The sequence below is a fragment of the Carettochelys insculpta genome, chromosome 23 (assembly GCF_033958435.1).
Source record: "Carettochelys insculpta isolate YL-2023 chromosome 23, ASM3395843v1, whole genome shotgun sequence".
NCBI lineage: Eukaryota > Metazoa > Chordata > Testudines > Carettochelyidae > Carettochelys > Carettochelys insculpta.
The window spans coordinates 3,886,442-3,957,426 of NC_134159.1; the positions used below are offsets into that span (position 1 = coordinate 3,886,442).

A 70,985-nucleotide genomic window follows, 5' to 3' on the forward strand; every position below is an offset into this window, starting at 1 on the left:
ATTAAGCCACATATTTGGGTGCTTAAATATGGATTATTTAGCTACCTATTACCCCCACCGCACCTGAAAAATTTGGCCCCAGCCAACTGCGTAGTGCTCTGCTGTACTGCACCCCACAATGGCCTCTGCCCTTTTACAGTGGATCAAGATGTCACTAGACACAAGAGCTACGTCTACACGAGCCCCAAACTTCGAAATGGCCACGCAAATGGCCATTTCGAAGTTCACTAATGAAGCGCTGAAATGCATATTCAGCGCTTCATTAGCAGGCGGGCGGCAGGGGCACTTCGAAATTGACGCGGCTTGCCGCCGCGCGTCTCATCCAGATGGGGCTCCTTTTCGAAAGGACCCCGCCTACTTCGAAGTCCCCTATTTCGAAAAGGAGCCCCATCTGGACGAGACGCGCGTCGGCAAGCCGCGTCAATTTCGAAGTGCCGCTGCCGCCCGCCTGCTAATGAAGCGCTGAATATGCATTTCAGCGCTTCATTAGTGAACTTCGAAATGGCCATTTGCGTGGCCATTTCGAAGTTTGGGGCTCGTGTAGACGTAGCCAAGGAGATTAAGCAATTGTTTAAATCTTCAATCAGCTCCAGGGCTCCCTACTTTAGTATCACCCACAAACTACCATTCCTCTGATTTAACATGACATTTTTAGCCAGCGTACCAGTCTGTACTGTTGCTAGATATTTTGTTTTGTGAAAATAATTCCATTTGTATTTTGACAGGGGAATAGGAGCCGTAAGTGGGACTCGGGATATTCCTATACTGAGCCCCCACTAGGCTAGTATGGCCTCTCGGTGAAATGACTCCTCTTTGCACAACTTTGGGATGAGGGGTGGCATGCAGATGTTTAAAGCACTAGGACAGACAGAGCACCAGGCTGCATTTAACAGACCTGGGTTCCACTCCCAGTTCTAACACCGGCCTGTTGAGTGTCCTTATGCAAATGCCCCCCCGTGACTCAGTTTCCCCCGCCGTAAAAGAGGGCCGATGGTGCCCCTCCCTTTGTCAAGTGCTGGAGAGCTACCCCTGGAAAGGGATCGTGGTAGTTCCCGGTGACCCTGACCCTGACCCTGACCCCCATCCCCTCAGCCTGTCTTCCCAGGCTCCAGTAAGCCCCACTCTCGACGGCTCCGCTTCCTCTCGAGGCAGCTCACGGATAGCACGTGGGCGCTGACGTCATCAGGTCGCGCCGGAAGAGAACGGGGCAGGCTTGGCAGGGTGTGGTATGGTGAGTGTCCTGGGGCGCAGAGCTGGGGCGGGCGGCGACCCGGGAGAGGCCAGTAACGTCATGCAGGGGTCACGCTGCGTGTGTCGGGGCAGTAGGAGAGGGAGAGGGAGAGGACGCAGGGGAGGGGGGGCGGGGAAGTGGGAGTAGGGCCGCTGGGGGGGGGGTGTTCGGGGCTGAGGGAGGCGGGGGCCAGCCGTGTTAACAGGGGTGGCTCTGGGTCTGGAGGGGAGGTCTTGGGGGTGGGACAGGACCTGCCCCACCCCCCCCCCATTGGTCGTATTCGGATTTCCGAGAAGCTAGTGCTCCGTGCGGGCTGCTCTGTTTGCCCCCCTGCCCTCATCTCTGCTGTTTATACAGCGCACACCTGCTGAGCCCTGCTGCCAGAGCTGTCAGCCTCTGCCCTAAAGTGTGCCCGTTGCCGCCTGCGCCCCGTTCTGCTGTCTCCGTTGTCAGCCAAATGTCCCAGTGCTTCTGGCTGAGCTTGAGACTGCTGCCAATCCTTTTAATTGGTGGGGTCTGTTCCTCCTCTCAAGGGCAGGGTGACACGAAAACAGGTAGCACGGGAGAGTTTTTAATAACCTGATCGTAATTGTAACTCTTTTTTTTTTAATGTTTGAAATAGAACTAAATTGCAGTGATGGAAAATGGGGGGCGCCCTTCAACTGGCCAAGTTATTCTGCTGGCCACCAGTTCGGCTATCACAGCAATTCTGTACTCCATCTACAGGCAGAAATCTAAAGTTGCTCAGAGTCTTAAGGTCAGTTGTGTGATATTTTTATCTTTATTATTTCAAAGCACAGGTTGAACCCTCTAGTCTGGCACTCCTTCATCTGGCCGAATCCATAATATGGCATGATTTTAGTTAGTCGGATGACTGTTTATTATGGGTGTGGCCAAGTTCCCTGTGGTCCCATAAAGTTTGTTTCCAGCCACCAGTCCTAGCTCTCAGTGTTCTGCGCTGTTATTTAGCTCTAATTTACCCCTAAATGTCTTCTAAGAGCCCAGAAGCAGTGGAAGTGTTGGTGATTATGCTGTATAATATTAACCTCCCATGGTCTGGCAAATTCTCTTGTTTGGCACTGGTCAGGTCCCGAGGGTGATGGATGAGAGAGGTTCAACCTGTATTAACTTTACAATTTGATGAGTAACACTTTGGCACAATAGCAAATTAGAAACTCCATATAAAAGAATAAAGTGGTCTGATGAATACGTACTTGGTTCATTTATTTCATGTCATTATTTGGCTGTGGAGTGTGTCATTAGTGCTCCACTTGTTTGAAGGTGCAATATTTTTCCTGTTCTATGCAAATTCCCCCTTTATATATTTTTCAATTTTTAAAAACGATTCAGGGATTATTTCACTGTAATAGTTTAACTAGTTTGATAGTCATTTGGCTAATCTGCTACACTTAAGATAGCAAACAATTCCCACTGGTGATCTTGAATAGAATACTGATTGGGACTGAGGTGACTTGGGTTATGTTGCTAAGTCTGCTTCTGACCTGCTAGGTGATCTTGGGCAAGTTAGTTCATGTGTCTGTGCTTTAGTTTTTCTTATCTGTAAAATGGGGATAATGATACTGCCATCCTTTGTAGAATGCATTGAAGTCTACTGAGGTAAAACACTAGATAAAAGTAAAGTTTTCCTACTAAAACTAGGGGTGAAACAGAATATCATTAGGCTTGCCAGAACTTTTTTTTTTTTTGACAGATAATGTTAATTTTTTTAAAAAGTTTAAAAATAATCAGTTTAAATTTTCACAGATGTAGGAAATTGTGGAGGAGCCGGGCAATATTTTTTAATGACAGTAGACACTGAGATTCAAAATATGCTTTAATCAAACTCTAATAATTTCTCAAGCAGCATTTTTCTTTTCTGTCTGTAAACTTTGATATTATCAATGGAAATATTTTTCTGATTTTCAGGTGTCTGGTTAAATTGACGTTTGTGAATAAAAATCTAACCTTCCCATAGTGCTTACTGTAAATCAGCACTGAAGTGACTTCCCTGTGTCTCAAAACTATCCTTTCCCCACCCCCAAGTTTATCTACACACCACAATCTTCAGAAATTAATCATAACCAAGAAATTGCTTTTACCTCTGTTTCATAACAGGTTTAGCCTGACACATATGGCTCTTTTTTATATAGGGAGCAAAACAGGTGAATTTAGATCAAGATTTGAAGAACAGTCTTATGGAAGCACCAGGAAGATGTGTCCCATATGCGGTTATTGAAGGTATTGTGCATAAGTGTCTATGTCACTAAGGGATTATACATACACCTTCCTTTCTTCTAAGACAATAAATTTTCTCCAACGTCTCTCATGCTAGTTCAGCTAACTAAAGCACAGGGTGGTTGGGAAAATACTGAATCATCTAACACAACTTGCAGGGAGAATGAAATTCCATTTTAAGCAGTAGGCTAAGTAGATACAAAGTAGTTCCTAACATTTCCAGTGGCTCTGTCTAATCCCAAACAGGCCCTGTCTATTCTAATGAAGGTCTTTTAATGTAAGTCAGGCAGTCTCCCTAGAATAGTGTGTCCGTAGTCTATATCCACCTTTTCACCCCCCCTTATTCTGGTTCCTCATCTGGGATAGTTGCTGACAATGGTGTACTAATTCTCTTTTTCTTGTACTTTTAGCCTGCCTATACCGTCGTTTTCCATTGTTGCATAATTGGGTTAACTCTGGCATTGCTAATTTTATATGTAATAAAATATGTATAATAAATAATGTTAAGAAATATATAACCTTTCAATTCTTGGTAAAATAGTTGTGTATCTTTCAGGTGTTGTGCAGTCTGTTAAGGACACTCTCAGCAGCCAGTTTGTGGACAATTGCAAGGGGGTAGTCCAGAGGCTGACGCTACAGGAGCACAAAATGGTGTGGAATCGAACAACCCATCTCTGGTACGTTTCCTTCTCTTCTGGTTTTGAACAGACAGATCCAGACATCTATGCTTCCCCACTGGGCTTTATCATGAACACATCTGCCAAATAAAGTAATTGGGTATTGAATTTGGTGCAAGAATTTAGGTGACGGGCTTTCTTATGGTCATGAAGTCTCTTGAATAATGCTGGAGCTTGGCATTGAACTTGATCTTGTAGCTCAGTTTACTTGGTGAGAAAGGCAGTTACAGGGCAGTTCCTTCTGTATGAAGTAGATGGTGAACCCTGGTTACTTATTAACTAGTTTGCTCAGTATTTTGTTTTCCCATGAATTATGGATGTAGTTTGAAAACCACACAAACACTGTGTTGGGCTTGAATGGACATGTGAGTCATTCAGCTTCTAAAATGGTCTAGTCAGTATTTGGGTGGGTTACTAACCAGTTTTGAAGCAAGGCTGCAATATGGATTGTCAGACTTGTTTGTTGCTGGTAACGCTATCGTTTGGATCAAATCCTAAAGTATAACCTCGTGATTACTGGCGATCAAATTACACTTTTTGCAAGTAGTAATATTGTTAATCTTGATGTCCTAGTCAAATAGCATTTATGTGGGTTCTTTAAATTCTTTCTGCTATGAAAAGTGGGTATGAGGGTAAGTGCAACTGGTGTGTAATGTTGCTCTGCAGTGTTAACAAGCTGTTGCTATTGACCCCAGTGGTGAATGTGTTTCAGTGTGACGTGAAGTCATCACACCTATATATAAAGTTTGTAATTCCCTTAAAGTACATCTGTACTGAAGGTGCATGGATACTTTTTAATAAGATGTAATATCATCTATCCCATTCCCCATACTGGATCCTTCTTTAGGAGTTGAAGACTTTTCTCTCTCAAACACGTTTTTTTCTTGTTTTGTTGGAGGTGAGCAGCCTAGAGAGCATTGATGGTGGTAACTGAGAAGGAAGACACCTATAAACGCTAATTTCTTCATAAACTGATGTAAATAAGTCAGGTTTTTGGGCCTGCCAATTGCTTAACAACTGCTGCAGGGCAATTTACACAGGGAAGTTTTTTGATGTAATCAGTGATGCATTAGGTCTTGATTCTGTTGCACTGGAGTGTAAGGCAAAGCCTTATAGTAGCATGAATTATTATTAGCAGTGAGCCTCATAGAAAATTTTCTCGAAGTCTGAATGCAGTTCAAAAATGATCTGAAGTGTGCCACAAACGGTCACTTCCTCAGCCTACTTTTGAATTCTATTCCACATTAACAGTTATTTATGTCAGGAGGGCATTTCACTCTGCAGCTGTGTGGAAAGTCATTATTACAAGCCCTTAGTCCCCACCTCTAAGTTTCAGAATTGGTGATTTCACATAACAGGGTCTTCTCAGAATGCATGGAACTATTGTGTGCATGAAGCAAAAGTGTCATTTGGGATGGATGTGAGGGATGGGGTCATTCTCCCAAGAGCCTTATAAACTAAAATCTGTGCAGACGTAGTTGGAGGAGCCTGTGTCAAGATATTAAGATAGGATGTGTTGTGACACTCACGTAACTGCTAAAATACTGGAAAATGGGTACAGTAAACCCTCAACTTAATGAGCTAATGGGGGGAAAGGGTGTCCATTAATGCCGACAGTCTGTTAAGTCCGAATGGTTATACTGTATGACAATGCACTGACCTTCCCAGCCCATCACTCACTGCTGTCCTCTGCCCCCGCCTTCCCTTCCCCCTTCCTGCCCCATTCTTCCCCTCACACCTCCATCTCCCACTCCCGATTACCGGGAGAGGAACTGCACAGCTGCCTGGCTTCTTCTACCTCCTGCAGCTCTCAGTGCACTCAGCACTGTGGCTCTGGTGAGTCACCAGCATTTGGCGTGGGGTGGGGGCACTGATGAACACAGTCCGTTATTTCCAAAGTTCATTAAATCAGGGTCCGTTAAATTGAAGATTTACTGTAATTACACTCACCAAACCTAGCTAGTTTAAGAGCATTTGTCAACAGCTGTAATTTGTTCAAATTGAACAATAGTCACAACCTGGCAATATCCTCCAGGTGTTAAAATGAGATCTTAACAGTAGACCTACAGTATAATTCAAACGATAAATCTGGTGAGAACATGACTCCCTGACTCAGTGCCTGGAGCAGGAATCGGAAGTCACATTGTCAGTTGACCCTCCTGAAACCAGGTCATTGCTCCACTTTTTGAGCCTAAACAAAGCCTCAGTTAATCAGGTTGCACTTATTTAAATTGGTTGTGTGCCTTGCAGTAGTTTTTCGCACACAACAATTTGTCAAAGGTGGAAAATTGTTTGGAAGATTAGCTGGAATTAGATATGTCTGAGGGTCATTTTCATGCCAGTGGAAGCTCAATGTCTCATTCCTTATAACAAAGTTAAGCAGAAGTGTGCAAATCCAAAAGGGGGCGGCAGGGAGGACTTAGTGAAGATCCCCAGGTGACACTGCTACAGAAAGAAACAGTTTTAGAGTTATTTTGACCTAGAGAAACTTTTGCCACAACGTGATAAATAGGATTCAAATAGTAGGAGTGCTTTGCCCCAAAACCAAGTTGGCTTTAAAACTGTTTCGCAAAGTGGGCTGCGGACCTAATCTGGGGAAGCTGCTAGTGGGACTGTGCCACTTTGTTTACCTAAAGGGTCTGTAATCACAAAGCTTCTCAGCTCTCCTTGGCTAGAAATGGCGAATCCCAGGCAATCGGCACCGTGAGGCTGCGTAGCTGAAGACTCTTTCAGTAAACAAAGCCACACAGGCCTGCTAGTGGCTTTCCCAGAGCAGGTCTGTGGCCCGCTTTGAGCAACACTGCTCTAAACGCATGAAAAGAAGGGCATTTCCAAGAGGGTCAAATGCTGCAGAAAATGTCAGTGGCTTCAGTATTGCCAAGGTATCTGTTCTGAGGGCAGTGAATGTAGTAATATTTTGTACTTTACCTCCTTTTGCCTACAAATCTCAAATGTCTTTGTAAGCATTAATTAGCTGAACATTGTAGTGTGCTGCTGCTAGTATATGAGAGGAAGGAAACTTTGGTTGATTTAATTTATGCAGAGTTAAAGCCTGATAAAGGTGTTTTTTCCATGGCTGTGGATAAAATTAGTCAACTCTCAGTACATCTTTTGAAGACTAATAGTAGAGAGCTTGAAGATGGTGTGTTTACAACAAAATAGACTAAACACCTGTTTCACTATTAGCCTTTAATGAAGGGAAAGAGGCTTGGGTTTTTGCTTATCACAGCTGATGGTGAAATGGTTATACCTGCATTTGCTCTATTTCTCACTCACTTATCCTCCCACAGGAATGACTGTGAAAAGATCATCCACCAGAGAACCAACACAATGCCCTTTGACTTGGTGCCTCACAAGGATGGTGCCAACGTTGCAGTAAGGGTGGTAAAGCCCCTGGATTCTGCAGAACTTAGTTTGGAGACGGTGTATGAAAAGTTCCATCCTTCTATTCAGTCCTTCACAGATGTCATTGGGCATTACATAAGTGGAGAACGTCCCAAAGGCATGCAAGAAACTGAAGAAATGCTGAAGGTTGGAACGACATTAACAGGTGTGGGAGAGTTGGTCCTAGACAACAACACGATCAAGCTGCAGCCCCCCAAGCAGGGGATGCCATACTACCTGAGCAGCCTGGATTTTGACTCCTTGCTGAAGAAGCAAGAATCAAACGTCAAACTCTGGAAAATCCTAACGGTCCTTTTTGGTTTTGCAACCTGCGCCACTCTCTTCTTCATTCTGAGGAAGCAGTACCGGCAGCTTCGGGAAAAGCAGCGCCTAAAACAAATGCAAGACGAATTCAGGCAGACTCAGGAGTGGCTAAGACATGAAATGAACGCGGAGGGTGGGGAGACTGTAAAAAATGCCTGTGTCATCTGTCTGAGTAACATAAAGTCTTGTGTCTTTCTGGAGTGTGGGCATGTCTGCTCATGTGATGAGTGCTACCAGGCACTTCCAGACCCAAAGAAATGCCCTATTTGTAGGCAGGAGATTGCAAGAGTAGTTCCTTTATACAACAGCTAAACGGTAGTGGCTTTGGAGCTGTTTGCAAAAATGTTTCTCCTCTTAAGGGATATTCTCAAGTACTCCAGCTGGTGGGCCTGTCTGACGACTTGGGCAGGTACTGCTCCTGGGCAGTGTGGGGTGACATTTGTTGGGAGAAGAGTGTGCAAGTGGGGCTATCTTGTTATCCAAAATTCAGAAGAAGAGGCAAAACTGGACTAAAAGGTTAAACTTAATAAAGAATTCATCCTCAAGGGTATAAAAGCCAGGTCACAAGTGCATTGATTTTCCTTTATATCGCACCCCCCAGAATTTGAGGATGGCCTATGCAGTCTCCAGAAATGAAATTGCTATTAGGCTGGTGAGCTAAAATGTTTATCTGCACTTCCAATTCTGTTTATTACAGACAGTATCTTTCATATGTTCTAATTTTTGTTCTTTGTGTGACTGGTTTATTGTAAGTGCATCTCAAGTCACTGTAGATTTGATACGATTCCACTTGATTTCAGTCACTGAAATCATCTGGGCTAGAAAAAGCTTTAGTCTGAGATGGCTTGTAGACTGCAAAGTTAAAATGATGCTTTCATATAGTTCTAGAGCCTGAATTTAGTGTTTGGAATTTAAGGTTCATATGAATAGAAATACTTGCATTAGAGGGAGCAGTTACGTTTCCATTGCTCTCTTGTTCTCCAGCCACTGCCCATAAAACACATAGGTTTGTTTAACCCTTTCTCTGCAGAATTGGAAATCCATATACAACTGGGGTGTGCTCGCATGTGAAAACCAGACAGTGCAATTCACCTGTCTGGATTCATTGTCCAAGCTTGAGTTAGATACAAAAAGCAAACGGCATTGACCGTGAAAAGTAAATTTGACTTAGATTATTGAAACTAAACAAATATTAAGGTGGCAGTAGTAATGCACATGAGAAATTTCCTTTCTCATGAGTTTTTGACCATGTCCCTTAGTTAATGGTTGAGACTGATAATCATGTCTGTCCTGCTAGGAGCTGGGTAGAGATGTCAGAGTGGCAGAAATAAGAGAATGTCTAAGCTTTTGGAATCAGTCTGTAAAAGTTTCTGTCTCTGAGTTCCGAATAAATATTGCTACGTCCCACAGAGAGATGAAAACTCAGGACTTGGCAAAAGCAATAAGGGGACACTCCTCTGAAGTCTTATGTTATGTTGTCTGCTGTTTCTTTTGCTCTCTGTTTGTTCAGACACAAGCACAGATTGGCCAAGCAGTGTTGTAATGATAGACAGTGGAGGTAATAAAGTAAAATCTTGAGTGATATTAGATTATTTTTAATGTCATGTATTTGATAATACACCATTTTGCCTTTTTTCTTTCATGGATTTAATATTCATATTTCATGGGTAGTGATGAACTACAAAGTGCTGGTCATCCGCAGGACTACTTTCCATCCCTTTGTTTCACAAGTGTTGTGTTGCATATTTCTGCGCTGACCACAACATAAAGCAAAGCTTTGGTAATATTACTGTACATTTTTATGTGTAATATTCACAGTGAGAAATAAACATTTATCTGCAAAAGACAGCAAAAATCTTTCGCTTCCCAAATTTCATAACAGGGGTGCTAACCAGTTAGGGACTAAGAGTCATGGATAGAGTGCAAAAAGCCACATATTATATATTTATTTTTATTTATAGATTGATATCTACAGATTAAAAAAATAAATATATAATATGTGGCTCAGTGCCCTCTCCCAGAGCCAGGTACCCCCAACCCACTCCTCTAACCCAATCCCCCTCCCTCAGAGCCAGGCACCCCCAGCCTCCCTCCTCTAACTCCTTGCCCCCTCCCACCTGAACCAGGCGCCCCCAGGTCGCCCTTGCTCTAACTCGATGCCAGTGACTCACCAGAGTCACTGCTGCCACTGCCACATGCTTCTCCCACCAAGCGCTGGTGTTTGTGCGCAGAATGGCAGACTGCACTCCCAGCGTGCGGCTCGGAGGAGGAACCACGTTTAATGACTCACAGAGCCTCATGCGGCTTGGCCACCCCTGAAATAATAGATGATGATTATTCTTGAGTGGAATATAGAGACTTCTTAGTCAGGGCGACTCTAAAGTCAATATTTACATCAGAGAACATGAAGTCTTCAGTAAAGACAAAGTCAGTGGATGTTTTGTAGTTTTGTACATTCAGTATTTTGAGGTATTTCTAGTGTAGTCAGCTACTATGGCCATGAATTTTAAAAGCATGACAGCATTTCCTTTGAAACTATCATTCTGAAGAGTGGACTTCACGTTTAAAAAGTAAACAACTGTCTTGGAGCTCACAGCCAGCAACAACACACTCCATTTACATATTAATATGTTCTGATTGGTGAACATTACTGCATACCTGTGAAGAGGAGCAAAGAAAGCTGCTGGCGCATCAGTGACAGATTCCAGCAACCAGGTGCCAGGATTTTTCTTATGGCTTATGGTACAGTATTAAACATCCCAGAGAATGGAGGAGAGGGGTTTGGGTAGGTTAGAATGGCAACTACAGTGGAAGTTAATGGGTTAAAAGTAATTGGGCTTAATAGGAAACAGCGTTGGAGCTGGGATGACATTTCAGAACTGTTTTCTTATTTAAAAAAAAATAGGTGACGTGATGTTTTGACCATTTGAGCTTTCATAGCTCTGTTTGTTTAAGAGAGCCTGGTAGGCACAGAGCTCATTGATGCTGAGGGAAGACGTCAGGTCTCCATTCAATGCTGATCGTACTAAGTGAAACCACATAAGACTCAATAGTCATTGGGCCTATCAGTCAGGGGAATGATAGCCGAGAGGGTCTGCATCAGTCTCCGTATTTCTTGTGCCAGAGTGCAGGAGTGCTGAATGTGTAACTGACTCCCTACTCCAAATAACCAGAGGATCTGGCTGGGAGTTGGGCCTTTGGTACTGGAACCAGAGCTGAATCCGTAACAGTTCGTGTAATCTCAGACAACTGCATGAGGTGCATAGTCATGTTTAACAAATGCAGTAATGAAGGCATGGAGAGTTGAGGGTGTTTTTGGCTGCTGGTCCTGTCATTTAATTCACTCAACACACTTTGCATTTCCTATCCTAATGCTTCTGGGCACTGGAAGTCTGCCAAGCCCTTGCTTTTTAAGGACTAGATGTTCAAAATGGTGGTCCTTTTTTCCTCCTCTGCCCCAGCACTGGCCTATTCTGTATCATCTCTAGACAAATGGCTGATGTGCATCCCTGGTGAGTAAGAACGAACAATAGCTCAAGTTCCATTGCTTTAAGAATCAGTCAAAGCATGAGCACTTCAAACTGCTGATGTGATTTAGCAGCAGGCCTGTTTGCCTATGACTTCACCCTGTACATATCACCACATTCTTCCAACTAACAGTGATAGAAGTGCTCTAAAGGACTGAGGGGAGACTATCAGATATTTTCTGGGTTTACGCTCATATCCTGCTTCCCGATGTTTTGTTACCCCCATGCACTGTGTACAGGTCCTTCCGTCGGACTGGCTAGGAAGGCTTTGCTTTGATATGTGACACCACCTGATACGCTATGTCCATGTAGACAAGGCACCTCTTCTTGCACAGAAATCTGACATGTACTTGGACCTGAGTGTCTCTTCAAACTGGCAAGGCAAAGGGCTTGACACACTGGAGTGTGTTTGTTTACAGCCTTGCATCCTAACTCGGTCCAGCATATGACAGGAAAAGAGAGTAAGATGCTTTGAGACATGCCGCATCTACCCCAGAGTCGCTGCATGTGCTCAGTACAAAGCTCACACTGACTCCTTCAAACTTGTAAGCATTCCCTGACCTGTGTTAACAAGCATCTCTTTCTTTGATGCACACTGTGCCCAGCACGTCCTGTGTGCTGGCTTGTCTGCCATGGCCATTGGTCTTCCATTGAGTTTGGTACCAAGGATTGTGAAAGTTGTTGGAGGATACGCAGGAAGGCATGGGAGACAATAGCTTTTTTCTCTTCCTCTCTGATCACAACATGTTTTCATTTATCAGTAGAATGGTTTAGCTTAGTTGTCATGGGAACAGAATATATTACTGGCGTAGCCTTGCAAGCTGAGCTTGCTGCAGTGTGGTGCGTTCCATTACAACATTTAAGCCAAGATCTTTGACTGAAATGGGCCAGGAGGAGCAGAATCACACTTTCTTTGGAAGTGGGTTGAACTACTTTATCAATCTTGGACGAAACAATTTCTATCTTATTGCCTCGCAGTTCCCAGATGTGCTTGTTAGTCACTTCCTGGACAGCTGTTTCATCATTATTGGACTCCCTGATACACATTGTGCTAGAATGATGGCCACCTTGTGCACGTTAAATTGACACCATAAGCAGTTACAGTACACACAGCACGACTCACCTTTTCTGCTGCTGTCATGGAACTTCTAAAAGCAGCTCAGCCTTTTATAATCCTCGCTTGGGACTCCCTTCACTTGGTGAGCTCAGAGCTGGTTTTGTTTTGTTTTGTTTTCAGTGAAACTCCCTCTTTGACAAACGCTCCTCTTGTCCGCAGCTAGAATAAAGGGTGAATTACGTGCTTTGTTTCTTTGTTAAATGCCAACAAGATTAAACCGAGAGATCTTTGTATCACTGCATCAACAATTATGTCAGCCTTGGGAATAGTCTGAATTGCTTCTGCAAAGCTGGGACAGAGAGCACAAACCCATTGCCCTTTGTGGTTCTCACTAAAAACAATGGGTCATTAGATTTAATTGCAGGCATAGACAGGCAACTTTCCCCTGAGAGATTGGTTTCCAGAGCTGAGCAGAGTCTTTAAAAGGTAAATTCTCTCAGTCTTGCAGTGAAACAATCGAGGGCATGTTTATGAAACAGGATCTATATCAAGCGGCAGGTGCTATCCTGCAGTGGAACAGCAAAGCTCTGCAGGGAGCTCCGTGTGGCCCAGTTATGAGGGCTTGACATCTAAATGGGGGTAAGAGCCTGGGGCGAGGAGATATCTGCTGCTTTCATTCCATCTATCCCCATACCCACCAGGCTGCCTCTGATAAAGAACATCTTCAGTCCTGTCCAGTTTCCCTGTCTGCAGCCGGATCCAAAGACCACTCAGTCCCTGCGGTGCCAAGATGGATGTCGCTTTGACAGGGTTGTCCACAAGGCCCAGGGCAAGCTGGCTTGCAAAGAGAAGAGAGAACTGCTGAGTCAGTTATACATCTTTGAAAAAATAGAAACACGAAGCTCAACTTTATACTGTTAACTTCTCCACAGAGTCTCTTTAGGGCTTGATTCATACGTCATTGCAAGTTATTAACTGAAGTGCACGAGGCTTTATTTGTTCCTGACATGCTGGTAGTTCTGCATCAGTCAAGAGTCTCTCTGACTTACAAACTTAACTTTCTCGGCCTCGGTCTGTAAGTAGATCCTTGCAGGCTTAGAAATTGGGCAGGAAATCAAGAAACTTCCCCCAGACCAAACAAAACTGACCTTTCTTCCTCTTCCGGTTTTTGATTCTAATCCCAGGGATTCACTTCTCACCTCTGTACTCAAACAGTTCTGCAACAGTGAGACTAACTGCGTAATAAACTTTTGGAAGTGGTTGGCGTGGAGCATATTCCTAAACCAAACACGTTTCGTCTGCAGCAGAACCTGGACAGGCCTGGACAGTGCTCAGAAGCTTTCAGGCTGCAGAGTTGGCTGCATGTTCCTCACAACTTCTGAGCACTGTCCACGCCTGTCTGTGCTCTAGATGGCGCGGTAGAACCACAATATGCTGTACCTGATTCTACTGTGCTCCCCGCTCCTCCCAGCAGCTTTCTTGAAACTACTAGTTCTAGCAAAAGATGCAGAGCCAATCCCAGTATCTGCTAACGGGCTGCCTCTTTCTCCTAGAAATGGTGGGGTCAGGCAGGGGAGGAGAGGCCTAGGGGTGGGTGGGTGCAATAATGAAGAGCGGTAGCGAAGAGGGAACTGCCACTCAAGGCTATTTCTGTTTCACCATAGGCACTTTCACTCCCACTGCCATGAGAGGATCGTACCTGTCAGTGCATTTCAGCCGAGGGTTTATTTTCCACTCCCCCAGCCACCTGTTTCAGTTGAGGAACGAAGTGGAATTCATAGTGCTGGGGAGGAGAAGGATGCTAATAGTGATTTATATAACGGATCCTACAATACTGAGCTGCTCATGTCTTTGTCACATTTCCTTGCCTGTCCCTTGCAGATCTGATTAGAAAAGGGTTGTTTCCCTGCACTTTCTGTCTTAAGCTCTTGAGTTATTCCTTGCTGTTAAACAGCTGCCATCCCTCACCCCCAGAGGTGGCTGCAGTTCAGTGGTGAAACAACACCTACCCTGTGTATAGTTTGTAAACCACTAAATTTTTAAAGTGATCTGAGGTCCTTCATGATGAAAATCACTGTAGCCAGCCATGTTGTTATTAATTTGGTCTCTCCTTGCTCTGTGACTCTCTGCATAGTAAGACCATTGTATTTGGTTCTAATGTGAATTATAATTTCTCCCTAATGTGAATTATAATTTCTCACTACTTCTCTACATAGGAAATAAGGAAGGGGAGACAACAGGATTTGCTATGACACTGGGGCCACATCTACACAACAGCCCTATTTTGAAATAAGATGTTTTTACAATAAGATGGCTATTTGGAAATCTCTTATTTCAAAATAACACAACCACACACAACATGCATTTCAAAATAGCATGTCTGGGTCCATAGCGCTATTTCAAAATAGTGCCATTGGAGCCCATTATGGCCTATTTCAAAATAGGCATTATTCCTTGGGAAAGGAGGTTTACCACAATCAAAACCAGGCACCCACTCTTTCAAATTTATTTCGAAAGAGTATGTGAGCCATTTAGACACTACCAAAGTTATTTCGATATAACAGCTGTTATTTCAAGATAATTTGAGTAGCCATAGCCTGAGCGACTCAGTGCTCACTATTTTAAATAAACACCTACACACCAAAGGACAAAAGATGGTCTTGTGGTTAAGGAGTTAAACTGGGCTGTTGGGGGCCTTGGTTCAGTTACTGGCTGTGGCCTTGGACAAATTGATTAGTCTCCATTTCCCCTATCCACTGGAGATGCAATTACTGTTTAGGCTATAAACTGTCTCTTACTGTGTGCGTGTACAGTGTTAAGCACAATGAAGCCCTCATTTAAGGGCTCTAGATGTTACTACAATGCAAAATAAGTAAAGCCCAAACTGGTGATTTTGTCTGTATTACAAATGCATCTTATTCTATGTCTGTGTCTCTTTCTCTCTTTCTCTTTTCTTTATGTTCTTTCAATTCTCATGTGGGAAATGTGGTCTCCTTTTGTTTTGTCTTGCATTGTCTTAGTTAATCACCTTAGCTATGCTTTCAAGGTGTGTTTTAATTTTCATTGTTTATCTTCTTGTAAAGCATTTTCCATGCATTGTTATGGTGTCATAAAAATCTCTTGAATGGATCAAAATGCCCCTTTCTTTACAAAACCTGCTACTTAAAACAATTCTTTCTTAATAAATGTGCTTCTTGTTCATATTTGGAAGCAAATGGGTTGATTTTGCTGTTGCAAATAAGTTTTTATGCCTGTTAGCTCTGCAGAGCTAAAGAGAAGTGAGCTGGGTTCTATGCAGGTCTCAGCAAAATTACTTAACATGGGCCACCATCGTGATAACAGTGGAAATACACAGAGGACACAGTTTGTAAGCAAGTGGGTTGCCCAACAGCCATGAGCGATGATGTAGTAGAACAAACTGGCACCATATGACTGACTCCCCGATCCCAAACTGAGTATGAAGGGATAACTGGGGAGTGGGAGAGGAAAAAGCCCCTGTGACGGAGTGTTGGGGGGCACTGGGTCCTGCCCCCCTCCGCAGTCAGATACGACTCTCATTCAGCATGCAGACCAGAAGGTTTAATAGGAGACAGAGACAGCGTAGAACTGACTGGTTAGCACAGCAACCAGAAGCAGCTATCAGGTCAAGCCATTTTGCAGAGAGGGGGTTCCTAAGCCAGGGCCCTGGCCTTCCTTCCTCTCTCTCTCTAGTCAGCCAAGGCTGCCCCACTCCCAACCGCCCAGTTCAAATTCAAACTGGCCAGGCTCCTCCTCCTGCCTTTGTCCTGTTTCTCAGGAGGGAAAAGACATCACCTGGTTGGCTAGGTTACAAAGGACATGGAAGGCCATTGCCTCTGTTTGAGAAATCACCACACAGAAACTTTCATCTCCTGTTACGCACTGATGCTGTGCCTAGGGAAACTGAGGCACATGCAAGGAGTTACTACAGGACAGTGGGGGAAGCATGCAACCTAACAAGGAGAATATAATTCACACTTCATCACATCCACATAGTTTCTTATAATCTTACTTTGTTTTTAAAATCATAGGGACAAATAGGTGACCCAATGATGCTGTATTGATAATCACTTTTCTCAAGCATAAAGGCTCTTTCAGTTTTTGGAAGATTGCCAGCGAGCAGCCTGGCCTCACTTAATTAGCTCCTTTTCAGTATCTGGGGGATTCTGAACCTTTGCCAATCTAACTGCTATCTCTTTACATCCTTAGACGATAGAATTAATAGCAACGTACCAGCAAACAGCAGAATCTGTCAAGATCTCAGCTCTGAGCTACAGCTGTCTCCAGGGACAGAATTCAGAGACAGAGCTTGATCATCTTGCTAGATGTTGAATATCTAAGGAAACAAATTGGTGCTACTATTATTTTCAGTGCAGTGACAACTCTGTGTGTGTGTGAGTGTGAGTGTGAGTGTGTGTGTGTGTGTTTCCCTCCCCCGACCATGTTCTCTTTTTCCAGGATTCCAAGCCCACATCTTCTGCCTTCCTCTTAGGACTTTTTATATCTTAAGAAAAGAGGTACTAAGGTCCAGTGGACCATGTGCTGGTCTGGGACTAAAGAGACTTGAGGTACGTCTTCACTACCTGGAAGATCAACCCGGACAGGGGCAATCTTCCAGGGTTCCATTTCATGCACCTAGTTCGATTTCACACACCCCTACTGTCTTGGAGCAGCAGTTGACCCCTGTACTCCTCGATATCACAAGGAGTAAGGGAGGTCAATGGGAGAAACTTTCCCATCAACCTCCCTCTGTGAGGAAGGCCTGGTAAGTCTATGGTAGATAAGTCAATTTTGGCTACACAATTGCTGCAGCTAGAATTACATATCTACAATCGACTTTAATGCCTGTCATAGACCTGGCCTTGGATTCTATCCCTGGGGCTGCTAGACCAGCAATACGTAAGAGTGAGGGCTGGAAGTAGCTCTTCAACATGTCTGCTGCAGTTCCTTGGCACATGTGATATTAAATCTAGTGAAGTTATGAACCAGGCAAGATACTTTTAGTATCTTATTCACCAATTAAGTCATCTACTTGCACTTAGTTGTTGACTTATTAGCTGTGAGAATAACTATATAAAATATATAGTGCTCTGATAAAGGAACCAATGAATTCACACGACTATGGCTCTTTGGGGAAATGTGGATGGGTAATTTGGCTCCTGAACCACTGAGGTCACCATCCTGGACTTTCCCTTTGGCCAACAGCAAGTCACTTTCCCCCCTCTCTCCTTCTAGTTTTGCCAGTGGCAGGACAAGGTTGATGATACTGGCTGTCCTCTGTCAAGCACGCTAGCAGCGCTAATGTTACCATTATGTCTCCGACATGCAGTCAGATAGGTACTTCTGGTTGTCTCCTCCCATTGTGCCAGCTTGTCTTGCTGGGCTACAGGAAGAAATAGAAAGCTAGTGCAGTGTGAATTTAGTGCTACTAAATGTGTCCTGTCAATAAGACAGCATACAGGCTGACCAGCAGAGAGGAGTAACTTAGTAGCTTGAGTATTGGCCTACTAAACCCTGGGTTGTGAGCTCAATCCTTGAGAAGGCTATTTAGGGGCCTGGGGCAAATAGATTAAAAAAAAAAAAAAAACTGCCAGGGATGGTGCTTGGTCCTGCTGAGATAGCAGGGGAGTGGACTTGAGGACCTCCCAGGCTTCCTCGCAGCTCTGTGAGGTGTGACTGATAAGACTAACAACATCAAGGGAGGCTCTGAATGAGGAATCCCATCCCAGGTTAGAGGGGGGTAAGAGGTTTGCCATCAATGGGCATTCTTATGCCCAGTCCTGCTGATTTCAGAGGGAATTACCCTATTGCTAAGGGAAGAAAGGTGGGGTCATAGGTGGTCCCCAAGGGAAGGCACAGAATCAGCTGGCAGAAGGAAATGAACAGCTTATTAGAATGGATCTCTCACTTGGGCAATGGGGTGGGGTTACAAGGAACATCTATATAGAATCGTATGATTCTGTATAAAGGATGGTGATAGGTCCTACTGTGAGTGGAGGGGACAGGACTCAGTGACCTCTGAAAGTCCCTTCCAGATCTATGAGGCAGGTATATCTCCGTCTTTATTTATATTTTAAATCAGCAGGACTGTGCATGAGAACTCCTACTGATGGCAAACCTCTTACCCCCATCTGTCCTTCTGGGACGGGATTCCCCTCCCTAGGGGAAGTTGGGCCAGGTGACAATTTCCTTCCTATGTCAAACTCTTTGTTCTGCAGGGGATTGCCAGCTACAGTCCAGAAAGTCCTTGCAAGTCGCTTTCTCAGACAGTGTGCGCCAAGTCAATGCAATTCAAGAGCCTGCAGTGGCAGCAAAATAATCAGCAGCCCCGTGGTATCGGCACGTAGGACTTGGCAGCATGCAGCCAGCCTCAGCTCTGCTGCATGATCATCATCGGGCATCCGCACTGAGCGGTAGAAGAGCCCTAGAGCAGTCAGTAAAATAGGTACTGTTGTAAAACAGGCATTTTATTTAGCTATGATGCTGCTTCTGCAATGTCTATGGAAACACCACTATTAACTTAAATCAAAGCACACTCTCATGCAGCACCGTTAGAGTACAGAAGATGCTGCCTCTCTGCTTCCTCTCACTTCTCTCCTCTTAAGAAATGAGCCAGATCTCCCCAGCTGCGAGCTTAGAAACCACAGTCGTATACAGCAGTCAGAAACAGATCACGTGACTGGCTGGGTGCGCAGTGCTAGCACAAGTGAAAACCGAACCCGCAAGCATCTCTCCCTGCTCTCTCCTGGGAGGAATCCACCAAGAACGTTTCAAGGCCAGAGAAGGTAGTATCCCTCCTTATTCATAAACCATGAGGTTCTGATACACTTCTGGTTTCCTGCTGGACCTCCCTGGGGCAGGCAGCGCTGCTAACTTCACTAAGGGCTTCCTACTGATTGGTGGGATGTTCAAATGTTTTGAGTGTGTTTTGCAGCAGTTCAGAGCATGCTGGCCCCAGGCGGTTTGGAGAACGCACCATGTTTTGGGGTCTGGTGAGCTCACAAACCCAGAGGCGACAATAAGCTGCTGCACTGGTAAGAGAGTGGCCAGCTGGGGGCAGGGCTCTGGAAGTTGCTGGCCACCATACACAGGTCAGGTTCCTGTTCAAGCCCTGGGCATGGCTGGCTCACCTCTCTCTTCCGGCCCCAGCCCCACTGGAGCCCAAATCACTTTCCCCACCCATGGCCCTCAGCCCCGGTGCTGTGCAGCTGGTGGGAGAGGAGGTGAGGCTTCAGCCTGGAAGGACCCAAGCCAGCATCCACAGTCACTGGGCAGCATGGCTACAGAACAACAAGAGTCCTGCCCCACAGCTGTGCAGCAGAGCTGCACAATCCCCACGTCTCCAGCCAGCCCCAGGGACCTGGCAGTTGGGCAACACAGTGGCCACATTCCCAGCCCTGAACCCCCTGCTCTCTGCTCTGAGCCACCGCCCCACATCCTGTCCCTACTCCTACAGCCCACCCCTTGCCTTGAGCCCCTCCCCACCTCCCAACCCCTTGCCCTGACTCCTATACCCCCCATGCCCTGCCCTGAGCCCCGCTGCACTCCAATCCATGCTTAAATTTCTCACAGGTACTGTCATTTTACAACCCTCTGCCATGAGGGCCCTGCCCCAAGGAGGGTGGGGTTGCAATACGACAGTACAGGTAAGAAATTTAAGTTCTTTCACTCCCAGTTGCAGTAAAAATTTATCTCCTAAAATTGGAAGCTACTGAGTAAGCTTTACAAAGCCTCTTTTCCTTTATCAGGTAGCAACTTGGTACTTTTCATATTCAAAGCCCTCCGCTAACAGGACTTATTCTTCTGGCTCTTCAAAAAACACAAGAAGTCCTGTGGCACCTTACAGACTAACCGATATTTTGGAGCATAAGCTTCCGTGGGCAAAGACCCGCTTCATCAGATGCATCTTTTCGTCTTCGCCCACGAAAGCTTATGCTCCAAAATATTGGTTAGTCTGTAAGGTGCCAAAGGACTTCTTGTTGTTTTTGAAGATACAGACTATCTTGGCTACTTCTTTGATACTTGTCTTCTGTCTCTGTGACGCATCGCGAGCGCCAGGCATGGGGAGAAGCAGCGTGGTTGTGTAACATGTCCAAGGCTACAAAAGGAATCGGTGGCAGAGACAGTTAACTTTGAAATGCTTTTGGTCCTTGTTCCTCTAGTCAGTCCTCTGCGGGGCTGGGCTGCCTCCACTGTCTAGCAGGTCATTGGTTAACATAAGGAGAACCTCATTCTGCAGGCAGACAATTATCCAAAAGCTGTACTCAATTAGTGCCGGCTTTGATGCCCAGCTGCTTGACCCATTACTGCCTATTATTTCCTTTGTTGTATCATTTCCTCTCTGCTGAGCAATGTGCTGCACAAAGTGGAGGGTTGGGGTTGCCTCCCATGAAGCCTGTTTGTTCTGTTTTAATCAGGGACTTTGGCACCAGTGATATTTCCTTTCCCAGACCAGACTTTGCCTTTCAGGCTGCAACCACACCATTGCACCGGTCTCTCCGTTGCCAAGTGATTTCCCGGGGAAAGAGAAGCTAGCTATGCAAATAGAACTGTTTAAACACATCTCCTGTGCACTGGGACCAGCGAGTCTGCAGGCAAGGCCTGAAATAGGCTTATTCATTACAGACACATCAGAAAGAGAGGCTTGGGCAGCCGGCATCTCCATGCAAGGCTGGGCAGGATCAAGGTAATCAGGTTTCCAGCATTCCTGGGTGGGTTGGTTCTAGAAAGACACTACCCAGGAGCTCTTAATTTATATTTCTCCCATTTGGGAGCTCTTACGCCTCTCAGGAGTGGAAAATACTTGCTCACCTGCTCATATGCTGCTGAATCACTTTCCAGTTTTCCAACAATGTCCCCTTCAGATGTTGTGATTCTGCCACAGTCACTAACCCCAGGGCTCGATGTGACAAAGCGGGAAGTGCGAGGGTTTTATTTCCCTGGTTGCATGTGTTTCCTACTGTCTCCCCGAGGTGGGTTCCTCAGTGTACCTAGGCACCGCATCAGTGCATAGTAGTGAGGGGAGTTTCCGTTTGATGGTTTCCCACCTGTAGGCAATGGCCTTCCATGGCCTTTATAACCTAGGCAACCAGGTGACACCTTTTCCCCAGGAAACAGGACAAAGGCAGGAGGAGGTGCCTGGCTGGTTTGAATTGGAACTGGGCTGTTGAGTGGGGCAGTCTCGTCTGGCTGGAGAGGGAGGAAGGATGGCCACGACCACAGCCACAGCTCTGGGACTCCACCTGGGTCCCCTCTTCCCCAGCTGGATTATACTGACAGCTTCTGGTTCCTGTGCTGTTCTACACTGTGCCCCTGTCACCTAATCACGCTTCTGCCCTCCCTGCTGAACAAGAGTCACCTCTGTCTGTGGATGAGGGGCAGGGCCTGGTGACCCCCTCACGCCGTGACACCCTCCAGCTCTCCCTCTGACAGTCACAAAACATGCACTGGAGTCCCTTGCGCCAGCTGCAAATGCTCAGTGTCTCCTGGGCTGCAGGGGAAGATACTGGCACTTTCTACATTGCACTGAGAAAGAGGTGGAAGATTCCAGGCTGCTCTGGAGACTGAAGTCCTGTAGCCACAGAACAAGAACATCGTGGGCTACAACCACGTACGTTCTCCTGCCCTGTTTTTCTTGGTGTGCGTCCCCCAGCACACACCCTGAGAAGGGGGATGGCTTTGTCTATAAACCCATAGACCCTCGGCTGCTGGATCTCTGCCCAGACTGCCAGCAGGAATGTTAATTAGCAGAGACTCACGTGCACATCTGTGCACTAGGAGCCAGCCTGAGACCACCAGCTAACTTCAGAGAGCACGGAACAGCTGTCGAGCGGCGACAACGTTCCATCACAGACGTCTTGAGATGGAATCAGATCCGTAGCCCTGAAACGAACGGTTCTGTAGCTCAATCGCACGAGCTGTCCGGAGCCTGGTTCCTGCAATGCTTGTAAAGAATCAAGCGCTCTAAGATGACAATTTGTTGGGAACGCCTCCCAGGATATTATTTATTACAAAAATGTTCTAGCAGGGGCAGTGGATTTGGTAGCAGCAGATCCTGAGCCTTTTGCTTCTAGGTCAGCTCAGCTTCAGTTCAGGGAGGACAGAAGCATTGTTTCCACTTGATAAGGGTGTAGGACAGCGTTCCCGGTAAGCTGAGCACTTGGATGGCTGCCCAGGAGAGATTCAGGTGCTGCCCAGATGATTAGGAGAGCACCCACAGCTGTCCGCAATGGGCAACCTGGGTTTCTATTGGTGGAGCATGTCCAGCCATGTCCTGGTGCATATCACAAAATTTATTTCACCCATGGATGGAACACATTAGAAGGGGCACTGGTGGAGGGACCTCCTGGCAGTGAGCAGGAAGTTTCGGTCCAGGTAACATTCCAAAACCACCCATATGGGCACTGACTGGGACCCTTCCTGGCAACTTTAGCCAACAGCCTGCCTAAGGCATGAATGGGCATGCAGGGCCATGGACAGTACAGTTTGACCATCCCTAGGACTAGCCCCTTGAGCTGTTGTTCAAGGCATGCTTGACTGGCCTCTGCTCCTGTTACCTCCAGGAGCTAGAAGGAGCAAAGCCCGTACCAACCCCTGCCCCTTCTCCTTCGGCTGCCACTGGCTGTGCTCCTACCTGTTCTCTGCATAAACAAGAAGACTGCAGTCTTCAGGGCTGTCAGTCTGGCACCCTTCCCCAGCACTAAGGTTCACACCCATCTCCATGCACTGAATAACACTGCAGAAGATGAGGATGTAAACTAAAGCTAAAGAACAAGGGAATTGCTGCAGGATCAACACGGCCCCCTCCAAGGGGTTTGCTTCCCAGGAAGAACAGACTACAGAAATGCCTGTAAGACTCATAACTCCACGGTGCCCTGCTTTCTCTTAGGGCAGCATCCACTGGAGTGGTGCATTAGGGGGACTGGGCTGGAAAGGGGCGTGAGTTTCCTTGTCACTGTCACGTCGCCTTGTTATTGTTGCTTATGCTGGTATCTGTGGTTCTGCCTGAGGTCCCGGCCTCATCCTTCTGCAATGGGGATCATGCCGCTTTAATCTCGGAATCTGGAGGCCGTTTTATCATACTGCCCTGGACTGGGTCTCAGGGGCAATGTATGGGGGTGCACAAGGGGTCAAAGCATTCCCCAGTGCCCAGCCCCTGCCTACCCTCACCGTCAGTGCTGCAGCTGATGAGTGCACGGATGGTCTCAACCCTCCCCTGGAGCAGCATGAGCTAGAGCAATGCATGTAGCTCTCACGCCACGCCATTCTGGGGGCGGGCAGGAGCTACCCCCACACTCACCGGAAGTGGGGAAAGAGGCAGGGCGGGGCAGAGCAGGGCAAAGGTGTGGAGAGGAGGGGCTTGGGGCAGAGGGGGGCTGTGGGGGTACATGGCCGGTGCCTCCCCCCAGAGTTCTTTCACCAGTCGCCACTGCTGGGCGTTCATATCAGAGGCAGCTGCAACTCACTGTGCTGCCATGGCCCGTCTCCCTCTGCTGCATTGGGTGACTTAGGCCCTGCTGCATTGCACATTCTGGCATCACTTTAGGTTACCAGGGGGCTGCCGTGTGTCCTAGGACAGCTTTGGAGTTGTACCTTTTGTGTTGCCATCCTGCAATTTCACCACCATTTGTGGGGGTTTGGGGGACACAGGGTCACAGGCTTAGTCTACTCATTTCACAGTTCATGTGTCTTGTAGCATGACCCTGGGGTAGCATTAGGATTCTCCTGCTTCTCCTTGTTTGCTCCCCACATTGCAAAAGTTGCATCCTCCTGGTGACAAAAGGCTGGATGCCAGCAGGCTCACCTGCCACCACCATTGAAAAATCAGGAGTCGGGCCCTGAAAATCATGAGCTTGGCTTAAGGATCATGAGATGTTTTAAAAGAATACACTTGGGATCTTTCTTTACCTTCTGTTTTTGTTTGTTTGTTTGTTTTAGTTTTTTGCTGAAGACTTTTAAAAAATCACCAAATCTTGTGAGGCTCATGCTAAAACTGCAAGCCGTCAATACTATTCCTTCATTAATCAGAGATTGGCGAGCCCAGGTGGTGCTCCTTCTGAACCCTGCTCATTTTCTCTTTACCAGACCTGGCTGTTGGAAGGTGGGCTACCAAACTAGTCTGGCAATGTTGGATTATGCTCATGTCCTATCAGCCTGGTCTCCCAGGCTGCAGTGATCAGCAGCATTCTCATTATGCTGCCTGTGTGTCCCAAGCTGCGTCTACACGTGCACGCTACTGCGAAGTAGCGGCACCAACTTCGAAATAGCGCCCGTCGCGGCTACACGCGTCGGGCGCTATTTCGAAGTTAACTTCGACGTTAGGCGGCGAGACGTCGAAGTCGCTAACCTCATGAGGAGATAGGAATAGCGCCCTACGTCGACGTTCAACGTCGAAGTAGGGACCGTGTAGACGATCCGCGTCCCGCAACGTCGAAATTGCTGGGTCCTCCATGGCGGCCATCAGCTGGGGGGTTGAGAGACGCTCTCTCTCCAGCCCCTGCGGGGCTCTATGGTCACCGTGGGCAGCGGCCCTTAGCCCAGGGCTTCTGGCTGCTGCTGCGGCAGCTGGGGATCCATGCTGCAGGCACAGGGTCTGCAACCAGTTGTCAGCTCTGTGTATCTTGTGTTGTTTAGTGCAACTGTGTCTGGGAGGGGCCCTTTAAGGGAGCGGCTGGCTGTTGAGTCCGCCCTGTGATCCTGTCTGCAGCTGTGCCTGGCATCCCTATTTCGATGTCTGCTACTTTGACGTGTAGACGTTCCCTCGCAGCGCCTATTTCGATGTTGGGCTGAGCAACGTCGAAGTTGAACATCGACGTTGCCGGCCCTGGAGGACGTGTAGATGTTATTCATCGAAATAGACTATTTTGATGTCGCAACATCGAAATAAGCTATTTTGATGTTGGCTGCACGTGTAGACGTAGCCCCAGAGTGACTCTGCAACACCGCTGGGCTCATTTGCTTCCTCCCAGCAGGAGGAAGTTACTAGGTGTCAGGTTGCCTGCCCATTGCTGCAGACACTCTACACCATGGGAGTACACCAGTGTTTCCAGGAGGCATTCACAGCTTATCACCTCCTTTGGTACAGCAGACACTGCTGGAAGGGAGCAGGGGCAGAAACATGCATCTGAGAGCAGGACAGGAGAACTGCCCACATACTGCATGCTGTGTAATGGCATGAGAAGGCGCCATGTGTCTAAAACTAAACTAAATCTTTAAAAGAACTACTGGTCACAGAGGCGCTCCAGTGGCAGCTAGCATTCCAGCCCTGTACACACAGACTGACTTTTCAGAGACTCCTCCAAACTCTTCCCCTTCACAACCTGTGCCCCTTCCTCCAGGTTCCAGGGAGGTTGTTACAGTGCAGGTTGCATGGCAAGCCAGGGGTGTGAAGCATATAGATACCACACGGCAGTTTTCATTGCATACTCCAGCTGCACTAGCAGGCTACATATTTCATTCTCTGCCACCTAACACTCCTCTCTGAGTGAATCCTTCCTCTCCATCCACACCAAAGACATGGCAGGGAAGCAAAACATGAATTAGGAAATGGCCATTTGCTGAATAAAGCTGCCAGCAGTGTAGGAGATTTTATCTCCTTTAAAGCATCCCAAGGAGGATGACAGTGGCCTCAGCCCAAGCCTCACAAATGCTCCACCCACTGTATTAGTGCCATCACTGCCCTGCGGTTGGTCTGAGCCTACAGAGAATTGGGCTTTGTGTAATGATTGGCTAGAGCATTGCATAACCTTGGTTAGGCACTCATCATCCCAGCTGCTTTTCCCAGGAAGTGCTGGGGGAATCCTGGCAAGGGAGAGAGGAAAAGGACAGTTACTTAGAAGCCAGAGCAGCAGAAATGTAGCACGTTAAAGACTAACAAAATGATTCATTCGGCGATGAGCTTTCGTGGGTCTGTCCCACAAAAGCTCATGGCCGAATGAATCATTTTGTTAGTTTTTAAAGTGCTACATTTCTGCTGCTTTGTTTTGTTGCTGCAGGGCCGCCTCTCTGTTACTGTTAGATGCCAGAGACAGGCTACAAATGGGACAGTTGCAGGAGGTCTTTGCTTCCCCGGGGAAAAAGAGCTGGGATTGTCTACCACAAAGGCTCAGCTGGGCCTGTAGCATTCAGTTAGTTCCCTAGCACTGTGAAGGGCACGTGGGGGACAGCGGTTCCTTCCCAGTTTGATGAGCACTCTAAACAAGATCAGTATTTCTCTAAGGTCGTCTCAGTGCCCTGGCGCTGGGCAGAAGCTCTTCAAAATGCTCCAGGTTTCCCCCTCCGATTTGAAAAGGGAGCCAGTGAAACACCCTGCCCCGTCCAGGTTGTGTCCGGTGTTCCCTGTAAGCTGAGCACTTGGGCAGCCCCCCTCCCCCAAGGGGGTGGGATTCAAATATCCCCCAGCTGTTTGGCAGCATGCCAGCAGCTGCTCCTGTGTGTTTCTCCAGCGGGGGCATGTCCGTACCGGCCTGGGTGCGCATGAGGCACTGCATTCTGTTTGAGCATTGGCTTCCTAAACCCAGGGTTGGGACCTCAATCCTCGAGGGGGCCAGTTAGGGACTGGGGCGGGGGGGATGGTGCTTGGTCCTGCCCGGAGGGCAGGGGACGGGCCTGGCTGCCCTCCTGAGGTCCCTGCCAGCTCCATGAGGTGTGTGCGCCCCTTTCCGTTCTGCACAGGGGTGTTGGATCCCTGCCCCGCTACGAAGGAGTCAGACTCAGCCGGGCAAAGGCACCTGCCGGGCTCCCCCTGGAGATCACGGAACCCGGCGGAGAGGGAGGGAAATCCCCCCGGATACGGGGTAAATGAGTTTGACTGACGCAGCGGCCCCCCTGGCAGCTCCCCGGCCCGGGACCGCAAGCGGGGCGCGCCGCGGCGCTGGCTGCGGGGACGGAGGCAGAGGGGAGGGGTGCCGGTTTGGTAACCGGGGGAAGTGCCGCGCCCGGCCGGCAGGGGGCAGGTCTGTGCCGCGGCCCGAGGCCTGGGTGCTGCCCCGCCCCGCCCCGCCCCCAGGGGGCAGTCACGCCCAGCGGTGAGAGCGGGGGGGGGGGGTCCCGCGGCGCGAGGCGGGGAAGCCCCGAGCGCGGGGGGGAGGGGCGGGGCACGGGCGAGCTGAGCTCGGCCCGGCCCGGCCCTCGGTGACGTCGCGCCGCTTGCCGGGCTCTCGCCGCCTCCCCGCGCGGGGCCGGAGCATCTCCCCGCCAGCCCGGAGCCCGCCCCCCGCCCCCCGGCTCCAGCCGCCGCCCGCGCCCGCCAGCCGCGGCCACTCTCGCGCCGCCGCCGGAGGATGCGGCTGGGGCCGGGCTGCTGAGTCCCGGGAGCCGCTCCGCGCAGCAGCCGCTCCGCCCGGCCGGGCCGGGCCGCGGGCCAGCGGGACCCTGTCTGCCGGCTGCGAGCGCGCAGGGGGAGCGGCGCCCGGCGGGGCCGAGCCGCCCGGCGGGGCCATGTCGGAGGTGCTGCCCTACGGGGAGGACAAGCTGGGCCCCTATGGGGACGGCGGGGAGGTGGGGCAGATCTCCTTCACCTGCCGCCTGCAGGACACCAGCAACTTCTTCGCCGGCGGCCAGAGCAAGCGGCCCCCCAAGCTGGGGCAGATCGGCAGGAGCAAGAGAGGTAACCCCCGCTCCCGGGCCCCGATCCCTGCGCCCCGCGCCTGGCCCCTGCAGGGTCGCCGAGAAGGGGCGGAGTAAAGGGGAAGTGACCCCTGGGGGGCCCTTGCGGTGCTGCGGTTCCCGGCTGGTCCTGCCTGGCCCGCCGCAGCCCGCTGCCCCCTCGGGAAGGGGGGCGACAGGGACTCATCGAGGGGTCCCTGCAGTTCTCCAGCCCTTTCGCAGGAGGATCGGGGCCAGAGCGCCTATTGGCAGCGGGGGATCCCCGTCCTTTGGCTTCCCCGAGCCCGGAGCCTGGCCGCATTCCTCTAGGCGGGTGGCCGGGGTGGCGGGGTGAGAGGGAGAGCGGAAGCGCTGAGTTCCCCTCCTAACAAGCTCAGGAGGGGCTTTGACTGAGTGCTGAATGGTGCTGAGTACGGGGCTGGGATCTCCACCTGCTGGGTGAGGGGGAATCCTAGGGCGGTGTGCAGGGGGCACTATGGGGGGTCCATTTGTCAGCCTGTTCCATCCTGCTCTGGGCACAGGGCTGCTGGATAGCGTGGGCCCCAGGAGGCAAGTCCGTGCAGTTTGGGATCTGTCTACTCAGCAGTGTGGGCCCCTGGGTCTCTTTTCCCCCCAGCTGGGGTGAGCAGAGCCACAACTGTTTTTTCCACCCCTCTTTGGTGCTCCGGCAGTATCCTTGATTCTTTAGAGAAGTGACTGCATCCTTGTACAGTAGTTAAACAAATGCTGTGTACTTGAGGGGGGGCGCATTTCTCTGCCCTGCTTAAGCCCATCAAATCCAACTCTGAGTCTTGTACATAGAATTCTCTTTCAAGTGAATATGCTCTTGAGGAGGGGTTGAGTCTTCACTGAGTGGCAATGAGTGGAAAAACCTGCAGTAGATCTGGCAGGTACTTGCAGGAGAGAGGGAAGGTCTTCTGGGAGCTCAGAAGAGGTTTTTTTCTCTCTGCGTTGCACGTGTATGATTAAAACCCTGGTGGAGTCCTAACCCCGTGTCCCAGGTGGTTTCAACAGTCACAAGTAGCTAACCTGGAAGTGTCAATGGACATCCAGTATGCTCGGATCTAGCTACTCTTTTCAGGGGGATAGGTGCCATTCAGCTGCGATGTCGCCCAATCGATTAAAAAAGCCCATCATCTGTTGTTTTAGAGAGTTTAACTCTAGTGGCCAAGCGTTTGGTGACCTTGAAAACATGGGATTAAGTGTAATATTATCCAGTGCATTTAATTCTTTGCAATGGTATCACTTCTCTTCAAATATCAGCAAACTGCTGAATGGACACACTCCTTCCTCTATGAAACTCATCTGAATTTAATACTAGTAAAAAACCCGTTTGCAATAACCATATGCGGTGCGTATTGGAATTCAATATTGCCTTGTACATTAGGCAGAGAGACTCTGTAGAACCATAGGTGTTTCATGGGGAGGGTGTGTGTATTTGCGGGGAACAAATTTCAGTACCAGAGGAATTCACACAGGAGCAAGGAGAGGGGGAAAAGGGAAGCTACAATGTTTTCATCATTTTGTTTTTCTGCTTTACAGTTGTCATTGAAGATGATAGAATTGATGATGTGCTGAAAAATATTTCAGAAAAGGCACCTCCTGGTGTTTAATTCCCTCCTGGAGACACTGAGTAAAGAGGAGAAATAATTTACAATGTAACACATTATTGGCAAAACAAACAAAAAGAGCACTCTGAAATCCTTCATTACTAGCCTGCGATCTGCAATGCACATCAGCAAATTGTTTCTTAACATCAGGCTTGGAGACAGAAGAGGTACAAAAAGGAAGAAGGTTTTAGTGATGTGCAAAACAAAACAAAAACCCACAAAGAAAGAAACAAAAATAAACAAAAAAAAATCCTAAACCCAACCACAAGCAACAGTAATAAATCAGCGTGTATCAGTTGCAGCTATGTTGTTTAAATTACTAGTCATTTTTTTTCCTATATGATGAATATTGCACAATTCTAGATCTGGGGTTTAAAGTACTTCAAACAATGCAGCAGAACAGTGTTTCCAGACCGTGGTACCTTTTGCTGGTCATGGTTGTTCCAAATGAGCACCTTGTTTACATTATTTAATCTTGCAAAAATGATTCTGTGCACTTGGAGGTAACATGCTATCAGTCTCATTGGGGTTTTTTATGTTGATGTCCTTGGATGTTTAAAAAATTATATATAAATTATATATATTTCATTTTAGTCACATTTTAACGTATTGATGGAATGTGTGAAAAACTTTTATAAGGAATGAACTATAAGGAAAATTATTGTTTTATTTTTTAAAGCTTGTATTACTTTGTTGCTGTGAGCAACTGTTCAAGTTAGCGCAAATGGACAAATTTTATATGTAAAACAGAAAAAAAATGCTCAGCTTTTTCTAACTACCATGCAGTCTGTAGTGTGGGCAGTCTCTGTTTTTTTCCTATATTGTGGCAGTTTATTCTCTTTAATAGACTGTATTAAAAAATGGAACAAAAATCCAATGTAATCACAAGAGTGCCAAATATCTTGAGATGCCAAGTTGCAATCTGTTTTCCTTTCTTAGTGCTCTTTGAGTCTATGTAAAATAGCACTTTTGATCTCCTTTCTGTTCTTTATAGGGCTCTCTACTGGATTTTATTGATATCTAGACATATATGTATATATATAATATCTTCTCTGAGTTTTCTTTTACTTTTTTGCATGGTATGTGCAAAAAATGCCTCGTGTGAGGGAATATTTTATTGGTTTTGTTTGCAACTTTGAAAGATAAACCTCAAGAAGGGTTTTATTTTTTCTTTCTTAAATATCGTGTATGTTGCACTTTTATCCACAACACAGGGCTATTTCTGCAATGTACAATAAAAACAAAACAGTCCATTCCTGTGTCTGATCACTATGTCTTGTCGTGTTTTTCTGCCTGCAGCGTGCATTCAGCGCAATGACTAAAGCTACATATGGTGAGGTGTTAGGTGGTCACTGTGGGGATGTCAGGGAAGAAGAAATTAATTAAATGTCCAGCTAGCCCATGTTGGAAGTACTTTCTATTCATACTGGAGGCTAATAGTGAAATGAGCATATGGAGGAGTTGGGACTTGCTCCCAAAGGGAAAGTTAAAGGGACCCCAATGGGATGCATATGTAGGTTTACTAGTCCTCATTGATTAATTTGAGCACACAGACACACAAATCTTTTATGCCAGTTTCCCCTTGGATTACACAGCAACAAACGCATCATCCTGCCTGATGTATTGGAAGACAAATACAACCGCACTCCAGACAAGCAAGAAGATTTACTTGGAAGACAAAACAAAAAAAAACAAACAAAAAACACTCAGGATCCTTGTGCTAGCTTTCCTCGGGCTCCTTCGCTACCCAGGAAACTTGCCCACCTGGCCTATGCTTTAGCATCCTTGGCTTCCAAGAGTTGCCAAGTGAGTTAAACAGTAACAGGCCTGCTGCTGAAACCTCTGATATTGAAGGGGAAGGAGAAGGGGCTCGGGGATGGGGGAAAAGAGTGTTTACCTGGATTATTACTAGAGCTGTGCAGAGCCATTCACCAGCTGGTGGGTGGGATGTGGGATGTGAGGACGCTCAGATTAAATCCACACTGCTTTGGGTTTTGCTAAGCCAGCACAACTTTTCTTCCCAGCTTTGCAAGCACGAGGCTTTCTTGGATTATTCTTCAAACTCACGATCCATTGCTTCTGGGGCTGCTGGTCAGATATTTGTGATCTAGTGTCATAACATTGAACAGGGTGGTCTGAGAGCTGGGAGTAGTTCAGACTGATAGATCTAACAGCCAAGGCTGAAGGGCTCAGGAGGATAAGTCTCTGAACAATGCGAATTGATACTAAAAAGCACAATTACATAATAATAATAGCCTTACAAAGATGCATGTTTGACTCGCTTGTGAAGTGAGTTGTTGCTTGCGCTGGTTCCAGACTGGTTTGTACACTACCTAATGCAATGGGGCCCCAGACTGGTTGGCTACTAGGTCCAACCACTATGTAAATAATAAAGCAGAAGCGTGATTACAAATGGACCAGGAGGGGTAAGGAATGGCGTCTCTAGCCTCTGTTTGTCGGATGGCAGGAGAGAGATTGCTTGATCATTACCTATTCGTTTACTCCCTCTGGGGCACCTGGCATTTTCCATTGTCAGACAGGATACTGGGCTGGATAGACCTTTGGTCTGACCCAGTATTGCCATACTTACACTCTTTTGTTCTTAAGGGTTGTTACAGTGGCTGTGACAGCAAGGTTATGTTGTTAATAAAATTCAAATTTACAAGGGTAAGAGGGCTTGTGTGCATGTCTAATGACATGTTTGAGATCCCTCCCTCCCCCACTCCAAAGAACTACCCTGGGTAGGAAGTGAAATATACAGAGGGTGGTGTTAGGTAGGACATATTTTCAACAATAAGGCCAAAGAGGGTCATCTCTCAATCGGCCAGCATCTGACTGGGTTGCAACATGTAAGCAAGGTCCCAAATGAAGGACAAACAAAACACTGTGCAAAAAAAAAAAAACTTTCCATGTTGCGGGATTGATCTCTTTCAATTGCAATTAAAAACAACAAAAGTCAATAACTTGCAAGACAAAGTGAGGACTTTTCTGACTTGTGCAGCTGTAGGGCACCTTTCAACTTAAGCACGGCCTCCTTCAAAACAGGGACATTTGAGATGGAAGGGCAGGGAGGGCACAATCCATACGAAAAAATATTATCGTGTCTCCAGAACTGTACTGATCACTGCAAAGCATCTCTTTCTCTCCTCTCTATATTATATTTTGGAAAAATATATTTTCTTAAATCTTTTCTTTCTTTCTCTCTTTCTTTCAGCAATGATGAGCTGGTTCTGTTGTAAAGCCTTTTGTCACTGAGGACAATACATGGAGAGAGGATTATGCAGAGGGAATGGCTGTGAACAGCGAACAAAGAACTCAAATGCTCAAGCTCAGTAGGTTTGTCAAGTGGTGGCTGAAAGGCTCTGATGGTAGTTTTTCAGGAGATGGCCTTAAAATATTGCTACAACAGCACATGAGCAATTGTGCCAGCGGTGAGATGGCCTTGTCATCTGAATTTTGTGACCGCTTCCCTGTCATGGGCATCTTTACATGGAAAATGTAAATGTAAACATCTGTAAAGGAGGCACTTTGGAATCTGGAAGCATGTTAATTGGCAGGAAATTATACCAAGCGTAGAACATATTGTGAAAATATGTCTGAGCAACAGTAAATATAGAAAGGGAGGATATTAAAGATGATGAGAGAATCTATAATCTCTCTCTCATTGATTGAACATCAAGGGCTGCATTATTCAAACACAATTAACTGAATATTTACAATAAATGTAAATCTTGGTGGGTTCTGTGCCCCAGCCAGGCTGCCAAGTGAAAAGGCACCCCCACCCCCAGCCTTGTGTCTAAGGGGAGTTCTTTGCAAACCCTTCTAAATTATTTACTTTAAAAGGGAGAGAGGAAGAGATGAAAGAAGCAGCTGCAGAGAATGAACAGGGGGTTGGGGGGGAGGGTGGGAATAACTTCCTGGCACAGCACAAATCAGACTTAAGAATGATTGAGCCCAATCCTGCACACACCACAGGATGTGAATTGTGGATCCAATCCTCCAATGAGCTTCATGCAGGTAGATGTCTGTGCCCTTGAGAAGACCATTACAAGCTATCTATCACATTTGCGAATCTCAAAGCACTTGGCAAAGATGAAGGGTCCAGTCCTGCAAATTTGCATTCACACTAGCACAGGCGAGAGCAATTCCACTGATGTTACCAGGACAACACGCATCAGTAACAATTATTCACACAAATAGGTGTGTGCAGGATTGGGCCCTAGCTTAAACTTCGCATTGGTCTTGTGAGATAGGTCAGACATATGTAAAAAATAACCTGTCAGCCAGCGCTGAAACGCAGCCATTTCTGGGGTGAAGCTCAGCTGTTGTTTGACTAGCTTAGATTAGCCAGACAATGCACAATTGTTCATGGGACCTTAAATTAATAATTAGTCTATAGTAAAGGATAGTTGCAAAATATTTCTCTGAAATCAGGGACACTGAAACGTAGCTCTCAATTGAATCTCTTCTGGTGGTGTCCTACAGCTGCCCCTTCCCTCTACATAATATGAAGACAAAGCCAGTCACCTGCAGTTTGTGTATAGCAGCTGCTGAACTAAAACACCAACCAGTCTCCAGTCACCTGCCAGCAAGGATATAAATATCATGGTGATGTGTGGATTTTTTTTATGTTAAATGGATGTAAATTCACATGCAAATAAGGGACTGCCCAAGGGCTGCTGGCTAATTGCCAGCACATCCCTTGGCGTTGCAAAGTTTGGATGCTTCTGCCTTACGCTTACATCCGTAAAAAATTAATCACACCTTGCAGAGTGTGTTTCACATCCCACAAAAGAACCGCATCCTTTGGCACAGCTCACAGCATTAAAAATCATAGTTATTATTGCTACTACTGATTAGTTGTGAAGAGGCCAACAGCAGGGCTTGGCATTTTGCAAGCAGCAGTTGTTTCGTGTAGGGAAATTGAGTACTGACAGTGCTTAAAGAAAAAAGGACTGTTCTTTGGAAGAGAGAGCTGATGTCTGTAAGATAAATGCAAGCCCTAAAATCTGTGCAAACCGGGAGCCGGTAGAGAAGAATGCAGTGTCCATGGTAGCCTAGGTTCTGCAAAAGGCATGATAGATACTTTCAAAAAATATTTTAATAAAAACAACTTCCTGCAGAGTGGAGCTGTCATCTGAGGCTGGAGACTGCACAGTCTCTTCTCCACTCACCCTTGGAACAGCTGCTCTGGTTTATAAAACCTGCCTGTTTGAGAAGAAAAAAAAATCGAAAACTGTAAATACTATACCAAAACCTGCTGCGCAGAATAAGGCAATGTTAATGACAGCACATCCTAGCACATAGGGACTTGCACCCTGCTGCAGAGTTTCTCCGGTAAAAGTGAGTAAGAACCTCTCAGCTGCGGTTCTGAGATTGCTGCTGTCAAATGGAGCAATTGCACAGCAAACCCAGAGTCTGACCTTGCACCCAGGGTGGCGGCCAAGAGGAAAACCTGTTTGGCCACTTGCAGAGATGATGTGAAACAGGTTGTAAATTGTGCTTCAGGCCTTTAGTACAGATAGAGAGAGAGAGAGATGCAGAAATCTATCCCTCAGTGCAACTTCAGCCTTCACACCAGTTAGCCTGTGGAATCCAATAGGGTGTAAATCACACACACAAGGGGCCCAATTTATCCCTGGGCTGGCGTTGAGCTGAGCACAGGCACCCACTGGGGCCTGACCCGGCACAGGGATACTAATGCCTACCTCTTAGGTGACACTTTTCATCAGTCAATCTCCAAGTGCTTCCGAACCAATAGCACACAGAACCTCACAACACACCCACGAGCCGACCTGGATTAACTAACAGGCACTCAGAAAAATGGTGGCCATTGGGCCCAGCGTGTTAAGCTGCAACACCACTCAAATTTGTCCTGGCTGCCCCTCTGCCATGAAGGAGGTGGGAGAACCAGGCCAAATCTGAGTGGTGGTGGGACCCCACAGGCCAGGTCGCATCTCTCAGGGATGGGGGGGAGACAATTTCCATAGCACACAAGGCCCCAGAATTCTTCAATCTGGTACTGCCTACAGGGCAGGGCAGTGCTATTACCCCATCGGACAGACAAGTAAGGCACCCAGAGGTGTGTGCCTCCCAAGATCCACGAGAGAAGAGCAGTTGCAGAGAGATTACAGGGCATGGCTGGCAGTGGTGTGAGGAGGACTTTGGCCACAGGTGCAGGATGTTGCCATGGTGATTCTGGGCAGGACGCAGGTTCCGGAAGTTGCCGTGGTGAGTTTGGGCAGGAGGGAAGTTGCTGAGGTGATTTGGAGCAGGTAACATGTGGAGGACATGTTCAGTGCTGACCTGTAGGGCAAAGGTGGGTGCTAAATGCCTGTGGAAGGAGAAGGTGGGTATGGGGGCTGCTGGGAGTCAAAGAGAGAGGGGAGTCTGAGGGGGTTGTCAGGGAGCACCTCAGAGGTTGGTGATGCAGCTGTAGGAAGTGACCTGGGAACAGGCAGTCACAGGGCATTGCAGTGAGTCTTAGGCCATGTCTACATTACACAGAAGATTGACTGCTCAGGGTTCGGGTTTGCATGTCTGGGAGGGGCGCGTGACATCGACCTATCAGGGGTCAGCAGTTGACCCCTAACAAGGAGTAAGGGAGGTCAATGAGAGCAACATGGACCCTCACAACACACCGCAATGTGGACGGCCATATAAGTTGATTGTAGATAAGTTGCAGTTGCTGTAGCTAGAATTATGTATCTGAAATCAACTTATTTCCCAAGTGTAGATGAGGCTTTAGGCAAGTACTAGAACAAGAACAAGCCTATAGGCAACAGGGGGCAGTGGAGGGTGGGGTACAGGTGCCAGATACCATCAAGGGGACACCCGCAGGGCTTCAGTATTGTGCAGGAGTCCTGTAGAAACAGCCAAGTGGGGCTGATTTGCTGCCCGAGGGGCATGCAGGCTGCAGGCTGTTAGAACCAGGAGATGAAGGATTCATAACTGTTTTAATTATTTAAAACAAGAAAACCAGGGAGTAATATATGGCTCAAAATAGCTGCAGCTGGGAAAGCTGGAGACAGGGCTGCCTAGGAAAGGTATGAGTGTCAAACCAGCAGGTCGGCCTGACTCATTGGGGGAATGGCTGGGGAAGGAGCTAACAAGCTTGTTACACTGCTGCTCTGGTGGGTATTTCTGGATGATGAATGGAGGTGAGAGGAGAAGCAAGGCCTACAAGACGTAGGGACATTGAGCGTTTAGCAAGGAGAGAAGCACAGTCTTGCTGGTTAGACTCGGGTAAGCGTAATTTTCTTACCTGGTAAAAAATGGTGCAAATATTAAGACTGTTTAATTAAAAGCCTAACTGGCCAGGAGAGGCTCATAATCTGCACAAAAAGCAGTAGAGGAGAGAGTATGTTAATAAGCTTTACAGAGGTTCCAGACCTGGGAGGTCCTGCAAATGCTGAGGCCAGAGAAGTGATACAAAGGAGTCCGGAGGCCTTACAGCTATGGGAATGAAACAACACACATTTCTCTGGTCAGAAGGAATGGGGGGAATGCAAGGTGTTTGGGGGGGGTGCACCCTCTGACATACTGACTCCTGGGAAGGAGAATTGTGGGATGCTGGAGGAGCCTGACGTCGTGGGAGGTGGGCACAGGCAGAGGAACCTGTGCAAAGGGGTGTTACTGGCTAGGAAGGTGAGCAGGGGTGAAGAGAGTGTGGTCAGCTGGCACCTCCACAAGGCACAGGAGGATCAGATGGCAGTCCCTCTTTGGGGGCATGGAGGGTCTAGCAGAAGTGGTTGGCAGTAGTCTCTCCCTTGTGCAGTGCATGGGGAACATGGTGGGATGAGTCTTCCGGACGGAGCGTGACATGCAGGGGTGTTTCTATTAGCGGGGTGAGCACAGGGCCTGGGAGCCACCATGGGGGTGGGGAAGGAAGTCCCAGTGTGCAGAGAGATGGGATCAGGAGAATTCTCTGGCAGAGGCACACATCTGGGGGCGGGCATGTCATAGGGTGCTTGGAGCCATCAGTGACGTAGGTCCAGCTCCCTTGTGCTCAAAGAGATGTTCCCATTTGTTCTCTTTAGGAAGGTGGGACAGCCCCTGGTGGCTGTAAAGAAAGAGAGAGCAAGGGATGGAGCCTCCTACCTACTGGGGATACTGACTTGGTGGATCAGAGTTTCTAAGTGAGAGTCAGCAGGAGGAGGTCAGAGCTGCCAGCATCAGGAGATATTTCTTGGGGGAAGGCTGAAGACAAGGACAGCAGCAAGAGGGGTTTGCTGGCTGATGGCCTCGAGCCAGGCTGAAGAAGGAGGAGGTACGGTGGAGGGAGCTACTTGCCAGGTGGGAGCTGGAGTGAAGCAGAAGGAGAGGGGCTGTTTCTTGCGGTCTCTTGGCCAGAGTTGGAGAACAAGGCTCAGGGAACCGTAAGCAGGCAGTGGGACAAGGGAGGTTCCCCTAGCAAGGATCAGCTCCCAGCCAAGAGGCTGGGGCTTTGAGCAGTGGGTAGAGGGGGGAGTTCTGTAGCTGGGGTGGCTGTCCTGGCAGAGGGAAAGAGAGGACTCACAAACATACTGGGTGCATCAGAAGAGGCTGGAATGTGGACTGCATCCCGTCAATGGCTGAGGGGGTACGTGACTTGGAAGAACTACCTGTGCTGGGTGACAAATGGACTAGGTTTGGCGGTGGGGTGTGTGTGTTAGGTTTTGGACTCTTGACACTGTGTTCTTGTAATAAAACTGCCCCAATGACGGGGTGAGAGAGCATGGCATGGAGTCCTTGAGTAACCTGAGAAGAGAAACTAGGAAGGGGTGTGGATGCTTATGCTGCGGCCTGCTGCAACAAGAGGCGTCACTTGGAGATGCCCTCTGCCAAGAAGTCGCTCTGACGGGGTAGGCCCGTTAGGGGGTGAAATGCTGGCAAGAAGGTGCCACAGAAGCGTGGAACATGGAAACTCCTTCTGCCCCTGGAAACGCTGGCATGTCTAATGAACAGGCTACTCCCTTGGGATCTCCTCCTGGCTGGTGTTGGGGATAGATCCCATGTGAAAATCTGTAGGAACTAAATCTGGGCCCCTGGCTGACCTCCTGTCGAGACCCTAGGGCCGAAACTACGGTCTCTGCTGTGAGCTATGCTGCAGGGCTATGCGCATGTTAGGGAGAGCCGCCCCTCAGTTTGACACACCCTGCAATTAAGGTGCCTGTCAAACTCCATGTGCGACAGACAGGATGTGGCAGCAGCTCTTTGCAGCAAACAGAGAAGCAGGAAACCTAGGTGCTGGAAAATGCTGCCCTTTGCAGGAAGCGTGTGTGTCCCACACCTATGTATTGGCATGAGGGGGTTTGTTGACAGCCTTACAGCTAAAGGACACGGATGACTTAGGAGGATTAGCTCTATGGGCTGTATCGGGGTGGCCAACCCACAGCACTTTCAGCCTTTACATGTGGCTCCTCCTTGAGCCCCATGCTGGGAGTGCTGTTTGCTGCTCTGGGCATGTGCCCCTAGTGCTTGGTGGGGGAAGTGCCTGGTGGCAGTGGCAGCTCAGCGAGTTGTCGACATTAAGTTAGAATGAGGGGGGAGGAGCAGGGGGTTGGCGGGGCTGGGGTGCCTGGCTCTGGGGAGGGGGGGATTGGGTTATAATGGGAAGCTGGGGGTGCCTGGTTTTAGGGGGATTGGGTTCCAGAAGGGGCCTGGGGGGGCACCTGGCTCTGGGGGAGGGGGATGGCATCGAGCCAAGTATTATAGATCTCTATCTATAGATAGATAAAAATAAATATGCGGTACGTGGCTCTTTGCACTCTCTCATGGCTCTTGGTCCCTAACTGGTTGGCCGCCCCTGGGCTATATAGAGAGGTTGCCTTGCTGGCTGATGGTGCAAAGGCAGGTCAGGCTGTCAGGGTCCCAACGTTTTGGCTGTTTGGCATCCCGGGTGACATGAGCCCTGAGTATCAGCTCACTCGCTGCTGGACAGGGCTGCAAATCACCAAGCTACAAGTTCCCACGGCTGGCACGATCATAAGTGCCCTGGAGGATACTTTAAGCTGCCTTGAGGCACCTTTCTCCCAATAGCCTTTAGTGGACTCTTACCATTATGCGTGGTTTGCCCCATGATGCAAACCTTGGAGTGTGGAGGAAACTACTTCTCAGCTGCTCCAGGTGACCAGGGAAAGACTGTAACAGATGGCATCGAGCTCCCTTAGAGTGCAGGCATGGACAGATCCTGGATGAACCAGTGCAACTCCAGTGACTTCACTGACTGCGTTTGGCCATGCAACACTCTGATTCCTGCTCCTCCACAGGAAAAGTACCCCTGTCTTCTGGGGAATGATTTTCCTTTGACACTTTGCATTTCTATCCCACCTCTCAGGCTTGGAAGCGGTGCTGCAGACCAGGTTCTGCTAATCTGGTTTCTTTCAAACACTCCATTAATACAGCTAATAATCATCCTGCTGCTGCAAGGCAGGTAAATAAGCATCATTACCCCTCTCTGACAGAGAGCCAACTTGGTTTGCTCACACAACGAGGCAGCTGAAGAGCCAGGAATAGAGCTCTGAGTTGACAGCTTTCCATGCCCATGCAGAGAGTAATGCTGTGACAGGGGAGCTGATGGACCCAGGGCCTGTCTCCCAGAAGGAGCAGAAACTGAGAAATAAAATGGATTTGATCTTCCAGGAAAGACTTTGAAAGGAGCTGCCTTTATTCTAGTAATGTTCACAGGGGCTAGGCCCACCTCCTGGTGGAGGAAGAGAGATCTCCTTGGGAGAAGTTGGTTTTGTGGTTGGGGACTAAGGAATTCTTCTCTCACAAGCCCTGGGAGAGCCAACTGCAGGGGGGTGGGAGGGTTATTCAAGCCCTCCTTAGTGGAGGTGACTCCCATGAGCACATCTGAGTTAAGAAGCTTCTTTCAACACTATCTCTGGTAGCTTCCCTCCCCCTCCCACAGGATTGCTTAGCAATTTGTGAACAACAAGAAATCTTGCGGCGCCTTATAGACTAATAGGTATTTTGGAGCATAACCTTTCTTGGGCAAAGACCTGCTTCATCAGATGTGGGTCTTTGCCCACGAAAGCTTATGCTCCAAAATATCTGTTAGTCTATAAGGTGCCACAGGATTTCTTGTTGTTCTCGCAGCTACAGACTAACATGGCTCCCTCTTTGATACTTAGCAATTTGTGCTTTCTGAAGAGGCCTGGAGTTAAACCAGACCAAGATCAATATTTGCATACTCAGTTGCCAGTGTAAATCGAACAAACTATGTTGCCTTCCACCTAGAGATTTTACACCCCGTTCATCATCCCTGGGGTGAGCGCCCTGGTGCATTACATCCTGCTCATAAATGAGTCCCTGTGGGTAGCAAGGAAATGGAGTAACTGGCTCTGCTGGTGTCATGTGATACCCTATTCCACTCCTCCTCCCCCCCCGCCCCCCGGGAGTGACCTCTCTCCCTTCCTTGTCTGGAATGATACGATGGGAAGGGCATGGTACTTGCCCAAGTTGAGGAAGTCCTAGGGCCCTGGCAAGATGTTGGCACTCGACAGTGTGTTTTGATGACTGTTACATGACGGCTGTTACAATGCCGGCCTCTTTCATCAGGACTTTGCCCTCTGTGTGCTCCAAGCTCTGTGCTCTTGACTCTGCAGTTGGGAAGCACCTGTGCTACTGCAAACAAAAGACTGCCTGTGCTATAGACAAAGCAGTATGTTTGTCCCTGGCTGCTTATGGGTGAGGTCAGGTGGTTATGATGTCCCTCCCTCTGGCTGCACTCTGTGTCCCAGGTCAGAGGAACAAACTGCTTTAGTAGTCCTAGATTTAAAGCCGGAGGGACCTTTATTATCTAGTGAATCTGATCTCTTGTATAATACTTGCCAAAACATTTCTCTCCATCCAGCACCAAGCTGCTCATCACAAGCTCTCAGGTCATGCCCACGCCTGGCCTGTGTGGTCCCCCGGGGGGCAGCCCCCTTCAGTGTGACAGCCCCCATTCAGGGAGTTCTCTCTAGTGTGACAGGCCCTTCTTGGGGAGTCCACTCTCAGGGTAGCCCCTCTGCCTCCTAAGGCTGTGCCTCTCTGAGACTTCAGCCCACCTGTGTTTACCTTGGTCTCCCTTGGGAGTCCACTGGCTCTAACTCCAGGAGCCCCCATGCCCAGAGGGAATAATGCAGCCCTGTTCCCCAGGCTGAAGTGACTATCAGCCAGCACAAAACAGGAGGGTCTCTGAGCAATGAACACAGCCTAGGAATTCTCAGGGCCTGTAGGCCCAGCCTTCCTCAGCACAGCACAGCTGCATGCGGGTGGGCTCTCTCTGATCTCTCCCCTGCCCAGTCCAGTAGCCCCCCCACCCCCACCGCTCAGACATCCACCACCAGCATCTACCCCCTCATCCTTTATTCTCTGTTCAGGTAAACCAGGTTGCCTGGGCTTTTGTTCTCCCTGGTCTGGAACCAGCTGGTCAGATCACTGGGGTCCTCCCTCTGCCGTCCACTGTCCACCGTCCTTCCACCAGCCCCAGCCCCAGTGGCTGTGTCATCCCGACTGGGCCTCCATTTAGTGCTGTTCCCTGTAACAACAAACTCCCTCGCCACAACCTTCTTAAACCGCTCACACCCCAGGACACTGAGCATGTCTTCACTTCCCGCAACAGTGACCTGGTCAGGGTCGATTTTTCGGGGGGGGTTCATTTCGTGTGCCGAGTGGGGACGCACAAAAGCGAGCTGTCCGTCAATGTGACCCGTACTCCTCCATTTCCCAAGGGGTAAGGGAGATTGACGGGAGAGTTACTCCCTTCGACCTGCCCCAGGGAGGACGGCCAGGCAAATTGATTCCAGCTGTGCAACTGCAGTAGCAGGAACTGCATATCCACAGTCGACTTTAAGGTCTAGTGTAGGCCTGGCCTCAGCACCACCCTCTGTGCATGCACACCCTCGAAAGCCCCCACACTCCTAGCTTAAGGTGGCGTTGGCATTATCTCTTTAGGAGGCCTCCCAGCTGTGCACTTCGGTGTTCCTCAGCACTGCCTCGGACCTCCGTAAGCTTCAACTAGGTTTCCGCCACTTCACAGTTCCTGGCACACAGATGCCATGGGGAGGCATCAGTCCTTCAAATCCAAGCCCATTAGGACTGTGAGGTTAAGCTCTTGTGCCTGATAGTGGGTGTAGATATGGGTTGTCCCCCCCCAGGGGCTGGCACTGCCAGTGTAGCAGCCTGCTCCTCGCACAGAGAAGAGTTTTTTTCTAATTCAGGAGGTGCAGGCCAGCGTCAGAGTGCCTGAGTTGAGTTCCCACCGATCGCTGGTTGGTACAGCCATTGTGCATTGCCTTAAATCATGGTTTCCCAAACTGGGGGGATGTGAAGAAATTCCAGGGGGGGGCACGAGGTGATCCAGCTCCCCATCATTCCCCCCACCCAAAGAAAAAGCTGGCTTTTGCTTGCAGGTCTCAGCCCCTGCCATTTTACATGGGCAACCCCACGCAGCCGCTATAAAAAGCAGGCAGCTGGAAAACACCCACATGGAGCTAGCTGCCTCCTGCAAAGAGGAGTAAGTGTGGGTTGAGGAGGAGAAAGTGGGGTTAGATGCGGGCTGGGGGTGCCTGGCTTTGGGGGAGGGGAGGGGAAGGGCTTGGGCAGGAGAGCTCGTGGGGCTTGGGCGGCTGGACCCGGCATTGCAGGGCTAGGGTGGCTCAGGCAGGTGGCTGGCACTGTGGGGCTCAGTCAGCTTGGAGGGGCGGCTCTGGCAGCACAGGGCTCAGGCAGGCGGGCAGCTGGCACAGGACTCAGGCATCTGGCACGGGGCTCAGGCAGCTGGCCAGCTGGGGCTGCACCAGGCACTCACAAGGGACCAAAAAAAAAAGCTATTTGTGCTTATTTTTAATTTCAAACAAGGTTTTTATGTCAAGGTTTTGTGTTTATTTTAAATTATGAGTGGAATGTTTTGTTTAAAAGGCGTTGGATGATGGTAAAGAAGAGGTGGGGGGGCATGAGGGTTTCTCAGAAATCAAAAGGGGGACATGATGCTGAAAAGTTTGGGAACCACTGCCTTAAATAAAGAGAAGAGGTAAAGGGGAGCACACAATAATAGATTGTCCAAGTGACAGCAGCCAACCAATTCAGTTCTCTGAAGGTTGGCCAGAGGAGGAGACAGGGTAGTGAAAGCAGCAGAAAATCCCCAAACAGGGAGAAGTCAGAGGCAACGTTAATTGTCAGTTAAGAGTGGTCTAAAGTTGTAGGACTTGAGTCTTCAAACAAAAACCCACGTCGAACCTGCTCCCCTTCCGCATCCCCCAACTGATTTCCTGTCTTGGCTTATATGAAACCTGTCTGAGAAGAGCAGCCTGCGGAGTGGGGCGAGAACAAGTTAAAGGGAGAGACGACAAAGATGAGATTCCAGAGAGAAGCTGCAGATTAGTGTGAGAACTGCCTGGGGGCCTGTCTGAGCATCTGGGTGCTGCCTCCTGTATAATTCACCAAAAATATGAGTACAAGGCCATGATTTGGGTTATATAACCAGGCACTCCAAAGGTAGGAAATACCAGAATTAAGTTTTCCTGTGCAATCTCAAGGCAATGTATAGCTTCAGCCCAAATGTCCAATGCTGGTTTTTGGGGAAGTTATAAACAACTGAGAACATGGTCTTAAAATGACTGTGTTGAGCAACTTGAGTAAGCAACACTTCCAGCTCTTCCTGTAATATAACTACAGGTTGAACCTCTCTAGGCCGGCACTCTCTGGTCTGGCAATATCTGTGGTCTGGCACGATTTTAGTTAGCAGGATGTCCACTTATCACGGGTGTGGCCAAGTGTCCTGTGTCCCCATAAAGTTTGTTTCCAGCCACTAGTCCTGGCTTTCAGTGTTCTGTGCTGTTATTCAGCTGTAATTTACCCCAAATGTCTTCCAAGAGCCCAGGAAGCAGTGGAAGTGTTGGTGATGCTGCTAGACAATACTGACCTCCTGTGGTTCAGCAGATTCTCTGGTTTGGCACCGGTCAGGACCCAAGGGTGCCACACTATAGAGGTTCAACCTCTACTTCTCAATGTTAGTCATGGGTCAGGGCAGCTGGGAGCAGAGGACCTCTGTGTCATATCTATTGTATGTGAATCTTCTCTAGGACGGTTCGTTAGACCTTTCAATCCCCAGGCAAGGCTCATCCTCTTTCTCTGCCTCAATTTCCCCATCTGTGGGGTGTGGGTGTGGGGCAGGGGGGCTGCTGACGTGAGCCAATAGGAATAGCAAAGTCAGGAGCAGAACCCTGACTTCCTGACTCTTGGTCTTATGTTATAACCAATGGGCCTCATTTTCTTCCTGGTTTCTCTGTAGCTATATCGTACAACGCAAATTAGAGTACTCCCCTTGAGAGAGGAAATTGCAATCTGCCTCTTTAAAGGCCTGCAATAATACCACTAATAAAATAAAATCAACAGAGAGATGATTTATCCTGTTAGCCCATCTGTTTGCAGCCTGGCCTCATTATTACTTACTGCCTCTGAAATGCATCAGCATCTCTCTCCCTTAACATATGAATAATATCCAGAGAAGTCAATCTACCTAGGAAGTGGCACAGGGAAGGTTACATGAAGGAGCGATTCTTATTTTGATTAGACTTCATTTCTCATCTACAGCAAGTCAGGTGTAAATTACATACCTTTGCCTGCTGGTGCCTCCGGGGAGAGTCTGGCAGGGAATCTTTTTAAGTTTAATTTTGATAGGGTTTTCTTAGAGATTGGCACTACAGCAGTGCCCGGATCCTGCTTTGCTTCCCCCTTTTGGCTGGTGTAATTTGGGAATTGCACAGTGGATGTACACTGGGGGTGAGTGACAGGAGAAACAGGCTTAGAATAATAACTGGTGGACTTAAAACATCCCAGGGCATGAGACAATATGCTGATGAAGCAGGTTAATGGAAGAAGGACACAGAGGTGCAGCTGGAGCTTCCCACAGGCAGACCTGGACCTGAGACCGCTGGAGCTTAGTGTATGAGCCACTATCGTTTGAGATAAAAGCCATTGAACCACACCCAGTGGGTGTGTGGGTTACACAGACGCATGCCCGCAGTGAGGCTGGGGAAAATAAGTGCAAGAATGCACGAGGACAGCAGCCAAATGGAGGGGGAGCATCTGATTTTGCAAATTTTCACCCCCGACCCACTGGAGAGGATTCCTGAGTGCAGAGCTTCAAGTGAGGTGGGAGTCAGGTTTGCCAAAAAAAAAAAAAAAGAGATTGGGTACATTTTAAGCGCTCTTTACCAAAAGTGCTGCTGCTGCTCACCTTATACAGTGGTGGTGACCATCACAGTGACCATGAGTGGAGCGTGGCTGGTATCCACTAACGCTGTGCCCTGGGCATATTGCTGGTGGGGAGTGAAGAGCGGTGGGATAGGGCAAGTGAAAAGAGTAAATGACATGACCCAAACTGTTCCTCAGGCGGGGTGTTCTGCGAGGCAATGTGTGGAAGGGTTGGTACAAAGGACTGGGGTGAGGACTTGGGCTGTGAACTTGGGGCCTGTGTCTTGCTTAGCCTGTCTGTGGAAAGAGAATAACACTGGCTAAGCTCACAAAGCTTTGTGTATTGTTTGTGAGAAAGGCTTCCAAATCCTACATAAGAGGCACAAGTAGCATGCAAAGCAAGTCGATTTTAGCAATAATGACAAATCAAACAGGCACAAACCAATGTGTTGGAGCTCCTTCCGCGAACTAGAAACTTGTTAACACGTTCTTCTCTCTGGGCCAATGTTCACTCTACTCTTTTCCATCCATGTTCAGAATAATTCTTTTACGTGCACTGAGGCATGTGTGCGCGCACACGGCTGCTTGAAAGAAAACCCTAGCCATGACTGCTCTGCTGATCAGCTGGGTAGCATTTGCATCTCTCCTGAGTGGTTGTGCACAAGTGCCCAGGTTGTAAGAAACACTGTCCTGGGCCTGTTCCTCCATCTTCAGAAAAGCAGGAGGAAGCTTCATTACTGTATAATCCCAGGAGGCTGAGTAGGTGGGAAGGGTCTGCGTTGTGGAGGGTGAGAGACAATGTTCGTGTGCACTGGACCTTTCGAGGTGCTTGCCTCAAGAGCAGATGGGTCAGAATTTCTATTAGCTGTAGTACTGTCACATCTTGAGACTCCGCTTGAGATTAGATGCTGTACATGCCCTGACATAAGAACTTGCCCTAAGTACTAATAACCTAGATGGACAGAGAGTAAGAGGAGAAACAAGTAAGGGGAGTGGGGGAGAATTGCCCAAAGACGTTCAGCAGGCAATAAAGTCTGTCTCCTAACTCTCTGCTCAATCCCTAGCCATGGGACCACACTACCATAAAGCTCTGGGCTCCGTGGAGCCAGGGCTCTGGTTTTGTTTTGCCCCTAGTGCGTGAGCAATGTGAGACTGGAGCCATTTGCCCATGGTCTTGCACATCTTTAAGACTTCTGGAAGAACTGAACCTTAGCAAAGGCACCAGCCAGGTTCCTTGAGCAAATCTAGCTGGGTTCAAAGACTGGTGGTTCCTGGGTCCAGGGCACAGCCAGCATCCCTCCACCTGAGCTGGAATGAACTTGACTCGGAACAGGACGGCCAGCCATTTTTACACTGGGCATGAGCCTGCTGTCAATGGCATTCTGCAGTTAGCTTTAACTGGAGCAGAACTGCGGCCCAAAAGGTAGAGGAAGTTGTATTCTTAAACAAGAAGTCCTGTGGCACCTTATGGACTAACAGATATTTTGGAGCATACGCTTTTGTGTCTCTTTGCCCATGAAAGCTTATGCTCCAAAATATCTGTTAGTCCATAAGGTGCCACAGGACTTCTTGTTGTTTTTGAAGATACAGACTAACTCGGCTCTCCCTCTGATTCTTATTCTTAAACAGAATTTTTTTCACAATTTCTGAAGGCATCTTTCATACAAACTGTGCCTGTTAAAGTGCTTTCGAGAGCTAAATAAATAATGGCGTAACGGAGCAGGGTGTTCCAGCTGGCTCCGTTTCAGAGATAAACAATACACCCAGAGGGTGAGTTAATGTGTAGTAGCTGAGACAAGGACGGAAGACATGCAGGCAAGGGAGGAAGGATATGGCTCCAGATGAGATTGGACAGGAGATGGTGAGCTGGTGCTCCCTGAATGGTGCATAAGGATTGTCTGATGTTCCAAAAGTGCTTGTGGATTATACGGAGTACTAGCTGAGAATTTAAGTAGAACATTTACAAGATAGCCAGCTGCAATCGGCTTGCTGTCCATGGCCCTTCTTGTCTCATCTCTTGAAAGAACCCACAAGGGAAGGCAAACTCCAGGAGGACCCCTTCTCAGAGCTGCTTTCCTCCACCGTGGCTCTTTGGGCACGGAGGAGGTGGTGAAAGAGACAGGATGCTGTTTGGAGCTGACAGTGCTGTCTCTGAAGCTGGTCCAGAGAGTGAGCTTCATTTCCTAACCTTCACTTCATGGCAGCAGCTTCAGCAACTGCTGATACCACCATGCCTGCCTGATGGGGGATGCTTGCTTTGGACACTGGCATCTTCCTTGCCGCAGGCCAGGGAAGCTCCTTGAACCTTGGCACAGGGCTGAAAGTACTTCATTGCAAAATCTGGATTGTGCTCTCCAGGCCTCGTTTTGACAAACAGCATGAGAACCTCCAGGTTTGACCATGATGTGAAGCTGCCTGAGGAAACTGAGGTCCAGATGACTGAAACAATTTGCCCAGGCTCACACAATATCATGGTGGCAGAGCCAGGAATCCTGTCTTCCAGGACTAGGCAGATAAGAAGGAGGTCTGTGACACCTCAGAGTCTAACAAACTTACTGGGTCATGAGCTTTCATGGGTTAAACCTGCTTCCTCAGATGGAAAGAAACTGGGGTGGAAAAATAGACTGTAGGGTTTATATGGAGGGAGGGGAAGGAGGTAAAAAAGGGTTACCTGTCACTCATAAGACTACTTCATGACGCATATGAAATAGGATGTGTCCCATTCCTGCAAATATCAAAGGCAGGGAAATTTCTCTTGTCAGGCATAAGATAGTTAAGATCTCTGTTTACACCAATGGTAACCATACTGAATTTGTAAATCAATTCCAATTCAGATATCTCCCTCTGTAATGTTGCAGTAAAATTCTTTGTAGAAGAATGGCTACTTTTAAATCCATTATTGAAAGTCCAGGGAGGTCAGAGAGTTCCCCCATAGGTTTATGTGTCGTAGGCAGTGTCTACCAGGCCTCTTCTGGACACATGGACGGGCATGGGTTCACATGATTGATTTGTGATTATGAGAAGTAATATGGGAGAAAAGGAAGTTCTGAACAAAAGCCAGGATTGTGAATAAAAGATGTTCTTGCTGGGAAGCCTGTTCCATGCACAAGACAATGAATTATTAGCTAGGTTGTTATAGTGCCTTGAGGCTCTGCACAAGAACCTATAGAGCTGGGCATTGTACAAACACAACCAATGTTCCCTCTAATTTTTTGCACACGTGGAGAATAAATTTTATGTGCACCAAGCCAGGGGCAGATGTGAACCATGCTGCCAGCACTCTACTGATCAGCTGGGGGGCATTCAAATCTCTCCTGGCTGGCCACCCAAGTGTTCAGTTTACAGGGAACTGTAGACACCACCTGTTCTGAGGAATTGAGGTTCAATTCCCTCAGGCCCTGTGGGCCATGAAGGGGGAGTGGGACTGAGCTCACACCCCTGAGGTTCCAGCCAGCTGCCCTTCCTCTGCACTGCAGGGAACCTCTGGTTTTTCTGACAGCTACTGGGGCCTGAGGGCATGACGGGTGTGACGTGAAACAAGATGCCTGGCTTTCTCTGTGGAGTGCAGGGAAGATAATCCAGCCGCTGCCCGGCAATAGCCCATTGTCTCCTAAACAACCTTCTGTAAGAGCCCCTGGAGTCTGGCAATTAGAAGCATGTGATAGCAGGACTCAGGTTACATGGTGGTAAAGCAGCCTGAGGAAAATACCCTCCTGGAGAGACAGGAGGAGCATCTCCAGAGCCAGGTTTCCATAGTAACTGCATCCACAAAAGGTGGTTGGGTGTCTTGATGTTTGTGGGGTGGGGGTCGGAGTGGTTTTACTGCAGAAAATGAGGTTCTGAGGGGTCTGTTCATGCTGCATCCTTAGAAGCAGGCAAGGAGAGAGGAACAAAGTTCCCCATAAGGAGAGGCAGCCAGCTGGAGACAACTGGAATGCCCCTCTGGGTCTCCTGTGCATGGGATTTTTGACCTACTCTGGGATTGTACAGCACTGAGCACTCTGACTGAACAACTAATCCCCAAGAAGAAGACATCCCTGCAGTCCGACTGGCACATCTGGGGCTGGGCTTTTCATTCTTGCTTTGCAATAAATGGTGATGTTATGGGAAAGACCAGTGAGGAGGCTGAAATCCTCCAAGCAGAGAACTAGCGCTGCAGCCCCCACGGGGGGGCATGCTTATCAGCCCAAGAGGGAGGGAGCACTCAGGCAGTTAGTCGGTGGTCTCTCAGGTGAAGCCAACAGCTCTTGCTAGTCTAAGGGCTAGTTTCAAGCAAGGTTACAGGAACTGGGTGCGTTGTCCTGGGATAATCAGGAAGCTCTGGTCCAGCTTTTCCAGAAACCAGACTCCCAAACCAACCCCCACCCCGAGTGCTGCTCACGTGGGCAACCCAGGGCTGGTAGTGAGAGCCCCTTAGACTGAATCCCCGGCACAGACACTGGAAAGACACTGGTGGTGCACAACCACACGTGTCTTGATGCACATGATGAAATTTATTCCACACCTTCCTGCTCACCCCATGCAGTGCTGGTTTGTCCCCAGCACCTCACTTCTGGTGCAAATCTAACGTCCTGACTGGAGCCTTCTTCACTCCCTGTCAATGATTCTTCTGAGAAGGAAAAGTTAGGCAGACTTTCTTTAATGTCTTCCAGTTGCTACTTGTCCAGTGAGTTTCCACCCCCACCACACCCACTTCTGTAATTATCATCCCCCTCCTCAAGACTGTACCTTGGACAGGGAGATGCTAATGAACTAAACACTTTTTTTTGCTTGTAAGAAGCACACAGGACCTTCACGGGGGAAAAGGCAATACACAGTGTGTATTAAAAACAAGAAGTCCTGTGGCACCTTATAGACTAACATATTTTGGAGCATAAGCTTTCGTGGACAAAGACCTGCTTCTTCTGACGAAGTGGGTCTTTGCCCATGAAAGCTTATGCTCCAAAATAGCTATTAGTCTATAAGGTGCCACAGGACTTCTTGTTGTTTTTGAAGATACAGACTAACACGGCTCCCTCTCTGACACTTGTCACCGTTCAAGTGTTTATTAAGAATACAATAGAAAAGCGACAAGAAGTCCTGTGGCACCTTATAGACTAACAGATATTTTGGAGCATAAGCTTTCGTGGGCAAAGACCCGCTTCGTCAGATACATGAGGGGGGGGCAGGTTTCAGAGGGGTATTTAAAGAGTAGAAGAGCAGTGAGTGTACGCTTAGACAGACAGACAGACACACACACACACAGTCTCACCAATTGATCTTCATAGTTATAGGTGGGTCACCTCAGCCTGGCAGCCAAGCAGGCTAAGTATGAGGGGCAGATCGAGGCTTCAGTCTTCAGTGGCAGGATGGAACCTGGCCTCTGTGGGACAGCAGCCCTTCCTTCACCATCCTGTTGGTTTTCTGATGGATGTTTATCTCTGGTTGTCCTGCTTGTTCTTTGTTTTGCCATGCTAACCTGGTTTTGTGCCTCTTCCCTCAGGGTCCTGCGTTGTCAGGCTGTCCTCTTTTGATATGCATTGAGCTCTGGAGACTTCTCTTCTGTTGTTGGGCCCTTCCTTTGTCTAGCACAGGGATAAGCAACCTTTCTGAGGCAGAGGGCTGAAATTTGACCTTTTGACCCCTACATGCGGTCCGAGCGCTGGTGATACTTTTTAAAGTCACTAATAATTTTGCTTGCAAGAGTTTCATTTCTGAATAAAAGAAAACGCAGAGCTTGATTGTGTAGTGGTGGTTGGTGGCATTAGCTGGTCTCTTGTTAATCCACAGGCAGCCTGGCTTTGAGCAAGCTGCTGGCTGCATGTGAGAGGAAGGGCAGGGCTGAGCTCCCACCTTGTGTGCCAATGAAACTCAGCTCATGTGCCACTTTCGGCACCTGTGCTCAGGGTTGTTGTTCCCTGCTCTAGCACCTGGTCTGGTGATGGCCTTCTTGCTTAGCTCCCCCATATCTCTCACACACAAGGGTAGGCAAACCAAATTTCAAAGAAGCAGATCATTATGTTATTTTACTGTAACTATATTACAATACCTCCTTCTGGAGTGAGAACAGAATAATGCCAATCAGAATCTAAGTCTGTTTCTGCCTCAGACTGGATTGGCATAATATACAACTGAAAACTTATATAACAAGACTTGCATCCTTAGAATGTTATATACCAATCACTAAAAATAGGAAATAGGAAGTTTTCTATTACACAGTACAACAGCTCCTAACTGTTCTACAGGGGCAGGGGATCATACTGGCTTGTGGATGAGTCCCCAAGCAAATACCCACTCAAGCTCCAGTAGCCACTCCTGCTCCCTTCTTAGACAGGCCCCCTCGGCATTTGCTTCCATCCCTGTGGATCACAGAGGAGCTGTTTGGATGGCAAGGTGTTGCTCAGAGGTGGTGGGAGGAAGGGCACATTAGTTCACAGTAAAGCACAGGGTTTGCATCTCTAAAGAGGAAAAGAGCTCCTAACATCTGCAATTTTTCACTAGCGTGCATGAAACCCCAACCACTGACACCCAGAACACAAGGGACATTTGTTCCAGTTCATAGAATCATAGAACTCCAGGGTTGGAAGGGACCTCAGGAGGTCATCATGTCCAGCTCCTGCCCAAAGCTGGATCAACCCAACTAAATCATCCCAGCCAGGACCTTGTCAAGCCAGGACTTAAAAACCTCTAGGGATGGAGATTCCACCACCTCTCTGGGCAATGCATTCCAATGCTTCACCATGCTTCTGGTGAAATAACTTTTCCTAATATCCAACCTATACCTCTCCCTCTTTAACTTCAGACCATTGCTCCTTGTTCTGTCATCCATCACTACTGAGAACAGCCTCTGTCCATTCCCTTTAGAGCCCGCCTTCAGGAAGCTGAAGGCTGCTATCAAATCGCCACTCACCCTTCTCTTCTGCAGACTAAATATGCCCAGATTCCACAGCCTCTCCACGTAGGCCATGTGCTCCAGCCCCTTAATTTTTGTTGTCCTCTGCTGAACCTGCTCTAATGCATCCTCATCCATTCTATACTGGGGGGGGGGCCCAGAACTGGATGCAATACTCCAGATGTGGCCCCACGAGTGCCAAGTAGAGGAGCATAATAACTTCTCTAGATCTGTTGGAAATGCTTCTCCTAATAAACCCCAATATGCCGTTAGCCTTCTTGCCTACAAGGGCACACTGCTGACTCTCATCCAGCTTCTCATTCTCTGTGATCCCCAGGTCCTTTTCTGCTGCACTGCTACTTAGCCAGTCAGTCCCCAGCCTGTAACAGTGCTTGGGATTCTTCCATCCCAAGTGAATCCAGCACTGAGGATCGTGTAGTGAAAATTTTCACACCCACCCACCCCATACTAATACCAGCCATCAGCTGCTGCTGCTCGGCAGTGGGTGGGCTCTTCCTCCCAGAGCCAGACTCCCAGAGGGGTGAAGACAGAGCAGAGTGGGAACAGCTGGAATTCTAGCCCCTATCATGAGAGCTCTGTATTCTCCCACAGGGTCCTGAAGGCCATTGCTCCATGTGCCTCCCAGCATCAGCCCTGGGGTGGGTCTGGTACCTATCCCAGGTGAGCTCCCGGAGCAATGTGCCTCAAGAGGATGCAATGTTTTCTGGAGCCCCTGGTTTATACCAGCTACTCCATCCTGTAAGGTGTGCAGTGCATGTCTGAGCAGGGCCATAGCCAGCCCTTCTCCCTTCACCTCTTCATGCTGGTCGAGTTGTCTAATGCCTACAGGCATGCTAGGCAGTAGCAGCTCCTGAAACTGGGACTGCTAAGGGATTGTGCCTGCCTAGCTACTGCCTGGATGGACAGGCACTGTCACTGCTCTATCCTACCTGGGTGCCTCATGCAGCAGCCAGGCAGGCTCCATCTAGCCCTGCAGCCATGGATGAACCTCAAATGAAAGAGCATGAAAATTAGTCATGGCATGTAACCGCCTGACCCAAACTGCTCTCCAGGGTGCAGCCACAGAAAATGCAGGAGGATGGGTTAGATGCTTTAATTATGGCTTTGGGCCTTAAAAATCTATGAAAATGGCTGAGCAAAAGGCTTCTGCGCAAACTCTTCTCTAGTCACATTGCTGCTGCTCCTAGTAATGCAACTCTGTTATCATAGAACATCTTTCAACCAAAATGATCCTAAGTACTTTGCAGGCTATATTAGACAAAAATCTCCCTTTCTCCCTGAAATGCAGCCATTTCTGGGGCGGCATATTACAGTCCAAAGCATCTCTGCCTGGCGCTTTGTTCTTCAGTTCTTGTCCTTAATTTAGTAACAGCAAAGGTGATTTTAGATAGGGGTAAATGCAAATTTTCCACTTTAGCATCTCCCCAGGATGCTGGAGCTGTCATTCCTGCTTTTATTAAAGCGCCATTGGATTGTCTTGCAGCCATATGGATAGAGGAACCTCAGTTTTATCCCTCATCCTAAATATTTTCCCTTGTACTTGGCTGAGAACTGGTTCAGTATTGACGCAGATGGCCTGATTCAGATGGTGCCTTAGGCCATATCTACACTACAAAAGAAATTCGACTTAAGATACACAACTGCAGCTACAAGACTTGCACAGCTGCTGTCGACACACCTTAAGCTGAATTTCTGGCCTGGTCCCACTGCAGGAGGTCAATGGGAGAGTTCTCCCATCAATTTCCCTTATTCCTTGTGGCCACAAGGTGTGCCGGAGTCAATGGGAGCATCCTCAATGTTTGATCTGGCACATCCCTACTAGATGCACTAAATCAAACCCAGGAAGATCGACCTCCAGAGTGTTCATCTTCATGTAAGTCCAGACAGGTCGCTTACTGAATCCTCAGCACCACTTGTTGCAAGTGCTTTCTTTGGAGGTTTTCTGCTGGTGTGCTACCTTGGTCCTGCTGAGCTTTGCTTATGAAGGCTTCTGGGATGGCAGTCCAAAGCAGAACTCTTATGAGATGAATACAGATAGGGGAGGACTCCAACATTGCAGAAAGACCCTCTTAGCCCTTATCCTTGTTCAGTTCATACCTTGCACAGTAAACCCTCCAAATGCATGATTTCGAGTTGCACTTAACTCGTATTAACACTCAAAATCCCGCTCCCCCAAGCCCTGGCTCAACCTCCCCACCCTACATGGCCCCAGTTCAACCCCTGCACATGGCTCCAGCTCATTCCCTGCATCCTGGTTCAACCCAGCCCCAATTCAAACTCCTGGCGGTCCAGCTCACCACCCCCACGTGGCCCCGGTTCCACCCCCTGCGGCCCGGCTCACCACCCAAGCACAGCTCCAGCTCTGGCTCACCACCTCTACCTCAGTTCAATCCCCCCGCCTGTGGCTCCAGCTCACCACCACCACCACCCCCCACCTAGCCCCAGATCAACTCCACCTCCTGCCCACCCCCCCACTCCAACCCACTGCCAGGCCTAACCCTCCCCAGCTGCTCCCCCCCCAGCGCCAGGACTTACCTTTCCAAGGCAGCTCCAGGTGCTCCTGCTGCTTCCCCAGCTGCAGAACATGTGTTCCACCAGGGAAAAAAGCTGGACCCTTGACTTGCTTGAAATTTGAGTCATGCGAGGGAGTGCGGGAACGCAAAGCTAACTCGCGGGACTGCTTTATTTCATTTACTAAACTCTGCCATGATGCTTCTAGGGGTTCCATGCCAGTCCCAAGCCTGGATAAAGGAGGGGGGTTGGTCAGATGAGCGAAAATATGCTGTTTGAGAAACAACAATATGAATGAAATCCGATGCCAGTATGACTAACTGATAAAAGAGTCCAGCTCGGATGTCACCCAGATAAAGGGCTGCGGCACCAATGGAGCAATCAGGGTTGGGTCGATAAGTTGGCTGCTGAAAAAAATTACAACTAACACACATAAGCTGCGTCTACACGTGCACGCTACTTCGAAGTAGCGGCACCAACTTCGACGTTAGGCGGCGAGACGTCGAAGTCGCTAACCTCATGAGGAGATAGGAATAGCGCCCTACTTCGACGTTCAACGTCGAAGTAGGGACCGTGTAGACGATCCGCGTCCCGCAACGTCGAAATTGCTGGGTCCTCCATGGCGGCCATCAGCTGGGGGGTTGCGAGATGCTCTCTCTCCAGCCTCTGCAGGGCTCTATGGTCACCGTGGGCAGCAGCCCTTAGCCCAGGGCTTCTGGCTGCTTCTGCGGCAGCTGGGGATCTATGCTGCAGGCACAGGGTCTGCAACCAGTTGTCAGCTCTGTGTATCTTGTGTTGTTTAGTGCAACTGTGTCTGGGAGGGGCCCTTTAAGGGAGCAGCTTGCTGTTGAGTCCGCCCTGTGACCCTGTCTGCAGCTGTGCCTGGCATCCCTATTTCGATGTGTGCTACTTTGACGTGTAGACGTTCCCTCGCTGCGCCTATTTCGATGTTGGGCTGAGCAACGTCGAAGTTGAACATCGACGTTGCCGGCCCTGGAGGACGTGTAGACGTTATTCATCGAAATAGCCTATTTCGATGTTGGCTGCACGTGTAGACGTAGCCATAGTGTCAATTGGAACATGGAACGTGCGAACACTGTGGGGGACTGGAAAGTTAGAGCTGCTTCGAAAGGAGATGGAGAAATACTGATGGGATATATTTGGACTGACGGAGATGTGTTGGACAACATCGGGAGAGACGTGGCTGCAAAGTCATTTCGTCAGGGAACGAAACGAAGCATGAGGCAGAAGTCAGATTCCTTCTTAGCAAAAGAGCTAGAGGAGCATTGTTAGGATACAAACCAGTGAGTGCAAGAATGGAGGTAGCAAGATTCAAAGCAAAACCGTTCCACATCTCGGTCATTCAGGTGTATGCACCCATGTCGGACAGTACGGAAGAAGAGATTGGGCTATTCTATGAACACTTGACAAAAACACTGGAGGAGATACCAAAGAGAGATGTATTGGTCATCATAAGAGATTGGAACATGAAGGTCAGGACAGATAATGAAGGTCGGGAGAGAGTCATGGGAAGGTTTGGGTATGGAGAAAGAAATGAATGAGGCGAGAAACTACTAGAATTTGCTGTGGAGCATGAGATGGTGATTTGCAACACAAGATTCCATCAAAAGACTGTAGGATGTGGACATGGAGATCAAGTGACGGGAAGTCCAAGAACATGATAGATATGATCTTCATAAGAAGAAGATGAGTAACATCAGTACAGCAGTGCTGAACTTTCCAAGGAACGGATGTAGACTCAGATTACAATCTAGTGGCTGCAAACATCATGATGAAACTCAGGAGAAAGTATAAGACAGTTTAAGAAGAGACGTGGCAAGGCTAGGTGAGCAAGAAATAGGGAATACATACAGAGCAGCACTCAATCAAAAAATCAGGAATGAAGGCACAGAGAAAGACCTAGATAAAAGAGTTGAAGGAATGGATAACCATGGCAATAGAAGAGGCAATTGAGCAGACTGTTCCAGAAGAAGAGAAGGTCAATAACAAGAGGATTACGCAGGAGACACTGAAGTTGGTCCGAGAGAAGAGAGCATTTAAAATCAGAAGGGATGTTTCCCAGAGTGCAGAACAGCAATACAGAGTGAAATGCAATGAGGTAAGGAAAGCGGACAGAATGGATAAGATGAAATGTTTGGAGGAGCAGTGTGAAGATATAAAGAGGTATTACGGCAAGTGTGTTAATAGGAAGTGGCAGCCAAAACAGATGGTGATCCAAGACAAGAACGATGAGGTGCTCATGAACAAGGGGAAGGTTGTGCAGCGATGGATAAAATATTGCACCAATCTGTACAAAGCACAGTTGGACCTGAGCGTCTCAGAGGGACTGATTGAAGAACTGAAAGAGATATCTCTACTGAGCATCGAGAGCAAGACCAATATTTCAAAGGAGGAAGTAGAAAGAGCAGTGAAATGACTAAAGAACAACAAGAGCCCTGGAAATGACAAGATCACAGAAGAGATGATCAAATACAGCGGAGAAGTATGATTCAGGAAATACACCAGCTATGTAATATAGCATGGAAAGAAGGAAAGGTACCTAAGGAATGGCCAAGATCTATGCTAGTGACAATACACAAGAAAGGAAGTACATTGGAGTGCAAGAACTACAGAACAATTGCCCTGACAAGTCATCTAGGCAAGGTGCTGATGATGATACTGATGGAGAGATTGCACATAGAAGAAGATCTAGCAGACAAGCAAGTGGGATTCAGGAAAGACAGAAGCACCATACAGCAGATATTGGCACTAAGACTGATAGTGGAGAAAGCTCAATGAAAGAACAAGAACATTTACAATTGCTTCATCAATTTTCAGAAGGCATTTGACGGTATAGATCAGAAGGTGACTTGGGTGGTGTTGGAGTCATACAGAGTGGATAGCAGACTGATACGGTTGTTAAAGGGCACCAATGGCAATGCAGAGGCAGCAGTGAGGAAGTGCAGAGAGTTGGAAAGTTGGTTTAGAAGGAGTAGAGGTATGAGACAAGGAGATCCGATATCGCCAGTTATCTTTATCATGCACCTAGAAAGAGCAAGGGACAAGATCAAGGAAGAGGTAGAAGGGATATTGGTGCACAGGATGAGAATCAACAACTTGAGGTTCACAGATGATATAGTTATCATTGAGAAAGAAGAGGAGAAGCTAGCAAAAATGGTGCAGGTGGTAAATGAGGAAGGGAAGTGGTATGGACTGATTATGAACATTGATAAAATGAAAACAATGGAATTTGGAGATAAGGAAATAGGAAGGAAGATCAGCGTAAACAGAATCAAACAAGAGAAGTTCACATATCTGGGGAGCTACATCACGTATGCTTTCGACTGTAAGAAGGAAATAGCGACTGGAATAGCAAAAGCAAGAGCGAGTTTGAAGTCAATGGATAACATCTGGAAAACCAAAGCAATTAGCTCAGGAATGAAGCTGAGCATCTTGCAAATATGTGTATTCAGCAGCATGTTGTATGGATTTGAGACATGAGTGATAATGATTCAAAGAGAGGGATATTGGCGTTCAAGAGGAGTTGTTATAGAAAGATCCTGAGAATAGGATGGATGCAGAAGGTCACCAGCGAGGAATTACATAGGAAGAGACAGCTGAAAGAGAACCTATTGCAGAAGGTTATACAACGGAAGTGACAGCTATTCGGGCATTTCTGCAGAATGAACAATGAATGAGATATCAAGACCGTGGTATTCAGCGTAATGGATGGTTCAAATAAGAGAGGCAGACCCCACAGAGATTGGGTAGATGATATAGCAGATTGGTGCAGAGCTAGTCTACAAAAACTAAGATACTCTGCACTGGACAGGGATAGATGGAAGGAAATAGTGAGGAAGGCATCAGACATCAATGGGCTCTCAGTCCATGGTTAATGATGATGATTTCATTTACTTATTGCTGGGGTGAAAAGACCAACAGTCCTTATCTCTGACCAAGCTCCTTCTGGCAGTGCAAGGAATCTTATCTGAGCAAGGTCTGTAGGGTTAGATCCTTTATTATTTAAGCCCTTTTCTAAAAGTACAATTTTAATAGAATTACATCTCCTGTAATAGCCAAATAGCACAATTCCTAAAGCTGTTGATCACTGGCAATGGAAGTAAGTGCTAGTGATGGAAAGAGGGGACTGTACTTTCCTACATAACATGAGCTACATGTGGTTTTAGACAGAACTAATGCAGATTATTGTTACCTTCCATCTGATTACCCACTGCTGAGCATTGCAGCCTTTTCCAAAGGAAGGGCAGATTCACTGTCTCAACATGCTGGGCTGTACATCTGTCTCAAAACACGTCTGCGTTGTGACTGATTGATTCTGTGCTTCCTGTGACACGTTCTGGTGGCTGTTTACAACTAAATCCCTCTGGTAGGGCCTGGCTGGCTGGAGGTGTGAAGTGCAGGGAGGGTGGCTACAAACAGCCTCGGGGTGACTCTTGAAAGAGTCAGAGGGTTCCGAGAAGATGGTCAACGTGACCACGTCTTTGTCTTACTCAGTTTGGTTGGACCAAAAAAATGGTGACAAAACAGCTGTTCTGGAGCAATTTCTTTGCTTCTCCGGCAAGTAGGAAGGCAAGGACCCTCCAAGCCACCAATCAAAACCCAGATCATTTGCTTCTTCCTTTCTCCTTTTCAAGCACTGTAGTTTAAGTATCTGTGACAGGACTACCCCCACCCCCCTCATACATAATCCCTTATGACAATTGGCTTAGGAATCTGCATATGCATAAATGGAAGATGCAAAATGCCACTTCTAACTCATCAATTTTAATGTTATAATCTGCCGGATCTGTATAGCCTGTTTTTGTGCATATGTTATTCTTGCAAGTGGCAGTAGAAATATGAAGTGTGAATTGGTTTATAATTTTGTATGTGCTAATGGGAGCCATTACCAGTGCCTGGGAAACCTAATGGCTTGGTGATCAACTCAACAACTTGTAAATAGCCTTGTTTGTCCTGCAGGTCCAGATGTGACCATGCCACATGGTACTGAAATCCATTTTTAACCTTGTATTTTTCCATGGAATGGGGGGAAGGGGTTGAATGTTATTTACGGCAGCATTTGGAGTAAGTCAGGTTAGCTCCTGTGATCTGAGACATTCCATCTTCAGGGTGGGTTAACTTCAGATATCCAGAGACTAGCTTGTTGGTGTCAGGCAGTCCCTGCTGGGTGCCATTATCTGGGCTAACACTCGGGGCACTTGTTTGAAGTGGACAGTTGGTTTCTAGGCTGTTTTGAGAAGTAAAAGAGGTGCCTCTCTGTGCTCCAAAGCCTCACTGAATCAGCAAGAAGTGTCCAAAAAGGTCTGGGACTCCTGCCCAGTGGAAAGAAAAAGAAAGTGGAACAGTAATGGGAAATCATCTGTATAAACTGGCTGCACTTGGGGCATCAGCCTGGTCCTGTTTGTTTGTAAATACATGGGGGCTAGAACTTTCTAAGGCAAAAATCACGTCTGAGTCAAATTCTCTTCCTGCCTGCAAGCAGGGGCGATGGGGGACACAAGAAATGTTTTATGGAAAAAAGGTCATGAGGGTCTGAGCCACAACAGCTTCTAAAGATTTCTAGGGCTGGTTCTCGTCAGATTTAGAGGTTTGGAAGCTGTTGATTTCTAGACATTCTAGTTTTGTGTCAACTCAAATGCAATTATTCCACTTAGCATCCTCTGCTGCAAATCATTGATCGCTGATCAAAGCAGGCAGTTATTTAGCAAGGCCTTGAGTATTTGAGACAAGAGCTGTATCAAGGAACTGGAAAATCACTCAAGAAACTGAACATTGCCAGCTGGTACGATACTATGAGCAAGCTCACTGGCCTGGAAAAACACACATCCTGTTTGAGGGAGGCTTCAGGACCTGCTTCTGGCCTTGTGTTGGCTTAAACAGGGAGGAATCATGCTGAAGTTAATGAAGCTATGCCAGTTTTACACCAGTGTCTGTAAGATCAGAGTCTGTCCCTGGTATGTTATGCTGAAATCCTCACAACTAGGTTCTTAGGTGTGTGTATTCAGTAGATTTTATATCATGAATTAGTCTTTTATTGCCTTTTTCCTGATTGTCCATGATTATATTTGCAAGATACCCGAAAAATCCTCCTCCCACTCTTTTCTTTCCTCACCTCCCTGCATGTGTGCAAAATACTTGAAACAAGATGTCAGGGGTGTGGATAATGTGTAGCATAATTTACTGCCACACAACCAGTCCTTCTCTCTCACTCTTCACAGCCGTTGGAGGAGAGATGCTCAACTTTCACCAGCCTTAGAGGGCCTTGGTCATGTGATGGCAGCATAAGGAGCCACTAAGCAATCATGGCATGATTGCTGTCATTCTGTTTGATAAAGGATGCCAAGATAATCGCTCCAAAGTAATCCTTACTGCCAGCAGCTGTTTTGGGAACAGTTACACCAGAAGGAGTTCCTTTGTAACACATGGAGCTCCATATTGCTTTGCTCTTGGATGGTGCACCATCATCACGATAGTTGTGCTATTCAGAGATCGCTTGATACTTTGATTTTTTCCCCCATCTGGTTCCACTGGGGTGTTTAGATCAAGAGCTTCATGACTGTCAGGTTGGTTAAACACTAGAATTAATTGTCTAGGGAGGTTGTGGAATCTCCATCACGGGAGATATTTAAGAGCAGGTTAGACAGACATCTATCAGGGATGGTCTAGACCAGGGCTGGCCAACATGTGGCCCAGGGGCCAGAATCCAGCCTGCAAAGGCTTTTCCTGTGGCAGCAGTACCACTTTACCCAATCCGGCCAGAGTGAGTGTGGGGAGCATGATGTAGTCAGGCTGGGGCAGGGGCCAGCGACCTGCAGCTCTTTAAAAAGCCTCTTGTGGCTCCCTGACCTACCACAGCTGAAATAAGGGAACTAAATGTAATTGGTTTAATAGGCAGCAGAGTGGCAGGAGGGATCTGGCCATTAAGCCAGTTCAACTGAGTTCCATTATTTCAGTGGCAGCAGGGCAGGAGCTGCCTGCACTGCCGGTGGGGGAAGTGAGCAGGAGAGCTGTGGGGAGGGGCAACCAGGTCTTCCCCTAGTGGAGCCATGCAGCCCCACTGATGTGGAGGCGACGGCTGTCGGGGAGCAGTGGCAGTGCACAGAGCTCGTCCTCTAAGGCAGGTTAAGCCTAGCAATGGGGGCAGGCTTGGGGCTGAGAGGGGTTAAACCTGGAGATGGGGCGGTGGGGCTGGGAGGGGTTAAGCCTGGGGGTGGGGAGGGGTTGGGGCTGGGAGGGGTTAAACTTGGGGGGTGGGGGGAACAGGTTTGGGGCCATTTTGTGCTCAGCCCCTGGAACATGTAAAAAATGGCCATGTCCCCCCGCACCCCAGTGCAAAAAGATTGGCCACCCCTGGTTTAGATGGTGCTTGGCCCTGCCATGAAGGCAGGGGACTGCGGCCTCCATGACCTCTTGAGGTCCCTTGCAGGTCTAGTGTTCTATGAGTCTAAAACTGTCTGGGAGGCTCAGCCCTTGAAAGCACAGTTCCCAGTACCATAGCAGCAGCAGGGCAGCTGGAATAGGAGGTGCTACAACAACCCCTTCCCTGAGTCAGGGAGCCCTCCATTTCCCAGGGTGAACGTTGCTGAAGGCTCAGTGTGCTGCCTGACCTGAATGCTCTGGAAAAGTATGCAAGCAGGTTTGGAAGCCAGCAATATTTCCTCTGACAGCTGTGCATTCTGGAACTGCTGGGGCAGCTCTGAAAGGTCCTAGCCATTTAACACTGGACAACAGGGGTGTTGGATGACTTAGTGATGATCCTCCTTCAGGCAGGGGACTGGACTAAGTGATCTCCTAAGGTCCATTCCAGCCCTAGGATTCTATGATATCCCAGCAGAGCAGACTAGAGAGAAATGCTTTGGACCACTGGAAAAGAATTTTGGGCTTGTATATTTATTTTGCTATGGATAAATATATGGTCAAGCTTACCGATGTCTGTTAAGGTGAGTGCAGTCAAACCTCCCACGTGGCTGGGGTCTGCATTCCAGGCTACTGCCACACACCAAAAACTTCATCACGCCCACCTTTGGGGACATCCCTAATAACTGGGGGTGCAATTTACTTCACTTAGTTGACAGTGAATCTGATGGTACCTGCATGCCAGTTGATGGAAGAGGAAGAATTTCCCCCATTCCTTCCCCCTAGGGGCTGGCAGGGCAGTGGGGGCATCTCTTCACTTCTCCTGACAGCTGGGAAGGAAGGAGATGCACTCACGTCACAGCTGGGAGAGGCCAGTGGGCTTAGTTTGGCGGTAATCTATTTGCTTTGCACTCTCCAGACTGCCTGGTGAGTGCTGGGTCGCACAGGGAATGCTCCTGAGCAATGCTCCCTCTGATTTTTCCCATCTGGCTGCAGAATAAATTTTGTGTGCACCCAGGCAAGCACAGATGCGCACCACTAATAGACACACAGGCTACCAGCTCTGTCTGGCTGTGGGCACTCTGCTGTTCAGCTGGGCAGCACCTGAATCATTCCTGGGCAGCCACCCAAGTGTTCAGCTTACAGGGAACACTGTTCCCGAGAGAACTGTGCCCTCAGGTGGCTGTTCATGAGACCCAGGCAAGGAGAATGGAGAGCTGCGAGATGTGTCGCTACTGATAGCCTTGGGTGAGGGAGTTGTGTGACTTGTCCTCCTACTTCATATCCATAAATGGTTTTAGCCTCTAAGGGCAAAAAGTCACCACCAGTCTGTGTGAAAACATGCAGGGACGCCGGTTTCCATTTCCCTCCTGCAATAGGTGCATAACGTCTCTCTCAGCTGTTATTGACAGGTGAAGGGAGAATCAACATGCCTGTAGCAAACTCAGCTGTCTCCGTCGTGTTTGCTCTGAGCCAGCTGAGGATGAAGAGTTAAGCAGGCAGCCGAAAATGATCATGGCCCTTGCAGATTCTAGGTATGCAACAGTACTGGTGCGGGTGTTAATCATACATGACTATGTGTTATGTCAGGAGTAAGGTGGTCCGGTTCGTGTGCCATTGATGTAATGCTGTCGTATAGGACTGGGCCAGAATTGAAACACGCTTACCTGGCTCTGGCTTTCTCACTGTTTGTGTAACAGTCCAAACAGAAGCCCTGGCTCCGAACACAACTGCCCACTGGTGAAATTCAGGGTCTGCCTCTGCAATCTTTCATGCCAGGACTTTTGTGGCACAGCTGGCTCAGTACAATGAGGGATGTCCTGATAAAACAGGCTCCTGACTGAGGTATGGCACAAGAGTTCACCATCGTGGCTCAACAGGAATAAGACAGATGGCCGTTAGTGACCTGTCGAGGGGAATATTTCTGGTCAAGGTTATCGTGTCACTGATACGTCATGACTGCCATGCCACACAACTTCAGTCTCATGACAAGATTATTGTAACCAAAGCTACTGTACCTGCTGAAACAGAACGCCCATGTGATATTTCCCCATCTGTTTCTCTCTCGGAGGTGCCGTGTGTAGCATACACATGGGCACCATGTGATGCTGGAGTTGCTATGGTAACTTGCCAATGTGTTTGTATTTGAATACCAGTGTAACACGTAGGGTAAAGCCACCCAAGTTATTTTGCTATAACTTGCAGAGTGGTTCAGGAGCTCAGAGCCTTCTATCCCCCACTAGGCCAGCACATAACTGAGATGGGAAGAGAATGGGGATAATTTAGCTGATTACTTGTGGCACTTGGAATTGCTTTGGTAATACACCCTGCAAAGCATTTCCTGACAGCACCTTTTGTGTGTGTGTGTGTGTGCACGCGCGCGCTATGGGCAATGTTACTGGTGCATGACTCAGTCTCCTTTCTAACTGCTCTTCATGGGGTCTCCCCCAAGCTGTACCACTGCCTCCCTCCACCCAGCTCGGCAAACGATGGGGGGAAATCTCTAAACTGATGGCAAGCTGCAGATCTGAGTGCTGATTGCATCACACATACACTTGGCAGGAACAGCACATGGGTAATCCCAGCTGTCCGGAGTCTGCCCAGACAAGTGACAAGGGAAATGCTTTGAACACCTCCGCTTCCCTCCCGTCTGCATCTCTGTTGGGATCGGGCCAGGAGTCACACCCGCTTCCCTGCTAAACATCTTCAGAAGAGGCAGGAGTGAATAGTTGCACATCTCCGGGCTTCAGCCACTGTTTAATATTTAGTAGAACCTTTGGAGTGTTACACACTAGCAGGAAAGTTGCTGGAGTCAGTGCATATCTGTATCAGAGAGGTGGCTGTGTTAGTCTGTAGCTGCGAGAACAGTAAGAAATCTTGTGGCACCTTGCAGACTAACAGATATTTTGGAGCATAGGCTTTCATGGGCAAAGACCCGCTTCATCAAATGCAATATCTGATGAACATCCCAGTGCATATCTGGGAATTCCACTGCACATTTGTGCAGCAATGTTAGTTCTTGCAGATTCTCAATGCTCACAGCAGAGCAACCAGGTATAAAAATATAAGCCTTCCCCTCTATATGTGAATGCACAGCAGCTGACAATCAGGGCACCTGACGGGCTGGTGCACAGCTGAAGATCCTTTCATCCTCTAGGTCCCAGGTATGTAGGATCTGAGCCAGGTTCATGCTGGTCAATATCCTGCAATCATTGGACAGCTGGCTGGTAGCCTATGTGAAATGATGTGCTGGGCTTAATGGGCGTATATACAAACTAGACGGGGTCAGTAACCTTTCCAGGGTGGAGTGCTGAAACTTGACCTTTTGACCTCTATGTATGGTCCAAGTGCTGGTGATACTTTTTAAAGTCACTAATAGTCCTACTTCCAACAGCTTCATTAACAAATAAATTCAAATGCAGAGCTTTGCTGTTTAGGTGGTGGTTAGTAGCATTCGCTGGTCTTTTGTTAATTCACAGGCGGCCTGGCTTTGAGCAAGCCCCCGGCTGCATGGGAGAGGACGGGCCAGGCTGAGCTCCCACCTCATGCACCGATGAAAATTTGGCACCTGTGCCAGGGGTTGCTGACTCCTGAACTAGACCCTTCTTCCCCTGCCATTAGCACTTGGTGGTGCTCTTCTTGCCAGTCTCCATGGAGGTGCAGTGGTGAAACAGGTCATGAAGGATTAATTTTTCACCCCCAGAGCTGACCCCCTTTCAGCCAGCATGGGAGAAGCAGCCCTTTTGTCTCAGCCTAGCAGGGATCACATGTGAGCAGCTGATAATCTGTGTCTGTTATGACCGGGGTGAAACTGCCACATCTGGGAAAGTGCACCCGCAGCCTGGGGATTGCCGATCTCCCAGCTAAAAGCCTTCCTTGGCCTCTTGTTTCTTAGGGGGATAATGAACTGATGAACCCTTGCATTTGTTCTGCTCAGCAAGGATGTTCAACACACCAGGACTCAAGGTTTGCTCTTCTGCAGCGGGGAGGGGAGCCCCGAGCCCTGCCTCCTATTCCTGAAGCCCTGCCCCTTCCAGCAGCATGGAGCTGCCCCCTCCCCGCCCCGCATCTTGCCCAGATTTGTGTCCCCATAACAAGCTTTTCTGGCAATTCTATTGGCTGCCTGGGCCTATGGAATTGACTGGCTGTCCATTACTTCTGCATGGGTGAAGGAAAGAGTAGCTGGTAGACCAGGGATGGGCAATAATTTTTGATTGGGGAGGGCACTCCAAGAATTTAAGTGGGCAAGGGCTGCACTCTTCTATTATATTCATGAAGGAGGAGGCAGAGGTACAGAGTCTGGGATGGAGGTTTGGTGCAGAGGGATCTTAGGACAGGGGATCGGCATGTGGGAGGCAGCACAAGAGGATTTCAACCTGGAACAGGAGTGTAGGAGGGGGTAAAGTGCCTGGGAGGGGCTGTGGCCTGCAGCAGGGGTGCAGGAGGGGAGGCAGGGGTCTGGGCTGTGAGCTGGGGAGGGGACTGGGGTGTAGAGTCTGCGTGCAGGAGAGGCTTCTGACCTGGAGGAGGGGGTGCAGGGTGGGGGACAGGTAGTGATCTAGAGGAGGGGGTGCAGGCTGGGGGAGGGGTAGTGATCTAGAGGAGGGGAGCAGGATCTGGGAAGGCGCGTGGGTGCAGAAGTGGTGGTGCAGAGTGTTTGGGTTAGATGGGGCAGGGGTACAGAAGGGAGGCAAACGGTTGGGGGAGGAGGAGTAGGAGGCTCTGGGATGCTGGCTACGGCTCCCGTGCTACACAAGGCTCTGGTGACACACGAACGACCCCTTGGATTCATGCTGTTCTGGGACATGCCGCTCATTGGCCTTGGGAATTACCCCAACGTCCATCCCTCCACATCCCCCGTCAGTCACCAGCCATCTCCTTCTCACTCACAGCACTGCAAAATTGCCACCGGCAAGGGGTCTGCTGACCTACATGCTGAGCCCATGGCATCTCCACGGCTCCTGGTTCTATCCCGCTTGGCTTCAGTGAGAAAGATGTTAACAACTGGCTCAACATTTCTTTTGAGCTTCAGGAGGCCCAGAAACATCCCTTTGATGGGACAGCATTTGAGGCGCCCCTGTGGGCAAGATGCATTGGACCTGCTGGGCCTGGAAGGCAGCTGCCTTGGGTGTAACAGGCACCTCTCCAGCTCCCGCTCCCGGGGCTGAGCTTTGTCTGTACGGCCCAGCTCCTGCTGGAGCAGCAACCGCGGCAGTTGTGGAATTAGCAGTTGGAGTAACCCACATAAAAACGAGGTCAGTGTGTTGTGTCGAGACAGGGAAGCTCGTCTTCGCCGGGACCGCACACGTTTGTATCCGCTGTGCTCAAGGAATTCTGGCAAAGCCAGAACAAAGATAAACAGGTTAATTATTCAAAACTCGGCTTCCAAGATTCCTCTCAGCTGAACCCTTGAATGTAGCGCGCTCACCAATAAATATTCATTTCCCACTAAACTAGGACATGTTAAACTAGGCCAGCGTTTTTCTGCCAAATGATTTATTTATGAGACAGAGGGGAGAGGAGGGAGGAACTTGAAGTGAATAGTCTCTGGCCGTTGGAAAAGCAAGAGGCACAGGTAAGTGGCACTTAAGTGGCTCAGAGATTGGTTATCTCACTAGTATTGGAGAGTTTACTCATGTAAAATGACTAGCAAAGTCCTTAGAGGGATCTTGAGCTTTTCTCCATTAGGTGAGCAGGTCAGATCCACGGATGGAAAGCTGTGCCCGTTGCTACTTAGTATCCTATATGACATGAGTTTGAGCATTTTGATCTAATTCCTCAGTGATCTTGCAGCTCTAGAATTACGAGATTGGCTTAAAAATAGACTTTGGGGGAAAAATACACTTTGGATCTTTTCAGCCCCGCAGGACAAATCAAACCTTTTGGATTTGTATGGTCCAGCTTTTCTCTGCCCCACAAGGGTTAGAAATGTATACGTTTAAAGAATGCTGAGAGTCTCACAATTCCAAGAGGCGGGGCTTTAAGAAACATCAAATACTGTAAGACTTGTGATAAAGTTCCGAGAGTTGGCCAGGCTGTCAGCTTATGAATCTCTGAAATTTGATTTGAGGACTCGCACCTAGCTTTGGCATTTCTTCGCCTGGGAAACCTGTTCAGTCGAGCGGGCTGAAAAAATTCCAATGGACAGTTTTCTATTGACCATGTGGTTTCACTGCAATCAAAACACTTCAGCGCTTTTAGTGAGAACAAAATAATTGGAAAGCTGGAATTTCCTGTGGAATGGAAACTCCACTTTTTAATCATTTTTCTTGCTCGGTTGTACTTGTTTATATTTGTTATGACTGCCTATTGTGTATAGACTTTGCTGTCAGACTGTGCAGAAAAGGATATGTGATTAATAGCCACATGGCCTAGTGTTGCTCAGGATTAAACTATCTTTGGCTGACACATCCAGTGAGTCCACAGTAACTTGCAACTTCTTCAGATGGTGTAGATTCCCACACTCAGGATCTCAGAAGCATCACAATGGTGGGGCGTTTACAAAAGGGATATGAAGGTGCATTAATTTGTCACTGTCCTCTCATTTCTTAAACCTATCCCTATGGCTTCTTGCAAATTCCCCAGAGATATTTAATACATAAAAATAAACATGCTAGTTCCCTCTTGAATGCACAATGGAATCCGCAAATAGCAAGGTTGGATACAGCTTGGGCATCTCTTTGTAGGGGAGTGGAGAGAAATGCAGAATGATTTCCATGTGTTGCAACGTGTACACTTGCACTCTGGCTATGTGATGTGTAAAGGAAAGAGAAACACCAGTCAGGCCACCCTATGGTGGAGTTCCTTTTTCCTCCTGAGCCTCTCTGGAAAGATCCATTGACCAAATAAGCCACCTTACACAATCCACATGGCCTGATTCTGTTTCCACTGAAGAGCCTGGAAAAACTCTCAGTGATTTCAAAGGAAGTATTAACAGGAGTGTCATGAGCAAGACATGAGAAGTCGTTCTTCCTCTCTGTTCAGTACTGATTAGTCCTCAGTTTGAGTATTGTGTCGGAGGGGTAGCCGTGTTAGTCTGGATCTGTAACAGTAACGAAGGGTCCTGTGGCATCTTATAGACTAATGGAAAAGTTTTGAGCATGAGCTTTCGTGAGCACAGACTCACTTCATCAGATGCTGGTCATGGAAATCTGCAGGGCCAGGTATAAATAAGCCAGAGCAAGGCTGGGGATAACAAGGTTAGCTCAGTCAGCAAGGGTGAGGCTTACTACCAGCAGTTGATCTGGAGGTATAAACACCATGGGAGGGGAAGCTGCTTCTGTATTTAGCCAGCCATTCGCAGTCTTTGTTTAAGCCAGAGCTGAGGGCGTCGAATTTGCAGATGAATTGTAGCTCAGCAATTTCTCTTTGGAGTCTGGTCTTGAAATTTTTTTGCTGTAGAATAGCTACTTTTAAGTCTGCTACCATGTGGCCCGGGAGATTGAAGTGCTCTTTTTGTATCTTGCCATTTCTGATATCTGATTTGTGTGCGTTTATTCTTTTACGTAGAGACTGCCCAGTTTGTCCGATGTATATAGCAGAGGGGCATTGCTGGCACATGATGGCATAAATTATATTGGTAGATGTGCAGCTGAATGAACCCACGATGGTGTGGCTGATCTGGTTAGGTCCTGTAATGGTGTTGCTGGTGTAGATATGTGGGCAGAGCTGGCAACGAGGTTTGTTGCATGGATGGGTCCCTGAGTTAGAGTGACTGTGGTGCGGTGTATAGTTGCTGGTTAGGATTTGCTTCAGGTTGGCAGGTTGTCTGTGGGCAAGGACTGGTCTGCCTCCTAAGGCCTGTGAAAGTGGGGCATCATTGTCCAGGATGGGTTGTAAATCCCTGATGATGCGCTGTAGAGGTTTTAGCTGAGGACTGTAGGTGATGTAGTTTGAGTATTGTGTCCCATTCTGGGCATCATATTTCAAAACAGATGTGGAGAAATTGGAGAAGGTCCAGAGATGACAACAAAAATGATTAAAGACCTAGAGAAGGAAGACTGAAAGAACTGGGCTTGTTTAGTTTAGAAAAGAGGAGACTTAGATGGGACATGATAGTGATTTTCAAGTACCTAAAAGAGAGTTACAAGGAGAAGGGAGCAAAATTGTTCTCCATGGCCTCTGAGGATAGGACAAGAAGCAATGGGCTTAAACTGCAGCAAGGGAGGTTTAGGTTGGACATTAGGAAAAACTTCCAGTCAGGGTGGTTAAACACCGGAATAAATTGCCTAGGGAGGCTGTGGAATCTCCATCACCAGCAATATTTAAGGTCAGGGATGGTCTAGACAGTGGTTGGTCCTGCTGTGAGGGCGGGGGACTAGACCCAATGGCCTCTCAAGGTCCCTTCTGGTTGTAGTGTTCTCTGATTC

The 70,985-nt window shown here is 48.2% G+C and overlaps 2 protein-coding genes across 2 annotated transcripts; both read left to right on the forward strand.

The window, feature by feature from the left end:
- The first annotated feature begins 1,194 nt into the window (after positions 1-1,194).
- Positions 1,195-9,697, forward strand: MUL1 (mitochondrial E3 ubiquitin protein ligase 1). The gene is made up of 5 exons (XM_074975542.1): positions 1,195-1,231; positions 1,854-1,988; positions 3,382-3,469; positions 4,023-4,143; positions 7,434-9,697. The coding sequence occupies exons 2-5, from the start codon at positions 1,869-1,871 to the stop codon at positions 8,161-8,163; spliced, it is 1,059 nt and encodes a 352-aa protein (XP_074831643.1). The 5' UTR covers positions 1,195-1,231; positions 1,854-1,868; the 3' UTR covers positions 8,164-9,697.
- A 17,885-nt stretch (positions 9,698-27,582) lies between these two features.
- On the forward strand, positions 27,583-30,922 carry CAMK2N1 (calcium/calmodulin dependent protein kinase II inhibitor 1). Its single transcript, XM_074975689.1, has 2 exons — positions 27,583-28,060; positions 29,602-30,922. The coding sequence occupies exons 1-2, from the start codon at positions 27,892-27,894 to the stop codon at positions 29,670-29,672; spliced, it is 240 nt and encodes a 79-aa protein (XP_074831790.1). The 5' UTR covers positions 27,583-27,891; the 3' UTR covers positions 29,673-30,922.
- The last annotated feature ends 40,063 nt before the right edge of the window (positions 30,923-70,985 follow it).

Coding starts and splice junctions, on each gene's coding strand:
- CAMK2N1 (XM_074975689.1), top strand. CDS start 27,892: ATGTCGGAGGTGCTGCCCTACGGGGAGGACAAGCTGGGCCCCTATGGG. Junction 28,061..29,601: donor GATCGGCAGGAGCAAGAGAG/GTAACCCCCGCT, acceptor TCTGCTTTACAG/TTGTCATTGAAGATGATAGA.
- MUL1 (XM_074975542.1), top strand. CDS start 1,869: ATGGAAAATGGGGGGCGCCCTTCAACTGGCCAAGTTATTCTGCTGGCC. Junction 1,989..3,381: donor AAGTTGCTCAGAGTCTTAAG/GTCAGTTGTGTG, acceptor TTTTTTATATAG/GGAGCAAAACAGGTGAATTT. Junction 3,470..4,022: donor CCCATATGCGGTTATTGAAG/GTATTGTGCATA, acceptor TGTATCTTTCAG/GTGTTGTGCAGTCTGTTAAG.